This window comes from Phascolarctos cinereus, unplaced genomic scaffold, assembly GCF_003287225.1.
Source record: "Phascolarctos cinereus isolate Bilbo 61053 unplaced genomic scaffold, phaCin_HiC Scaffold_3;HRSCAF=262, whole genome shotgun sequence".
NCBI classification, from domain to species: Eukaryota; Metazoa; Chordata; class Mammalia; order Diprotodontia; family Phascolarctidae; genus Phascolarctos; species Phascolarctos cinereus.
The window spans coordinates 131,034,942-131,107,030 of NW_027555736.1; the positions used below are offsets into that span (position 1 = coordinate 131,034,942).

At 36.3% G+C, this 72,089-nt stretch overlaps 1 protein-coding gene across 2 annotated transcripts; it reads left to right on the forward strand.

Annotated features, from left to right (window-relative positions):
• Nucleotides 1-36,044: 36,044 nt before the first annotated feature.
• On the forward strand, nucleotides 36,045-56,478 carry ARRDC4 (arrestin domain containing 4). 2 transcript variants are annotated; one of them, XM_020964132.2, is made up of 8 exons: nucleotides 36,045-36,729; nucleotides 42,977-43,043; nucleotides 43,786-43,933; nucleotides 46,594-46,696; nucleotides 47,616-47,872; nucleotides 48,340-48,502; nucleotides 53,049-53,203; nucleotides 53,598-56,478. In XM_020964132.2, the coding sequence occupies exons 1-8, from the start codon at nucleotides 36,417-36,419 to the stop codon at nucleotides 53,652-53,654; spliced, it is 1,263 nt and encodes a 420-aa protein (XP_020819791.1). In that variant the 5' UTR covers nucleotides 36,045-36,416; the 3' UTR covers nucleotides 53,655-56,478. The 2 variants fall into 2 exon arrangements, with proteins under 2 accessions (XP_020819791.1, XP_020819797.1); XM_020964138.2 differs by lacking the exon at nucleotides 36,045-36,729 and adding an exon at nucleotides 39,501-39,644.
• Nucleotides 56,479-72,089: the final 15,611 nt, after the last annotated feature.

The following is a 72,089-nucleotide window of genomic DNA, read 5'->3' on the forward strand; positions in this document are numbered from 1 at the left end:
CTATATTAGCAATTGATTCTGGGATGATTCCAACTGATAAAACCTCTGATTGAACTTCCTTAAAAAAGGACTAGATCTCCCAGAGGCTAGAACAAAATAGGGTATTTCAGATTTTGAAGAAGGTATTTAAGACAGAATAACTGTTATAATCCTCTATCCCTAAACTTGTTTTGGTTTTTTTTAGCCATTGATTCAAGGATAGCCATTGGAGTTTGCAATGAAACAGAAGAAACTAAATCTATACTTCCTTCCCGCATCCTTTAAAGCCCAACTCACTGCTTGCCTAATACTCATAAAGGACCTGAGTTCTTGTTCTCTATCTCTCAATGTGAGGCCCAGCTGCTCTCAGCTCAAAGAGGCACCACTTACTAAAACAAACTAGACCTAGGTCCAGGAAGTACTGGATCACTTGCCCTCTTCCTCTTCTAGTCATGGTCTTCTTCAAGACACAACCTGTAACTAGTCTGAGCTGCAAGTTCCAGTTGGGCAACTCAGTTCCTCTCCCTCTGCTCTCCTCTCCTCTCCCTTTCCCTCCCCTTCCTTCCTCTCTTCTCCTCTCATGTTCTGCTCAAAGGAAGGTAAATTTTGATGGCCAAAACCTACCTCGTTAACTTTGGGTTTACTAGCTAGATTTCTGTCTCAAAGACCAAGCCTTAAACCCAATTCACTCTGGATTTCGTATATTGGACAACAAATAGGTTTCTGCCCAAGCACCATTTAAGGGTTATTTTTGGGGACCTCCTAGCTCAAAGTGAATGTAAATAGTATCTGCTTCTCTTTTGGCCAGCAACCCTGAGGGTCTTCCCTTCCCAGTTTTATTATTTATTTATTATTTTTTTTTAAATTAAAAGGGCTAGCCCTTGACTCACTGAATAGGTTTTGCCTCACTCAAAGTGAGAACTTGAAAAGACTTTAGCTTAAAAAGGCCAAGATCTTCCACTGCATCCTGGGCCATCTCCAGTCTTCCTGATTGATATCTGGCCACTGGACCCAGATGGCTCTGGAGGAGAAAGGGAGGTCAGTGACTTTGCACAGCCCTCCTTCACTCAAATCAAATTCAATTGCAAGTCATGACTATCCTTTTATTTAATCCTGCACACAAAATTTCTCCCTATCAATGTACAAGGCAATACAAATGGAAGTCCTAACTCATCCAACAATAGTATAACCAGGTTTAGTTGAAAACAAAAGAAGATAAGGTCCTGTAAGCCCCACATACATGTGGTGGTGGTTGTTGTTCAGTTGTTTAATTGTTCAATTGTGTCTGATTCTTTGTGACCCCATTTGGGATTTTCTTGGCAAAGATACTGGAGTGGTTTGCCATTTCCTTCTAGAGCTCATTTTACAGATGGAAACGTCAGCAAATAAGGTTATGTGACTTGCTCAGGGTCACAGAGCTAGTAGGTATCTGAAGCTGAATTTGAACTAAGGTCTTCCTGACTCTAGACCTGGCACTCTCTCCACTGTGCACCTAGCTGCCCTAAAAGATTTATAGCATCTTCTAAAAGGGACTGTGTTAAAGAATATACTTATGTTTCATTACATAATGGATTTTTTTTTTACCAAAAAACTAAACCTATATTATAGTCCAGAGATATTTCAAACAAATGTAAAGAATCATTGTAAACAAATGTAAAAAAATTTGTGGGTGAGTTCCTTATGGAATCTTTTTTTTTTGAACATTTTTCATTCCTTTCATTTTCTGCTTCTAAGTCTCTAGACTTTGACACCATGCTCTCAAGTGGATGCTTTTTTCCCCACTTCCTTTCAGCTTCCTTTTATGTGTCCACTAAAGTTTAAGTTCCTCCAGAGCAGGAACTATCTTTCCTTTATGCTTGCATCCGTATATTTAGCAGTTGGCACAGTACCCAGCACATAGTAATCATTTAGTAAACAATGCACAATTATTTGAAAGAAAATGATAATGATCAAACAATATATCACAGTCTCTGGGGTATGACTAAAGCACATTCAGGAGGATATGTTTATCCCTAAAAATACATTAAGAAAGTAGAAAAGGAGAAGGTTAATGAACTGAATATTCATTTTTTTTAAATTAGAAAACCAATAAACAAACAAAAAAATAAACAAAAACAAAATAAACATTAAGGAGAAATAGTGAAGAAATAGCTAGGTGGTGCAGTGGATACAGCACCAGCCTCAAAAGAAGAATAAGAGATACTAAAGTTAGAAAAAATTGACAAATTGGAAACTAAGACTACAGAAATGAAAAACAAAATTAAAAGCTGGTTCTTTGAAAAAGTATAAGAAAATTAATAATTCACAACCTGAATAAAATCAAAAGGGCAGAAAATGAAATCTACAAAATAGCAAATGAATAAGGTAAAATCTCAAGAAAAAAAATTATCAGAATAAGCTAATAAAACTGAGAACCAACAGAAGATCAAATCAAGAACTAATAATCCAATCTCTGTAAAAGAAATGGAAGTGGCTATAAAATAACTACCAAATTGAAAGAAGAAGAAAAAAAAACCCATGGTCCTGATAGATTCATTGGAGAGTCTATCAAATTTATAAAAAGGAATTTGTACTTTTATTACATAAGTTATTCTTTAAAAATCAGAAATAAAGCATTCTTATCAGGTTCCTTTTATGAGGCAAACAGATTCTTAATACCGAAATTAGGAAAAGACAAAGCAAAAGACTATAGGCTAATGTCATTAATGAATTTTGATTCAAAATTTTAAAATAAAATTCTACCAGTTCAATTAAGAAATCATTAGTTATGAACAAATTGAATTCAGGCCAGTGATGCAAGGATGGCTCTATTCAAGGGAAATAGTCAACATAATCATATTAAAAACAAAAATATCCCAAACCATATGCTTATATCAATAAATATAGAAAATGCCTTTGATAAACTACAACACTCATTTACACTAAAAAGTCTACAAAGTATAGCCATAGAGATTACTTTTTTAATATGATAAAAACATCTCTATAAAACTACAAGTAAGCATTACATATAATGAGGGCACAACAGACACTTTTCAAATAAAGTCAGAAGGAAAAAAAAAGCATACCCATTCTCCTAATTATTGTTTGGAATAGTTGTAGAAATTCCAACAATAGCAATAAGACAAGAGAAATAAATGAAAGGTGTAAAGACAAATAAAGATGAGATAAACCTATTCCTACAAGCTTACACCATCTTGTGATGGTGTACTTAGAAAATTCTAGGGAATCAGCAAAAATACTGAGACAATGCCTTCACCAAAGTCATAGTCTACAAACAACAACAACAATAACACATGCACAAATCAAAAGCATTTCTATGAAATAAAAAAATAGGAGTCAATAATAGATAGGTAAGTCACATTTAAAATAACTACAAAATGCATAAAATAATTGGGGATCAAACTCCCAAGGCACACTACTTACGTGCACAGTGTGTCTTAAAGAAATTTAAAAAGTCACAAATGAACTGTGAAAGAGAAAAAAAAAAGAACTCAAAACTATATGGATTTACAAAAATATTCTATCAAACATGCAATGAACAATTAATTCTGTATCACAGAAAGTACTTGCAAAATTAGCAAAGTGATCCTAAAAATAGCCTTTCTATGATATAAATAATAGCCTTAATACCTAAACCAGAGAAAGACAAATCAGCAAAAGAAAACTATAGACCTAATTAATATTGATTCAATATTTTCAAAAAGAATATTAGCAAACAGGCTACATCAACTTAAAAACAATTGTATACTGTGACCATTCACGATTTACACCAGGAATTCAAGATTGGCTAAAAATTGAGAAAACTATAAATATAATAGATATTAAAAAAATAAATCATGTTAATAACACAAACAAAAATTATATGATTAGATCAATAAATTCAGGAAAAGACACATACACACAGACACATTTTATATATATAGGCAAGAGCCATAATTTTATGTAATGAAGATAAAATAGAGGACTTTCAAATAAGACTAAATGTAAAACAAGAATTCCATTTTCAGCAACATAATAAGAGAACTAGAAATACTACCTATTGCAATAAGATAAAAAAAAGAAAGAAATTGAAGAAATAAATATAGGCAAAGAAGAAGCAAAATAAATGTTTTTTTGCAGATGATACAATTACAAAATACAGAGAACCCTAGAGAGTCAACAAAAAAAAAAAAGAAATAACTTCAGCAAAATTATGCAGGATTTAACATGTACCCATATAACTAATCATCCTTTCTCTCTTTGTGTATTTTTTTAAAAACAGAATGATATAGGAAGAGAAATTCTATTCAAAATAAGCATAAAATATGTAAAATATTAAGTAATTTATATACTGACACATATAAAGATTGTACTAATACAATTGTACTAATACAATTACAAAACACTTTAAGGACAAAGACAGACCTATATGAGTGGAGAGATATTAATTACTCATGGTCAAGCTACGCTAATATAATAAAAATGACAATTATTTATATTATTTATTCAATGCTATACCAATCAAAATACCAATGGATTACTACTTTAAAGAGCAAGGAAAAAATAGCAATTCATTTCCTCTCCAGCTACAACAGTTGAAAATTCTCAAGGGTTATAATGAAAATAAATAAAAAAGTGGAGACTGTCAGAGACCTTAAAGTACTAGATCTGAGATTGTACTACAAAGCAGTAATCACCAGAACCATTTAAAGAATAAAATGGATCATCATTTACACAGATTAGGAATACAACAACACAAAGAGGGAAAAGAGCATAATCACATAATATAAATAAACCAAAGAGGTAAAGTCTCACTATTTGAAAAAGTGCTGGGAAAAATACAAAGCAGATTGGCAGAAGTGAGAATTTAGATGAGCAGCTCACATCATATATCACAAAAACTCAGAATGGATATATTCTTCAAATACAAAAGCTCACATTGTAGACAAATTTGAGAAGCAAAGAAGAAAATAACTTTTGCATCTATTACAGATAAGGGAAGAATTCATGACCACACAAGGGATAGAGATTATTATGGAAGATAAAACATAGAATTTTGATTCTGCAAAATTGAAAAGTATTTCTACAAAGTTAATGCAGTCAAAATAAGTTGGAGACAACTGAACAACAATACTAACAAAAAGTTTTTTAGCTCTAGTTTCTCTAGCAATTTGAACAATACTATATTTTTCCTTTTTTTTACCTTTTGCTTAGATTTGCCCAAAACTAAGAGCAACACTAAAGTCTACCACATTTATTCTATTACTCTTTTGTTTTCTTGTAATTCAGTTATTTTCTTCTTTATGAATTTGCTATCAAGCAAATATTGATATTGGTTTGTTGTCAATGGCTCCTTTCCACATGATGTAGTTTCCTTGTTTCTTTTGTTAGGTTTTGAATTGTTTTTGTTTTTCCTTTATATGATAGCATGCCTGCAACTCCTGCTTTTTTTTGGATTCACCTAATGCATAGCAAATTTTGTTCTAGTTTTTTATTTTTTTTATTTTTATTGAGTATTTTCTTAAAAGTATGTTTCTTATAACTAACAGATTCTGGGGTTTTGTTTCCTCAAACAATCTTGTCACCATCTTTGATTCTATTAGATTTTTTTTATCCATTCACACATAAAGTGATATTGGGTGTCTATTTTCCTTCGTTGTCTCTAATATTACTTTTTTCTGATTCAAAATTTTTCTTTTTGTTATTGTTCCACTTCCTCTTTAAAGACACTTATCTCCTTAGTTATTTTTGCTCAATTAAGGCAATTCTATTTCCACATGTCTCCTCCCCTCACATTCTAGCTTCTCCCCTTCCCATTTGTCACCTTTTTCTTAGTTTGGGAATTTTACTTAATTTATTGATTCTTTTTTCTTTCTTCCCTTTTTCTAGTTATGTAATTCTCCACTCCACTCTTTTTTTCTCTCAATTAAGAAGGTAAATAAAATTCTTTTTCTCTCCTCCCCTTCAACTTCTTTTGTTAGGGTGTTTTGTTTTGTTTTCTGCACTTTTTTCTAGGAAGGATTTTTCCTCTTGTTCTCAGTATCAATTTTCTTTCCTTTAGTTCTATTTGATGAGGTCTAGAGGTTTAGGGGTGCTAGGATCTCAAAATCAGAACAGGCTGGTCCTGCCCAAAAGAATTCGACCCAAGCCTTCTTTAAGCCAAAGACAAGGTTTATTAAAGATCCAACATATTAGCCACACTCTTAAGGAATCTGAGTATCTGTGAGTTTTTGGCTAGATTGTAAAAATCTGAGTAGTGGCTAGATTGTAAGAATCCCAGCATCTTAATGGAGATGGACCATATATACAGAAAGACTATGGGAGGGATCTAGGAGTGGCCAAGTAGTCAATGAGGTAATAGAATTCCAGGAACCTGGACCATGTGGCCAAGGGAGAATGGAGCCTAGACAGGACTAAGGGTGAGAACTGGTCTGCAGTCATAGGGAGGTAAGGCCAGGGAGGGCTAGGCTAGGTTAAGGGTAACAGAATTGGGAGTTTGAATGTAGCCACAAAGAAAGTCCACTTGATAGGATTATAGCCTCAGGTGAATGCCAGAGATTTGGCCATGTGGGAAATCCAGGGTTTTTCCTTTCTGGGATCCAGCTCCTATCCTCATCACTATTTACATGTTTATTCTCTGATTGGTGGTCCTTACTCTTATTCATTTCTTTGTCAAGTCCTGAAATAAATCAAAACCATGAGTTGAGGAAAAAAGCATATTTTTTGTTTGTGTATGTGAGGCAATGGGTTTAAGTGACTTGCCCAGGGTCACACAGCCAGTAAGTGTCAAGTGTCTGATCTGAGGTCACATTTGACCTCAGGATCAGGTCCTCCTGATTTCAGGCCCAGTGCTCTATCCACTGCACCACCTAGCTGTCCAGAATAAAGCATCTTTAATTGAGCCAATAGGGTAGCAAACCTGCCACCTTGTTTGATGTGCAGTGGATTCCCTAACATGGATACTCATTCATGAACAAGTTTTTACAACTTTAGGAGGAGAAGGGGAGGAGAGAGCATGACGTAGCAAGACCTCATCATGAGACCCCAGTGGCCTATAGCAAACTAGGCAAGGAAAGCCTCTTCATTCTGGTTGTTTTGCCCTTCATGTCATGAATCCTAGTGGAAGGGGGCAAGAACACTAGAAATGGAGACTGAGATCCAGCTGGAGCCAGCTCCTCACAAAACAACATCCCTGGGTGGGGGGACCCAAGGTATGGTTCAGCTCAACCTAATCTCATTATCTTAAGGGTAGGAATGTAAGAACATTACTGGAGTTTTGACATTGTCATGATGAGTAAGAGGTTTAAGCACTCTATATTACAGCTGCTATTAACAATTTTCTGTCGTTACATTAACAATTATATTAATAGTTTTAGTCTTTGTTTTGGAATTAAAGATTCTAACGCAGGGCTTCTTAAACTTTTTCCATGCACAATCCCTTTTTGTGTTTTGACACTGTTGCTTGTCATTGCATGGCCTGAGGGCACGTGTAATGCAAAGTGTGCATGCTTTATAATACGAACCAAGCTGCAGTGAAGTTGTATAATGCTACATGGGCTAGCACTGCCAGAAAACACCTTGGATTCATTACATTGGTCATTGCATGTTCAGAAACCTTTTACTGTTGCCAAATACAACCAACAGTTTAAGAAGCGCTATACTCTAAAGCACCTATTTTAAGTTATGTTTTGTAAAAAAAAATTCTACATTGTTGCCTTGTAGCTCTCCTTTTTTAATTTCAGTTGTTCCTCATTCTCATTCCTGTAGGAAAGCAAAAGGATAAAAGTATTGCCCAATGTTAGAAATTTTCCCATGACCCAGATTCTGTGTTCAGTTTCTGCTCCATGTCCTTTCCATAATACTATTCTTTCCTATTTGCCATTGTGTGGGATGCCACTCAAATTAAAAAAACACAGAGGTATCCAAGGAGAAACAGAAAGTTAATTTATTATTATAGAAGGAAAAAGAGCAGGGTATTATTTCAAATCTCAAGATTCGGGTGTCACTCCACCAGTATACTCTGATGAAAGGAGACAAGAGTACAGGAGCTAAGAACCAAATTAAACAGCCCTAACCAGCAAATCCCACCTCCCACCAACTGGCCAATGTTTTGGCTCACAATCTATGTAAACAAAAAACAAAACAAAGATATCTGTATTTAGCCCCTTAGTTTGCTGAAGCAATACCAAAGAAGCAATTAAAGATGTGCAGTCAAGCTAGACACTGTACTGTATAGCCAGGTCACCATGCCTGAAATACAGCAACAGGTGTATCAACAAAATACAGAGGGAGTTTCAAGGGTTTAACAATGGCATAAAAGGGGGGGGGGGACCTGGGGCTGGATTCCCATAAATCAGGTGATTTCTAGTAAACTGAAACTTAGGCCTGTCAGGCTGCTATGCCTGCCTTGAGTCTAATACAATTTCTATTTATTCTTCTAAGAAGTTTTCACAGGACCCCTCATCCCACTCAGCCTTATGCCATACCTTAATTACACTGAGGAGTCTTTACTGGGACATCCCATTCACCATGAAATCTCTCTTTGCTGTCCATGTCTTCCCAAACTTCTGGATGATATGGGCCTCTAGGAGCTCTGGTTACACCTTTCCAGAGGGTCCATGGAGGCACAACACTCTCAGAGAGTTTTGGTAGTCTTTCTGCCTACCAAATCCCTGTAGATTATACCCACGGTAAGCTCCACATTTCCTATTACAGACTCACTCTCTCTCTCTCTCTCTCTCTCTCTCTCTCTCTCTCTCTTCTCTCTCTCTCTCTCTCTCTCTCTCCACACACACACACACACACACACACTCCTTCCTATTAGAGTATCAAGATTTATCCTTTTTTTTTCCTTTTTTCCAATCCCTCCCTTTGCCACCTAGCCCATTCTACCATACATTTTCCCGAGACAATAGAAGTTATTTTTCCTTCATAATTTGCCATTCATTTAAGTAGATCACACATTCCTTTCTATCTTCTATCTCCCATCTCTCCTTTTATGTTTCTTCACATTCTGCAGTCTGTTGCTACAAAACAGCAATGACAAATTGATTCACCTGAAGCAAGATAATTATAGAGTTTAGTCCACGATGTTTCAGCCCTATTCCTCCACTATGGCTTCTGTTTTAAGTTCTGCTTTTATCTTTAACTCTATGTAGACTTTTAGAAAGAAACCTCTTGTCCTGTTTTGTTGTGGTGGTTATTGCTATTGTTTTTTAACTCTATAGGTGTCTTTCACTTGCTAGATTTTGTTTTGTTTTGTTTTGGGTTTTGCTCCTTTTAAGTCTCTAGAGTTGGAGTAATTTCTTACTTTCTTTCTTTCTTTGTACTTTTCTTGGCAGCTGTATTTATTTACCTTTCTTGGTTTTTGTCACATAGGATGTTTCCAAAGTAAATAATCTTCTCAGTCTCTTTAAAAGAATGTTTCAAATGACTCTTTTATTGAATATGCATCTTTTTTTACGGATGACTAAGCTCAAGTTTGCTGGTTATGTCACATTGGATTGCATCTTGGACACCTTTGATCTTTGGAACACATTATTCCAATTCCTTCTTTACGGTGGTGGATGTGAAATAGTTTTGTTATCCATTTTTTTTTATTTGAAGGTCTTTCTCCTGATCATTTGCAGTTTGTCATTAGAGTTATTCAATTTAATCACTGTATGTCTTGGAGGTTACAACATAAGATTTTTTTTTTTGGAGATTGCCTGTGAATTCTTTTGATTGGCATTTTGTCTTCTATGTTCAGAAATTCTAAGCAGTTTCCTTATATTATTTCTTGAATGATTGGGTTCACATTGGCTTGTATTCTGGAATATCATCCTATCAACTGTAAATTGTCTCTATACATTGTCTTTGAGATTGATATGTTTTATTTTTATAGAGATCATGTTTTCTTTTTCACGTGATTGCTTTTTGCTTCTCTTTTTCTAGACTTTCACTTTTGTATATGTACTTATATCCACAATCAGTTCTCTTTTTTGATTCTTTGTAGAGATAGTGACCTCAGGTTCAAGTTTTTCTATTCTGTCAATTACTTCTGCTATGCATGTCATCCATTCTGCTTTCACAATTCTTGTTTCTCTCTTAAACCATTTGGGAATGTCCTGTTGTGGTTCCATATTCTCTCAGGAACAGAGAGTCATTTGCCTCATAGCTGTTGGTTCAATTTCCTTTGTCTTGCAATATTTATTTAGAGACACTTGGACTCATTTACATATCATTATGGTCATCTTACCTTCAGTTTTAATATTTTTTGTATTAATATATCTACTTGGGCTCAGCAATTTCAATTGTTTTCTTTCCGATCTTTGGTACTTTCTGTTGCTATTGTTGTTTTTCTTATATTCCCTACCACTCACCTTCTGACTCCTGAAGGATTGACCTCAAAGTTGTCTTATCCTCTTCTAATGTTGGGGAAGTCACTTTTCACTGGCCTCAGGCTCTTCCTTAGATGACTTCGGCTGGGGGGACAGAAGAGCCCCCAAATGGATGCTAGTCTCTTTCCTTCAGGCCTGTGAAGACACATGTGCACAGTGGCACCCTGCCCTAGTTGCCTTTGTTCTTTAGTTCTGAGTGGAGTGCTGCTGCAGTGTGCTGACACTTCAGGAAGAGTATATTTCCCCTTTTCTATACCTTTCCCTTCTTCTGGAAGTGGATGGGCAGAGTTGAAGTGTGAAGTTTGTTCCCACAGAATGGTGAGTTGAGGGCAGTTGAGGGTGTACTGGAGAAAATGAGGCCTAGTGGGGTAGGGGGTGTTGAATGAACACACTGGGATTTGAGGATTAACTTTCTGTGCTATTAATCCATCAAGTTAGATTAGATTTCTCAATTTCTTGTTGTCTTGGCCTGTGGAGACAGTTGTAATTACCCTACCTATTGTGCATAATTCTTTTTGGGGTGAGTTTTGAGAGTTCATGAGGACTATATAAAATGTCTAATCCTCCATCTTGTTGGTCATGTGACATCCTGTAATTTCTCCTTGGATTTCTTTGTCAACACTTCATCCCATGCTCTTTCTCAACCTTTGCTAGACTAGTTGTGCAACAGAACTTGGCTTACTGCTTCCTCTTGTGCCTGTATCTTGCCGGTCTCTTTTTGTTGTTGTTATTGATTATTGCCTAACTCTTCACAACCCCATTTGGGGTTTTCTTGGCAGAGAAACTGGAGCAGTTTGCCATTTCCTTCTCCAGCCCATGCCAGTCTCTTAGATTTTATTAAAACATGTTGGCATATCCCTTTATCCAAACTCCTAAGAAATGGATTTGTAAACAAAAGAAGAATATATTTATTTTTAGTGAAAGATATGTTATAGTGCAACATCTACTGTGCAAAGCAAAATGCAAAATAACATTTGTACTCAAAACATCAATTAATGATGTCTTATTTTGTAAATATACTCATGGAAAAGATGCCATAACACTGTCTGAGTTATTAGAAAAATATATGAAGTTCTTTCCAAGACTGTACCCTGGACAGAAAAAAGCAGATAGGTATTTCTTCCAACAGTGATATTGCCACAAAAGTCTGAATCTTTATTGATATTAACCTGAAATTTCCAATCATACCCTGACCCCAAAGCATTTATTAACAACTTAGTACATCAAATTTAAAAATAAACTCAAGAAAAGCAGGATTAAAAGCAGTTTTTATAAGTCTCTCCAAAATAAATATATAAAAACCTCACCATAATAATCTGAATGTTTTTCTGTATTATGTATCAATACAGCAATTTGTTACTAAAAATATGGAAGGTTTTTTTCTCTCTCTGACTTTAGAAGACACATCATTTCTATAACTTTAAAGGCTTTTTTTTTCTTTACTATATGAACATTCCAGGTCCCATGCCTCCTAAAAGAGAGCAGGGTAGGCAAACCAGTCCTGAGCTATTAAGAACATTAATGGCAATCAAAGAATATCTTTCACAACCTCTTAATCACTTTTAAGAAAAAGTGTTACATGAATACAAACTAATATAACACCTCAAAAATAATACAGAAAAGCAATTTTCTCTGATGGACTCATTGTCTGGTAACACTTCCACTTGGCAATAGTCTTATATGCCATAATAGGCCAAAGTTTTTGGCAGATGGACTAAATATTCAAATTCAGGCTAGGTTCCACAACTGTCTCAGGCCTGCTGCTTCCTATTGACATATGGCAACTTCAGGCTGCTGACTCTGCTTTCCATCTATTTCAGGAGAATTTTATAGTCACTCTTGGCATTAGATACTTAATTATTTCCACTTTCTGCCAGTCACGTTTCTTTAATAATCCACTACAACAATCAGAGGTAACAGAGGAAGGCAATTGCATCTTTAGTTGTTCAAACTGTGAAATCACTGTTAGACTGTGAGCCAGCTAAGCACATTAAAAAGTCCACTGAACATTTGAAGTATGGTAATTGTACAGATGGCCTAAGTGACAAAGAGCCATATGTTGCCCAAAGGTGTTCACTTCAGTCATTCTTAGGCTATTTCTAAAAAAAAAAAAAATCATCATTGGCTTATTAACCTACAATTCCAGTAACATACCTGTTGCTTATTTTCTGGTTGTGAATTTCCTGCAGAAATACTGAACCTTTCTTCCATTTATCAAGCAATGATTTTTTTACTGAGGACAAGCTATATAATTAGCATTGCACTTAGGTACTCCAATATGTCAATATTCCAAGAGACCTGTGATCTCAACAGCATAAGTTTCCCCTTCAATGAGGCAGGTCATCATCCATTCACATCCTCTCATTTTGTGTGGTTTTTGTCCATTTTCTATCACAAAAGCACCACAAAATGCTCACCCAATATTCTGGGGGCTTTCCTTCTGATATTGTGACATTGTATACCCACCACTGGAGCATATAAACTATTTATCAATTATCCCTCTCTCTTACCATATGACTGCCTTTTCTTCTTTTTCAGACATTCAATAACTTCATGGCATTCTACATGTAATTAAAATGTGTTGCATATCATATGTATAAGTCTAGTAATGCTTATCACATCCCTCTTCACTACCTTTCAGGTGATTCTCAGCTTTAGTTCTTTGAAGACTATAGTTTCATGACTTATAGCAATCCCTCATCACTAAAAAAAATATTAGTGTAAAAAAGCATAAGCTTTCATTTAAAGAATTGTGCAGTTGACCAAAAGCAATCTTGTCTGCCCTCTTCTTCCTCAGTGTTCAGGGGTTTAATACAATCAGCACGAGGTCATCTTCAAATAGGAACACCTGGAAAATATCAACATCTATCGATACTTCCTTTGGACTACATATTTGGACTATCTGCCACACATTCTCCATGACAGTGACCAATATGTGTCCTTTTATCATATGCTTCATATGATTCTAATTATCAGAGTTGTCAAACAAGGTACGGCTCTTACATCTGTAGCCACCTGGGGCAAGGGGTAGACTGGCCATAAAACTTTTTGGGATTTGTAATTCTTGGCTTTTTTCTTGGGAAAAAAGGAAACTAATGTTATATTAGCCCTCAAACAGAGTGGGGTTAGGGGAAGGAGCCAGATTTTTTTTTTTCACACATGGAGGCTCACAGGGACATGAGAACAGAGGATGAGAGAAGGGCAGAGAGGTGGCTGTCATTATATGGCAGCAGCACAACCATGGAAGGCAGTGATGAGGACACCTCCAGTTCCTTTTTTTCAGAGATTTGAGAGGTAACCTCTCTGTGAATGAGCAGAGAGATGTGCAACAGTACGGGTGTATACTGGGTGCTCATTCCAACAGTCGGAGTGCTAAAAAGAAAACTAAATAGGAAGAAAAAGTACTTCTACCTACTTATATGCTTTATTTTTTTTATCAGAAGATTACATTTGCCAGATTTCTATATTAACTTTATGAACACCAGTGACTAATCTTATCTTTAAGTTGCCTATGTTCTTTGTAACATAGGGGTATGGGAGCTGAGAGAGAGAGAGAGAAAGGCCTTTGTTAGCACAGGGCTAGAAGCTAAACCCTGACCTACAGAGTTCTGATCTCTAACTAGGGACATAAGCATGAGTCACTTAATAAGTGCAGAATCACTACAAATCTGGGCCCTACTGCAGAAATTTACCTTATAGACATGAGCCAAGGTCACACATCTTTTAAGGAATCCAATGGTATTTTGTCATGTGCAAAGGAGACACCTTAGCGAAGGTGCCAAAGGGGCAGCTAGGTGGTGCAATGGATAGAGCACCGGCCCAGAACTCAGGAGGACCTGAGTTCAAATCCAGCCTCAGACCAAACATTTGACACTTACTAGCTGTGTGACCCTGGGCAAGTCACTTAACCCCAATTGCCTTTAAAAAAAGAGAGAGAGAGAGAGAGAGAGAGAGAGAGAGAGAGAGATACAGCATGGTGGACTAGAAGATGAAAAGCAGTTCTTGAATCTGTCACCTCCAGTACTCCTCCTGGGTCTGCGATGAATTCCTCTGTCTTGTCACTGTCCATGTCTGTGGAAGGTCGGCAGCAGCGAATCTCTAGCTAAGTGAAATTTTAGAGTTGTTCTTTCTTAGAAAGAGAAAAACCATCTTCACTTATAGCAAATAATTGCCATTCTCTGCCTTTAATCATTTGGGAAAGACCAATTTACCCAGGGTACATGTGGCTGAACTCATGATTGGTCTTCTGTGAAGCTCACATTTGGCATACATTTAATATCCTCAGTAGCCTTAGACACAGGAGGCTATTACCTGAATGGAATGTTGTTACTGGGTAGTTTCTAATAATTGTCCCCAAAAAGGCAACCATTCAGTAACCTTGAGAGGTAGCTGTTATCTCAAACTGGATAGCTTGCACCATACAGGTGCTAACATTTATCCTGATAATGACCTTGCAAAAAGCAACTGTTACCTTAGAATAGGGGAAGTGAAAACTTGCACAGTGGGGCTTCTCACAAATTTACAATAGGGAAGAAATCTATTGAACTTTTGATATATGCTTGGTTTAGTTCAATTGCTCTTCCCAAACTTGGTGTTCTTAAGACATATTTTTTTCCTTTTTGGTGAGGTAGTCAGGGTTAAGTGATTTGCCTAGGGTCACATAGCTAGTAAGTGTCATATGTTTGAGACTGGATTTGAACTCAGGTCTTCATGACTCCAAGGCCAGAGCTCTATCTACTGCATCACCTAGCTGCCCCTCTTCAGAGATATTTCAACTTTTGATAGGCCAGTTAAGATATTACAAGTGGTCATGATCTATTCTAACTCTTCAGACACAAACAGAAATGGTTACAATACAGACTACAATCAAGAACGGTAAAGTCCATATTTGGGGTCATAGTCCCAGATTTTCTCATAAAAGAAGTAAAAATATCTCTGTAGAGAATAAGGATGGGGAAAGCAATTGGATTAGACCAAGTATACATGTATGGATAGGGTATAGTTACTTTTGATAGGTTTGTTCTTCTTATCGACGGAATCTCCCCCAGTGGAAGTTGAACTAGAGGTTTCTACATATAAAAAAGCAACACATTAATCCAATTCCACAGTTTCATTCTATCATTTGAATTATGAGGTGGGTAATAGTAGTCAAATAAAGAACCACCCAATAAAAAGATCAACCAGAACATTCTTTCAGTCAATTATGTAATATCTATACAGATTAAGGAGGACCTTAATAGGATGGTCCTTCACCTGGAAGATGGTCATCTACTTGAGAGCCAGTGTGGCTTCAGAAAGGGCCAAGGAACAGTCAATATGGTGTTTGCGCCTGATAACTCCAGGAGAAATGCCAGGAGCAGAACAGAGGTTTGTACACAATGTTTGTAGATCTGACCAAGGCCTTTGACACTGTCAGTCATGAGGGCTTATGGAAAATTATGCCAAAATTTGGTTGCCCAGAGAAGTTCATCAGCATTGTAAGTCAATTTCATAATGGGACGCTTACCCAGGTTCTGGATAATGGACAATGCTCTTGTACTTTCCCAGTCACCAGTGGAGTGAAGCAAGGCTGTGTACCTGCCCCCAGTCTTTTTAGGATGATGTTTTCAGCCATGTTGTCAAACGCCTTCAGTGAGGACAAACATGGCTTCAAGGTTTGCTACCGCACTGATGGCAAATTCTTCAACTTGAAAAGGCTACAAGCCAAGACCAAACTGGAAGGCATGTAGGTGCATGATTTTCTATTTTCAGATGATTGTGCATTCAATGCAGCCTCTGAAGTGGAAATGTAACAAAGTATGCCTTGATTTTCTACTGCTTGTACTGATTTTGGCCTCACAATTAACACCAAGAAAGCACAGGTGCTCTATCAGCCACCACCACAACATCAACATGTGGAAACACCAGTTCCAGCAAATGGAGAATTTTGAATGCTGTGGATAAGTTCCTTTACTCTGGTAATATACTTTCCAGGGATGTACACATCGATAATGAAGTTGAGGCATGCATTGCCAGAGCTTGTTCAATGTTTGGGAGGCTCTAAATGAAAGTGTGGGAGAGAAGAGGTATTAGACTAACTACCAAACTGAAAGTCTACAGAGCTGTTGTGTTGACCTCATTGTTGCATGCCTGTGAAACCTGGACAGTATACTAGCGTCACTCAAGGAAACTAGATAGCTTCCATTTGAGCTGTCTTAGGAAGATTCTGAAGATCACCTAGCAGGATAAGATACCAGACACTGAGGTCTTTTCTTGAACTAAACTGTCAAGCTTTCAAACTCTACTCCATAAAGCACAACTCTAATGGGTTGGCCATGTTGTTTGAATGACAAACATACACTTGCCAAAAAGCCTATTTTATGAAGAACTCACACAAGGCAAGTGTTTACATGGTAGTCAGAAGAAGTGATCCAAGGAAACTCTCAAGGTCTCTCTTAAGAACTTTGGAATTGTGTGACATGAGAGACACTGGCACAGAACACTCAGAATGGTGTGTCCTCATCAGAGAAAGGGCTGTGCTCTACGAGCAAAGCAGAATTGAAGTAGCTAAAATAAATTTGAGATGCGCAACCAACCAACAACCAGCCATAGAAATGCAGCTTCCTATAGAATATAATTTTTGGAAGCCTAGCTAGTTACTTCTTGAGCTTCCGTAAAGGATGTGTAAATTATTCCCAATTTTTAAAAATGCATAAATGATAAAGTAAGCATTTGGGATGATCATTATTGATATTCTTTTGGATGATCATTTCTGGGGAGCCAAAAGGTCTGTGTTTTTCATACCTTTGTTATCTTTACCTTTTTCTAATATTTGAGACTCAGCCCCTTCATACCCTCAAGCAAACACATACTTGATCTAGCCTACATGTGTATACTTGGTCTAGCCCAACTGCTTTTCCCATCTTGTTTTCTTCAGATATTTTTACTTCCTCTTTGAGAAAATATGGGACTCAGATACCAAATGTGGAATTCACTGTCCTTGCTGGTGAAAAATATTATTAAAATCATTTTGGATCTTTTTTCTTTATAATTGGCTTCTTTCTTCCTAGTTTAATTCTTTCTTTTTTTGAATTTTTAGGCAATTGGGGTTAAGTGACTTGCCCAGGGTCACACAGCTAGTAAGTGTCAAGTGTTTGGTCTGAGGTGGGATCTGAATTCAGATCCTCCTGACTTCAGGGCCAGTGCTTAGTTTAATTCTTACATGCTATTTTGCATTCCTTCACTTAGCCAAGTCTCTAAAACTTTCTTAAACTGATTTTTTCCCTCCATTGCCTTTTGTTGTCCTATGCAGTGATATTATTCATAATCTTACCTCACCCTTCCCCATAAAATTTTATAACTTGTTTATATTTTAAATATGTGTTGCCCTTGGCTGTGATATCTTTCAGGTTGACAAGGAGATCAAATTAAGGCTGAGGCCCTTTCTAGGTTATTTTGGTCTCCTTGTTACAGCAATTACATGGCAACCCATGAAACATGGGTGCTATGGGAAAAAAAACAATTATAACTCCCACTTTCCGCCTACAAGGAATACAGTGATACATAAAATACACAAATCTGCTTTTCAGTTAATCATTTTCTAAGTCTAATCCAACAGGTAGGCAAGCAGTTGAAGTATTTAGTGATATATTGTATATTCACTGAAAATAGAAACTACATAATATCATTTCACTAAGATGCTAAATATTGTGTAATGAAACATAGATGTACTCAATAATTATGAATTTTAATACCACGTTTGTATGGTTTTCATACCCTTGATTTAGAAAAGGAAATCAACAGAAATATTTATCCTGCATAATAGGTTTCTCTAAGGACTGTTTTTGCCTGCATAGACTGGTAGTTAAATGAAGGTATGTTTGGTTCCTTCCTTTGTATTGAGAAGGGAAAAAGAGGTTAGTTTTAGAGAGGAAAGCTGGAGAGATAAGAAGCAGTTAATACATATCAAGTCAGATAAATCTGCTAAGGTTCTAGTAGACATTGATTCTCCAGAGTTTCTTTAACTATGGGTCACAACCCCATATGGAGTTGTGAAAAATTTTGCAACAGTAAAAGATTTCCAAACATGCAACAACCAAAAATTAATTCAAAATCAAACACATAATGAATTCGAGGTGTTCCTAGCAGCGTTTGCCGATGCATGTACAACTTCATTGAAGCCTTGGTTCTGAACACAAAGCATGCATGCCCACTTTGCACTGCTCATGCCCTCAGGCCACACACAACTCTAAACAATGCTCCTAAAACATGGAAAAAGGGTAGCAAGTAGGAAAGTTTAAGAAGCTCTGCTGAAATTTACCCAACTGTCACTCGTGTATGTCCCCTCCTTCTATGTCTCTTTTTGTCTGGATTTCCTCTTCCTTCCTACCTCCTCTTGGTTAGAGGGACAAGACAGTCAATACATTTCCCACCTTGTGAAAAGACACAGTAAGTGCTACAGTTAATGTCTTGTGCCAGTGAAGTTTAAACTTTAAATATGAAATATTAAAGGGAAAATATTAAATGTAAATACTGAATTTTAATTGTTGACAAATTATATTTGTCTTCTTCCTTTTTTCTAGTTCTGTCTCACACAGAGGCCTGAAGCCTGACTTAAATCAGTCTTTCATTCTCTGGAGTAATGGTAAAAATATTAAGTGATTCTAGTTCATAATGCTACTCATTGCTGTGTAACTCAGGAAAAGTCACTATTCTTTAGTAAATGATGGTGTATATCTCAAAAGATCCACAAAATCTACCAGTAGCTATAGGTCAGAACTAAGATACTTATAGGATTTCTAGTATACATACTTTAGAAAGGGAAATTCATAAGAAATTTTACTAGTAAACAACATAAAATCATTGCTTCATGTGTTTCTGAGCAACAGATTCAAAGTCAATTAATGTTAGCAGAAAATATGATCAATTTCTTAAGTGGCAGGAGGCTAACATCAAAATAGTTATTTTTTGAAAATTGATCATTATCTCTAATGTCCTACTATTACTAATCTCTTCTTGCAAATTTCCACACATAGATGGGATAGCTATAATGTTTCTGTAACAAGTCAGATTCTAGAGTCTCATTTAGGATGGTATGAAAGAATCAGAAACTTCTTGGTCACTGCTCTTTTCTATATTATTTGGGAGATAATATACATATTAGTCTTACATGTTGTATACATATTGAGAGGCAGAATGACATAGTAGCTAAAGAGCTAGCTCTAGAGTCAGGAAGACCTGGATTCAAATCCTGCCTTCACATAACTACTGACTGTGTGACCCTGGGAAAACCACTTCATCTCTCAGGCAATTCTTTAAGACTATAAATAGCAGAATAAATAGCAAAATACTTGCCAATCTGAATTGTGAGGACTTTATATCAAGCAAATCATAGGGAGTAATATATGTAAATATACACGTATATGTATATAATATACTTAGAAATATATACATGTAAACATATAAATACACATTATACATACATCCATGCATGTATTTATATATGTTCATATCTGTATTTTATAATACACATACATGCATCTTTTTGTCAAGTCCTTTGATTTCATTGATAAAGGGAACTCCAGGTGAAGAAATTCCCTTGGCCAATGCAGATAAGCAAGTGCCCGTATGTTATATTTTTAGAAAGCTCCTTTCACTGATGAAGATAGGCAATTAATGGTGCAACTTATTGTCTTAGAAAGTTTCTTGGGTGCTGAAAAGTGAAGCAACTTGGTGAGAATTTTAACCCATCTTTATTACTTTATAGAACATTTCATTACACATTTTAAAGCTCCAAGATGGATATTTAACGTGGGGCAGGAGTAGAGAGAGGGAAGGAGAAGGGAAGGGAACATAGCAGAAATATAAAATAGTTATAGAACAAGGAAACTGGGTATACGGATGATAAACTTTCTCTGTTTCACAATCTTCCCTGTGGCTGACCCAGTTGTAGAGTAAGGCAAGTATTCTAAAAATGTGGCAGGGAATATTACATTTAAGAGATTGTATGTTTTATGTAGAGAAATAGCATGAAGTAGGAGATAGAGGGCCTTACAGTCCAGGCCAGCCCTCTATCTACTAAGCCACTCTACCTCTCAAACATAAAAAACATACATGTGTATGCATGTTGGTATACACATATGTATAACATCTACTATGTCATTCTGCCTCTCAATATGTATACAGTGTTTAAGACTAATATGTATATGATCTCCAGAATAACATAGAAAAGAGCAGTGACCAAGAAGTTTCTGATTCTTTCCTACCATCCAAAATGAGACTCTAGAATCTGACTTGTAACAGACATTATAACTATCCCATCTATGTATGAAAATTTGGAGAGATTACTAATAGTAGGACATTAGAGATACTGATCAATTTTCAAAAATAACATATACACATACAATAACATGTACATATACACATGCAAATTATAATTATTTTTCTTGATCTGTGCTTTGATAGGAATGGGTTAAGTCTTGGTATGGAAACTTGTACCACTAATGCAAATTGGGCATATTCTGTGTAACTTGAAACCTTAGGGTATGGGTACTTAGATGTTAAGCGACTTGTCCATGATTGCATAATGTGCATAATATACCTAATAGGCATAATATGCATAACAGGCAGAATTTTAACCAAGGTCTGATTCTAAGGACCACTCTCCTTGCAATCGGTATAAAATATAAGTGTATGTGTGTACATGCATGTATGTATGTAGACATACATACATGCACACATACATATATATTATATATAATACATACAATCTATAGATGGTATATCTATGCAGAATATATAATCACTTAAATGCAAACTTCTCTTCCACCTTTTTTAGCATGCTCGCAATTTCTAGAACTGTGCCAGCCATGGGAAAGATTGTGAAATAGACAAAGTCTATCATCAGTATATCCAAATTCCCCTTTCTGTAACCATTTTGTGTTTCTCTAGCATACTCTTTCCTTTTCTTCTCTCCCAACCTCCTGCCCCGAATTAAAAACTTGCTCTTGGGTTTTTAATTGTATAATGAGTTGCTCTATACCCTAGCAAAAAATATATAGAGCATCAAAAGTCAGGTAGGGAAGGCTTTTTCAGCCTCTAGACTCACAACAACTCAAACCACCTGTGCTGTCTATTCTTAAGAACAATTCTGCTGCCTGGGAATACAGAGAAATAAAAACCATTAAGTTATGAGACACAATTTTCTATTATTCATCAATTGAGGAATGGTTAAACAAATTTTGGTATATGTATATGGTGGAATGTTGACCTATTGTGATATGAGTGTATCTCCCTATTTTGTAGAGATGGGGAAATACGTGTTGGAATACTACATACACTGTTAGACTCATTTGATGTTTCTTCATTTTATGGAATTATTTTCTTTTTATTCTTTTTTTCTAATTGATGACTCTATGGAATTTAAATTCCCTCATAATCTGACCCCCTTCTACCATTCCAGTCTTCTTAAACCTATTTCCCTTCTCTATAATCCAACAATACTGTACTCCTTGCTGTTTCTTACACTTGACACTCCAACTCTGGACTCCATGCCTTTACAATGGATATCTTCCAAACTGAAAATGCTCTCTTCTTGTTTCTGACTCCTGGTTTTCCTGGTTTCCTTCAAGACTCAGTTCAAATCCCACTTCTGCAGAATACCCTTCCCAGTCCCCCATGCTCCTGCCTTCCCTCTGAAATTATCTCTTTTTACAAAGTATACACCTGATACACACCATCATTTTCATGTTGTCTCCCCACTAGTACCTGAGCTCCTTGACAGTAAGGCCTATATTTTTGCCTTTCTTTGTATCCACAATGCTTAGCACAGTGCCTAGCATATAGTAAGCATTAAATAAATGTTCATTATTTAACTGTTTACTGACTGACAAGGTATATATTGCCTCAATTAGTTTCTTTGATGATTCTACGGGGTTTTCTAAGTAAACAATCATGTCATCTGCAAATAGGTATAATTTCATTTCCTTGTTACCAGTTGTCCTTTTAATTTTTTTGCTTTTGTCTTACTGCATACACTAACATTTCTAGATTATGCCAAATAATAGTAGAAGGAACATCCTTACTTTCATCCTATATTTATTAAGTTTCCAGTATTCTCCCTTTGCAAATAATGCTAGCTTTTGGTTTTAGATATAAATTCTTTATCAGGTTTATTAGAACATCTGTCATATTGGGCAAACTCTTAAGGAGTCTGAACATTAGTGAGCTATTGGCTAGATTATAAGGATCTGAGCAGTGCCTAGACTTTAAGAATATAAGCACCTTAATGGAGATAAGATAGACTTTACATACAGAAAGACTGTGGGAGGGATCTAGGAGTGGCCAAGTAGTTTGGGATGACTGGAGGAGGAGTCTAAGGAAGATCTGGATGGGAGTGGCCAGTAAACAGGGTTAACAGAACTCCTGGGACCTGGACCCAGGGAGAATGGAGCCTAGCTAGGATTAAGGGTGGGAAGTGACTGGGGGTAGGTAAAACAGTGGAGAGCCAGACCAGATCAAGGGCAACAGAGAATTGGGAGATTCAGTGTAGCCACAGTGAAAGGTCAGTTGATGTGATTATAGCCTCAGGCGAATGCCAGAGATTTGGCCAAGTGGGAAAGTCCAGGGTTTTTCCTTTCTGGGGTCCACATCCCAACTCCATCATTCCCCTCTCAAACAAATGGGACCCAAATTCTTTTGGTGTAAGGGGTGAAGTTCTCGGCTTCTGAAACAGCTTCCTGCTGGCAAGGGGCATAGAGCTGTCCCTGCCTGGAAGGGGTCTCAAAGAGGAGATTGACTAGAACTGAGCACAGGCTGCATCCAGGGAACAATGAGGAGACATTGCTGGTACCCGCTGTTTGCTACCAACTGTAGGTGGAATGGACTGTAGTCTGGAAGACACAAATCTGACAGAAAAGACTGTAGGGCCCAAATGACAGGATAAAACATCCTTAGCTCTGTTTGGATTCAGATAACTCAGTTTTCCAACCATGCAGTATCAAATCCACCTCACAGCCAGACTCAAGAACAGCCAGGTGGGTAACATTCCTTTTCAAAGGAACATAATGGGGAAACTGAGCCAGGAGGATTCCATCTTAGACTAAGGCTAAAATTGTCCTACAGCTTTTCCCAATGCTGACTTCCCACCAGTATCACATTCTCTGAGTAGCTTGTGGCATTTCTCTTAGATGGTGATTGATTATCGATGGATTATGACCCATTAGACAACTCAAAATAAAATCCTATGAGCTTTTACCTCAAACAGCAAATTTCACTAATCACAGCTTAGGAAAAACTTTTCCAGGATTTACATCTCAAATTTAAATTTGTCCTGGTATAAAAAGCCAATCATCAGAGACTTCTATACACTTGCAAATTCTCAGCAAGCCATAACCCATACAAGCTTTTTGGCTAGTTTACACATTAAAACAATAACCAACAATAGCCAAATTATTTTAGCAGTAACCAAATTATGTAAAGTTGCTTGACATAACTGATACAAAAAGTTCACTTGAAACAAATCCATTACCAATCAGGTGACTTCAATTTTGTTAAATTCATTTCTAAATTACTTTACATAAAGAATCAACATCTCATCACTAACAGTTAAAACTACAAATTTAAAAGAGCATGCTTACCCAAGTTTGGAATCTAGCTTCATTATCTTAAGCAGTTTGTGCTGAACCTGGGTGATGCTGGGCAAAGGTTGTTCTAGAGCCCAAGGCCATTGCCATGGGGGCCCACACAGTAGCTGCTCCCCCTCCCCACTTCCTTTCCCAGGTGGGGGAGGGTGAAATCAAAGGTGAAGGGTAAAGAGTGAAACTCTCTTCTCCTATGACAGGGGTTAACATACCCTCTTGACTCAAGGGAAGGGAGTGGGAGAAAGGAATGACCAGGGTTGTAAGGAGGAGTTTCACAATTCCTTAATGATCAATCACAAACCCTCCAGAATCTGCCAAGATATTTTAGCTCTTCTAACCTTTCTCTAAAACCTCCATGAAGGAGGATTCAGGGGTATAGAGTGAAGGGAGTAAGTAAGCCTCAGGGAACCAAAAAGCAACTGCAGTTTTTCCCAATTCCCTAGCACCAAGAGAACTGACAGAACTGGACATACACTTCCAGACAAGTCATCTATCCTTGTCCTCTGCTGCGGAAGGTGTACCCAGGTCCATGACCTTGAACCAGCCCAGTGGACCGAAGGCTTGAGAGCATCAGGTAGAGTGCAAGACAGCCTCGTAATTGTCTGCCTGAAAAGCACCTCCAAGCCTTGGTGCTTGGAGAGTAACCCCAACTGCAGAGCAAGAAAGGAGGTGAGGGTAAGGGGGAGAGGCTTACATACCTTCCAGTCTTGGCTAGAGAAGTTGGGGTTAGGCAGTTTCCCCATATGGGCCACCAAAATGTTGAGGTTTAGAGGTTTAGGGGTGCTGGGACTCCAAAATCACAACATGCAGGTCCTGTCTAAAAGAATTTGACCCAAGCCTTCTTTCAGCCAAAGACAAGGATCATTAGAATATTCATCATATTGGGCAGACTCTTAAGGAGCCTGAACATTAGTGAGCTAATGGCTAGATTATAGGAATCTGAGCAGTGGCTAGATTTTAAGAATCTCAGCTTCTTTATCATATATTTAAAAGGTCCTTGCCTGCCTGGTGAGGTATGGGCCCAACCCAAGACCTTCACCCCTTGACCCAAAGGGAATTTGGCTCCCATTTGTCTATGGGTCCAAGAAAACCCTTAAACTTTTCCTTATCTCCCTTTGAAAGCCCTAGCCCCACCTTTTGATCTTATTCAGATGCCTTTCAAACTTCTTCCTTCCAGTTCCCTTCATTATCTGTTCCCATTGTCTATTCAATCTCTCAGACTTTCCAATTGGAATTCTCCCTAAGTCACCTAGACCCTTTTCCCAGCTCCTCCTCTGGCCACCCAAAGTTACCTTAGCGTATATAAAATACTCCCTGGCCCCCATTTAAACACGTAGACTTTCTCATGCCCGCTTGTCCCTATGGGCGTTACTAATGTTCAGATTCCTTAAGAGTCTGGCCTGTATGGTTTATCTCTAGTAAACTTTTTCTCTGGCTGAAAGAAGATTTGGATTGAATTCATTTAGGCAGGGCCTACGTGTAGTGATCTTGGGGTCCCAGCACCCCTAACCTCTAGACCTCATCATGCCTATGCTTCTTAAGGATTTTTTGTATAAATGAATGTTATACTTTATCAGGATTTTTCTAAATCTATTAACATAATCATGTGGTTTTAGATATTTATGTTTTAACATGATTGATAATGGTAATTGTTTGCCAAATATTGAACCACTCTTACTTCCCTAATATGTATCTACCTTGGTCAGAGTGAATAATATGGAGGAATTGATGTGGTTTTTTTGATAGGATATTCCTAAAGGACAGGTTTGACCATGTCACTTCCTGCTCAGTAAGTGCTGGTGGTTCCCAATTGTCTCTGGGATAAAATACAAATACCAGTGTTAGGCATTTTAAGCCCTTTAAAACCTGGATCCAGCCTACCTTTCCAGGTTAATTGCATATTACTCCTCTTCCCTCATAACATATTTTAGCCAAATTAGTCTTCTTACTGTTTTTCATACATACAATTTCATTTCTCATCTCGATACATTTGCACAGACTTTCCCCTCTTCCTAGAAAGTGCTTCCTTCTTATCTCTGCTTCTTAGAATTCCTAGCTTACTTTAAAACTCAGCTCAAGTATTTCCTTGAAGTCTTTCCTGATCCCTCCAGCTGTCAGTGCTGCTCCTCCCTACAGAATATAGTATCTTATACTTCATATATATTTTATATCTTTTCCAATGTTTTTGTGGTAACTTTTAATGTTTAGTTTATATAGCCATTTTGAACTTATTACAATAAGCTGGTATGGTTTCAGATGCTGTTATTGTTGTTCAGTCATTCAGCTGTGACCTACCCTTCATGACTCCATGGACCATATCATCTACGGGGTCATCTCAGCAAAGACATTGGAGTGGATTGTCATTTTCTTCTCCAGTGGATTAAGGCAAGCAGAGGATAAGAGACTTGCCCAGGGTCACACAGCTAATAAGTGTCTGAGGCCAACTTTGAACTTAGGTCTTCCTGACTTCCAGGCCCAGGATTCTATCCACTAAGTCACCTAGCTGCTTCCTTCAGATGCAAGTCTAAAACAGATTTCTGCCAAACTGCTTTCTAATTTTCCCTACAATTCATCGCAAATTGGGAATTCTTCCCTCAAGTAATTTATGTTCTTGAATTTATTCAACAATTGGTTATTAGGTTCAGTTCTTTCTGATCCATTTTTATATAGTCTGATTCATCTTCATCTACTTTCATTTTTTTGTTGTTGTTATTCAGTCATTTCAGTTGTATTTGACTTTTCATGACCCCATTTGGGGTTTTTTTGGCAGAAATACTGGAGGGATTTGCCATTTCCTTTTCCAGATCATTTTACAGATAAGGAAACTGAGGCAAACAGGGTTAAGTAACTTGCCAAGGGTCACACAGCTAGTAAGATTCTGAGGTCAGGTTTGAACTCCAGAAAATTAGTCTTCCTGATTCCAGACCCAGCACTCTATCCACTGCATCACCTAGGGGTCACAAATAGTCTCAATGTTTATTGTTTTACAGTATAATTTAGGGTCTAGAAGTGCTATTCCCCATTCATTACTGCTTTTTAAATTATTTCCCATGAGATTCCAGATATTTTGTTACTCCAAATGAATTTAATTATCAGTTGTCTAGTTCTATAAATTGTGCCATTGGTAGTTGGATTAGTATAGCACTAAATCTGACTTAAAAGAAGAAAGGAGACACAAATCAATACAAAAGAAATAAATGAAAGAAAACACAAACTTAACAAGCATAATCTTAAGTGCTAATGAGTTAAATTACGTGATAAAAATAAAAGAGGGTACTATAATTGATAAGGAAATGAAACCTTATAATGTGCTGTATAGAAGAAACATAAAAAAATAATGACATATAAAGAATAAAAACAAAAAGACCAGAACAAAATTTTTTGCATACTAGGTGACTTCAAAAAAGAAGGGGTATAATCATGCTATCAGACAAAGCAAAAGTGTTTTTTATCATAATGTCAAGAGAGATAAACAGGAAACTTACAATATGCTCAAATGTGCCCAAGAAAATAAAATAGCATCAGTATTAAGTATACATGCTCCAAATGCCATAACATCATAAAGAAAAAAAAAATTGAACTGCAATAAGAAATAGATAATAATAGTGATTGTAGGAGACTTTAATGTTCCTTTCTCAGAGCTACATAAATCTAACAGATGAGCAAAAAGGAAAACACAGAGCTAAACAGAAAAGTGAAGAAATTAGGTTTAAAAGTCTTATGTCATCTTCAGAATAGAAATATTAAAGACAATGGATATTTCTGAAGACCACATAGCAAGTTTATAAAAATTGACTGTGTGCTAGGGCATAAAAAATGATAAGTAAAAGTTAAATAGGTGGAAATACTACATACATTCTTTACAGAACCTAATGCAATTTTTAAAAGTAATTATAACAGGAAACAGAAGCCTCCCCCCACCCTTCAAAAAAAAAAAAGAAATGGAAATATCCTGAATAATCACAGAATCATAGAATTTATGATTTGGAAGGGACCTTAGTGGCTACACCAAAGAAATTCTCACTACAGCATAAGAGATGGATAGTGATCCAGCCTATGCTTAAAGACCTCCAAGAAGAGGGAAGTTACCACTTCTCAAGGCCACCCACTTTATTTATGGACAATTCTAATTGTTCAGAGGTTTTTCCCCCTCACATCAAGCTTAAATTTGCCTCTTTGAAATTCCACTCATTGCTCCTGATTCTGCCTTATGGGCCAAACAGAATGGACACACCTCCACATATTTGCACACAGTTAGCATTTGCTCATCCCCTGAGTCTTCTTTTCTCCAAGCTAAACATGCCTAGCTTCTTCAACTGATTTTTATATGTCATGAACTCGAGGCCTTTTACCATAATGGCTGTCCTCCCCTGGACACTTCCCAGCTTCTCAGTGTCCTTCTGAAGCCATAGAGCCTAGAAGTGAACACTATACTCCCGATGAGATCTGTCAAGGGCAGAATACAGTAAGATGGTCTCTCTGTTCCTGGTAGCCAATATCCTCCAGATATAGTCAAAGATAGAACTAGTTTTTTTGATTACCACATAACACTGCTCACATATTAAGTGTGGAATCCTTTCAGAACAAGTGCTGTCTATACAGGCCTCCTCTATATTATATTTGTGGAGTTGATTTGTTGTACCCCATTGTAAGATTTTGCATTTATTCATATTGAATTTCCTGTCAAAAGCCTTTTGGATTCTAACACTTTCAGTCAATGTGTTAGCCAATTTTGGGTCATTGGAAAATTTGATAAGAATACCACCTATGCGTTTAGGTGATAAAATGTCAAATATCACAGGGTCAACTACATATCCCTGAAGTATTCTACTGGAGACTTCCTGCCATATTGATAATAACCATTAAAACTTATTCTTTAGCCATCCAGCAATTTCTGAATCCATATGACCTGATCCATATCATATATACCATCTGATCCATAATCCAACTTTGTCACAAGAAAGTTTTGGTGAAAAGACAAATCATAAAAACAATTAACAAATATGTGAAACATATACAAACAAAACCAAATATGTAAAACATAGTAATGAACATGAGATAACATGCCAAAGTTTCTGGAATGCTGCCAAAGCAAATTCCTTTTAAAACATACATTAACAAAACAGAAGTTTAATGAACTGAGTATGTCACTAAAATGCTACAGAAAAAAGCAAGTTAACAAACCCAAAATAAGTGCCCAAAAAGGAAATCTTGAAAATTTAGTAAAGAAATGTAGCGATCAATAAGTATTTGTAAATACTTACTATGTGCTAGGTACTATGTTAGATCCTGGGTACATAAATACAAAGAATCAAACAATTTTTATTGACAAGAATCATATGTTTTAATGGGGGGATATAACAAGCATATACATATATATATATATATATATATATATATATATATATACACACACACACACACACACACACACACACACACACACATATATATGTTAATCTATATAACATAATTATAAAGTAAATAAATATATTCAAGGTATTTTGGTATGGAAGGTATCTGCAATTGGTGGACCAGGAAAGGCAAATGATGCCTGAGCTGCATCTTAAAGAAATGGTTTCTAGGAGGCACAGGTAATTAGGAAGTATAGTCCAGAAGTGTGAATAATAAGTCACATGTGAAAAACAGAGAAAAGTCTAATTTGGCTGGATCGAGGAATGTGGGAAGGAAAGTTATAATTAAACTGGAAAAACAGATTGGGCCAGGTTGTGCAAGGACTTCAAACCTTAAAAAAAAATTCATTTTTAAAAATTTTTTTTTTCCTACGGACAATAGGAAGCTAATAAAGTTGACTGAATAGAAAAGATATGTGGTCAGAACTCTACTTAAGGAAAATCACTTTGTTAGCAGTGTGTTAGATAGAATATAGTAGTGAGACAAGCGAGACAGGCAGGCTAATTGGGAGGTTCTTCTGCAAAGGAATGTGAGAAATGTCTTCTCATATCTCTTCTTTTGGGCCAATCTTGTTCTTTGTAAATCTGCAGCATTCATTTTCAATTGGGGGGGGCTGCTCTTCTTTGCATTTATATTGTTGTAGTTATGGTGTATATTGTTTCCTTGGATCAGCTTACTTCATTTTGTGTCAGTTTGCATGAGTCCATGCTTCTTGTTAATAAGATGTTAATTCATCATATTTATAATTTCTTACAACACAATAATATTCCATTATATTCATGTGCCACATTTATTTAGATATGCTCAATAAATAGGCATCTACTTTGTGTCCAGTTCTTCACTACCACAAAAAGTACTACAATAATTATTTTGGCATATATGGGACTTCCTTTGTATCAGGGACCTCCTTGGGGTATATGCTTAGTAGTGGAATCTCTATGACAAAGGTATGAATATTTTATAGCTCCTTTATTTGCATAATTCCAAATTGCTTTACACCATCATGGTATTAGTTCACCTCTCCATTAAAAAAAAAGCATTAGTGCATCTGCCTTTCCACAAACCTTCCAACACTGATTATTCCCATGGTTTATCATTTTTGCCAGTTTGCTGGGTGTGAGGTATAACCCCAGTGTTGTTTCGATTGGCATTTCTCTTATAATTAATTATATTGAGCTCTCTTTCACATAATTGTTAAGTGCAGTTCTTTTGAGAACTGTTTGTTCATATCTGTAGACTACTTTTCTATCGTGGGGAACAGGTTTTGGTCTTATACATTTCTATTAGCTATCTATATATGTTGGATACATATACACATATACATACATACATACATACATACATATATATATATATATATATATATATATATATATATATAACCCATCTGACAGATTTTTTTCTTCTTTTCTCGCTTTCTTCCCTTTTCCCTCTTCCCTTCTTATCTTAGGTGTATTAATTTTGTTTGTGCAGAAGTTTCTCAATTTACGTGTAATAAAAATTATCTATTTCATCTTTTGTAATTGCCTTCTTTCTTCCTTTAGTTTAGAATCCATCTCCTATCCATAACCGTGAAAAGTGTATGATATTCTTCTATTCTATTTTTTAATGGTATTATTTTTAATATTCAGGTCATGTATCCATTTTTAATTTATTGTAGAATATGGTTTAAGTTGTTAGTCTAAGACTAACCAAGCCTGCCTTCTTTCCAGCTTTCTCAATAATTCTTTTCAAATAGGGAGTTCTTTGTAAGTAATTAATGTTTGAGGATAAATGGAGCACTAAATTATTGAGTTTACTTGTTTTTGAATCCCCTTTGTTTATTTCACCATTTTACTTCTCTATGGTACAGTAGATAAAATGCTGGGCTTGGAGTCAGGAAAATATGAGTTCAATTTTGGCCTCAGACACTTAACTAGCTATGTGATGCTGGATAAGTCACTTAACCTCTGTTCACCTCAGCTTCCTCTTCTGTAAAATGGAGATAATAATAGCACCTACCTCCCAGAGTTGTTGTGAAGATCAGAAGAGATATTTGTAAAAATAACTGAGCATACCACATGGCACTTAGTAGGAACTCTATAACTGCTCATTCCCTTCCATTCCTCCATTTCTTAATAAATGATTTTGATGACTGCTATTTTATGATACAATTTGAGGTCTAGAAGTGCTATTCTCCCTTCATTCCTTTCCTTTTTTCATTATTTACCTTGTTATTATAGATCTTTCCTCCAAACTGTCATTATTTTATCAAGATCTGTAAATTATTTTTTTGTTAGTCTGAAGACTAGAGAACTAAAATTGTAAATTAACTTTGGTACTGTTGTCTTTTCATGGCATTTATATTGGCATGGTCCAAACATAAACCCTAAATATATTTTGAATGGGATTTCCCTTTCTATTATTGCCTCTTAGATTTTATAGAAATGTTAGGAATTTTTTGTGAATTTATTTTATAGCCTGTAATTTTCCTGAAGCTATTATCTCAGTTTCTTTTCTATTCCCTTGGGATTTTCTAAGTAAACCATCATGTCATCAGCAGATATAGACAGTTTTATCTTCTTGACTGTTAACACATTTGAATTCTTTTTCCTTGTCTTATTGCTCTTTCTATAACTATAATAATACTGGAGAGAGTTGGCATCTTTGTTTCATGCTTGTTTTTATTGAAAATGTTTCTAGGGTATTTTCATTGCTTTTACAGTGCTAAGCCTAGAGTTGGGAAGACCTGAATTCAAATCTGGTATCAGACATTTACTAGCTGTGTGATCCTGGGCAAGTCACTTAACCTCTGTTTTTCTCACTTTCCTCAACTGTAAAAAAGAGGATGATAATAGTACCTACCTTGTAAGACTGTTGTATCAAATGAGATGATACTTGTGGGAAAAAAGTGCCTTGGCACAGTGCCTGGAACACAGTAGGTTCTATTTAAATGCTTATCCTCATCCCTTACTCTTTAGATAACATACTTTGTAGATTTTTTTTTTTAGCACAAATGAGTATTCTATTTTGTCAAAATCTTTTTCTAAGCATTTATTAAAACAATCATGTGGTTTGGAATATTTTTGTTCTTAATATGATTTATTATAATGATTGCTTTCCTAATGTTGACGTATCCTTGCATATCTGGTATAAATCTATCTTGGTCATAATGAATGCTTTCTTAGATAAATAACTATAGTCTGCTTGACAGAATTTTATTTAAAATTTTTGAATCACTTTTCATTAAGGATATTGTTCTATAGTACTTCTTTATTTGATCTTTTTCTGGTTTAGTTATTAGGACTATATTTATCTCATAAAAGGTGTTTAGTGAGGTGCTTTCTCACTTTTTGAGAATAATTTGTGTAGTATTGATATTGATTGTTCTTTAGCAGCTTGATAGAATTCTCTTGTGAATCATAGGAACAGAAATTATTTCTTTGGCAGTTTTCTCCCTTCCCTTGGGATTTATTGTTTTAAGACCTTGATTCGGTCTTCTGATATTTTGGGTATTTTATATTTTTTAAGGTAATCCTCTATTTCTTTTGTGCAGCTAATTCTGCTAGCAGTTCAAAGTTGACCTTTACTTCTTAGCAAATTATTTTGAATTTTCAAGAAGGTATGTAAGTATAGAACTATTAGATTATCACATAAGAGTTACATGGAAGTAGAGTGTGATATTAACATTGAACATTATAGAATAGGTGTTTAGGTATTGATACATAGTAGCTATGTTAAGCCATTGGGGTAACCTCATTGGAGAGGTAATAAATGGATAAAATGTATGTAATAAATGTTTTCATATGGAAAACAAAGTAAAAGACCTTCCTTTAATTAGCAAAGGATGAGAAGACCTTCAGCTGGAATTGCTTGTGTCAATATATGATAACCAGTCATCAACTTGCAATTCACTTAAAAGAATCATGTGATATAGTTGTAACTACAGAGTGGTGATTAACAAATATAATTTGGAAATGACACATGAGAAAACCAATTCAGTAGGGAATGAGTTGAAGATAAAAGTGTGGAAAATGTCAACTGAAGCTGACAGTTACAGGTGAGATTTGAATGTGTGGGAAATAAATGTTATTGAGGCAAATGGAATTCATTATAGACTATGGTTGTTAAGGCTGGCAAATGGTTTGGAGTAAGGCAGGAATAATAATAACAAAATCTGATAGTACTTTAAGGTAAAAATCTTCAAATAAGAACTGTTATGTTCTTTTAAAACTATGGACTCTATATATGGACTGAATTCAAACAAAATGGAACATAGTTGATGTCCTGCCTTTTTTACCTCTGTATTTTTTCTTAAAAATGAAACTCAGTTTATTAAATTGGTTCAATGTCCAATGGATGGTAAGAACATGACTTGTCTTGCTTGGGATAGAACTAGGAGTGATGGGCAGACTGTATGCTAGTAGGTTGAAGAGAAGAGACAGATTCCAGGAAGGAACATGTCTACTAGGGATAAGAAAGAATTTCCTTAGTCATACCTATCTGACACTGAAACAGTTTACCCTATAAAGCAATAAGTTCCCTGTACTTAAAGGTCTTTTATTTTTTTTTATGGCAATTGGGGTTAAGAGACTTGCCCAGGGTCACACAGCTAGTGTCAAGTGTTTGGTCTGAGGGCGAATTTGAACTCAGGTACTCCTGACTCCAGGGCCGGTGCTCTATCCACTGCCCCACCTAGCTCTCCCCACCTAAAGGTCTTTTAAAGCAGAAACAGAGACCTATCTATGTCATGGAGAGGACTCCTGCATTAGGAATGGGGAAGGGTTAGTTAGACCTTTGAGGTCACGTTCAACTTTGATAGTCCGTGACTATAGAATCTATGATTCTATTTAGATTTAGAATCTGTTTAGATTTTATTTATGCTGTCTCTTTAGAAAGTGTTTTCTTCATCATGACCCTGAAAGAGGTAAGAAATGTATAATCTCCATTGTTTTTTTGTTTTGTTTTGTTTTTATTTTAGAACAGGAATGAGTCCACCTTCTTCATTTTACAGAAAAGGAAACTGAAGCCCAGGAGAGTGAAGAGTGACTTTCCTAAGATCACACAGGTAAGACGAAGAGTAAAGTGTGGAATTATCACTGGCTCTGCAGTTAGAACCCCTGTATTCAAATCCTGCCTGTGAACACTTTCTATTTCTGCGATCTCGGGCAATAATAATAGCTAGCATTCATAGAGAACTGTTTGCAAAGAGCTTTAATAATAATGGTTAACATGTATGTAGTGCTTACCATGTGCTAAGTGCCTTACAATTATTAGCTCATTTTATCCTCACAATAACCCTGTGAGGTAGGTGCTATTATTATCCCCATTTTACAGATGAGGAAACAAGCATACAGAGGTTATTGCCCAAGCTCATATAGTTGGTTAAGTGTAAGAAGCTGGATTTGAACTCTTTTAACTCCAGGTCAGTCATTCCATACCCTGTTCCACTTTGCTACCTACTTACTTCAACTCACTGAACTATATGGGCTTCATTCATAAAATAAGGATGGACTATATAGTGTCTGAGGTCCCTCTGTAGAGCTACGATTCAATGATTTTAGATAGGAAAGTCAGAGTTGTGAACCTAAGTCCTCTGACTTCAAATCCAAGGTTCTTTTCACTACACTACCTTTCATAAAATATGGAAACTGAGGTCTAGAAATGTTAATTGAATTGCCCATTATGACAATATTATAGAAGCATTATATAGTGCTTTACAAATGTTACATCGATTCTCAAAACCCTGTGAGGCAGGTACTATTATTATTCCATTTCATTGAAAACTGAGGTGAACAGAGGTTAAGAGACTTGTCCAAGGTTAACTTGCTAGTAAGTGTCTGAGGTCACACTGGAACTCGGGTCCTGCTGACTCCAGGTCCAGTGCTACCTCTACCTATCTTCTGTAAGTGTCAGAGGTTTCAAAGCCAGGTTCAGGGTTATTTCCACCGTATCATTTTAAGAAAATCAAGGCTGAGAGGCTAAGCATGGACTAGACAAAGAAAAAGAGGAACCACAGGGCTTTTGGAATTCAATAAGTTTTAGTCTAGGGATGGGAATTTCCAAGTTGTTTATTTTTCAAGTTCTCATTAAGCCAGCCCCCAAATCCAATATTTTAAAGAAATCTGGACACCCCTTTCTCCAGCTCATCATCCATCTCCACCCCTATCTCCATTAGAATAGACAATCAAAAGTCATGGTTTGGGGGGGGGGTTGAGTTTTTTTTTTCTAACGGCAATACACGGTAGAGTCCTACAATTTTAGTAAAAGAAAAAGAGAGAGAGAGAGAGAGAGAGAGAGAGAGAGAGAGAGAGAGAGAGAGAGAGAGAGAGAGAGAGAGAGAGAGAGAGAGAGAGAGAGAGAGAGAGAGAGAGAGAGAGAGAGAGAGAGAGAGAGAGAGAGAGAGAGAGAGAGGTTGAATACCAATGGCTCTTTCAGCTCTTACTGTAAACTCCTCTTTGTGGTACTTCTTGAAGCCCAGCCCCCTGGAGTTACCATGGAGACTCGTGACACAGACAGAGGTAAGGACTTTTCACTCGCTCCACATCCTTACAATGTTGTTTCCCCAAAGCCTGTCCACATGGGCGCACCATCTTTCCATTGGTCATTTATCGTGCCGGTGCCTTCCTTCGTCCAATCAGGTGTCTAAGCACGTGCACCCCCGCGGCCCCCCGCGACTTCCCATTGGCCTGGCCTTTCTGATCACGCTCTGCTTGCTCCTCATCACGCAGGGAGGGGCGGTGACAAAGCAATGACTCAGTAGAGGCCTGGCGCCAATCAAGGAGAGGTGGGCCTCTCAGCCAGCCAATACGAAAGCGCGTGGGTTGGCTCTTTCTGCACCTTCCAGGTCCCAGCTGGGGTTCGAGAGAGTTTGTTAAAGCGATAGTCACCTCAGTGCGCTGGGGATCATCCAGGGACCAGCTAGTGACCCCAGCAGCCAAAGAGCGAAGTGGGAGAAGGGTGGTTCTGGTCACCCGACCCTCGACCCCAGCTCCACCCTGGTGAAAGGAGGTGTCGCCGCGGGGCAGCGGCCGGAGAGCAGGTGGCCTGTGAGGGGGGAAGGAGAATGGGGGGTGAAGCAACCACGGGGGCAGCTGCCATGGCGGGACCCGTGGCCGAGGGCCGCGTCAAGAGTCTAGGGCTCGTCTTCGAAGACGAGCAGAAAAGCAGCTACTCGAGCGGCGAGACCGTGGCTGGCCATGTGTTGCTGGAGATCACCGAGCCGTTGGCCCTCAGAGCGCTCCGTCTGCAGGCCCAAGGCCGGGCCCGGGCCACCTGGAGCCAGAGCGCCGGACACCACTGGCTCGACGCTTCGGGGTCCCCGCAAGCGGAGGTAGAGTACTTGAACATCCGCCAGAGCCTCCGGGAGCCCGAAGCAGGTGAGGGGCCGGCGTCCTGAGGCGGAGGGGGGCGGGGCAGGGCTGCCGGGGTGTGGGGGGAGGGCAGCGATGGAGAAAGTTGGGTGGGGGTGGGGGGCGAGGAGAATGAGGCCAGCCTGTTTGAGGGGAGGGGGGTGGCAAGGCGTGTGTGGGAAACCCGGCGGGGGTGGGGCGGCTTGCAACGGAGTGAGGTAAGCCGGGGGTCGGGTCAAGGGGGGCTGTTAAAAGGGAAAGGAAGCCCAGCTGGGCGGGGGCAGTAAGGGGGGGAGGCCGAGCTGCCCGGGGATGGCCGGGGGGAAAGAACCAGAGCGGGGCGGGGGGGGGGCGCAGAAAGGGAATAAGGCCAAGCTGGCTGGGGCGGCGGTGAAGGGGGTTGAAGTACATCTGGCTGTCGGGGTGGGGGTGACTAGAGTGAGGCAGAGCTGGGGGGCGGGGTATGGCAAAAGGGAGGCTGAACTGGGGGCGGGGGTGGGGAGTGAAGGGGCTTGAAGCACGTCTGGCCTGGGGGGGGGTGACTAGGGGAAAGAGGTAGAACTGGGCGGGGGTGGGGGGATTAAGTGATGGAGAGCCGGCCTGGAAATGAGGTGTGGAGAGTGGATAGGGATGTCCTGGAGAATAGAACTCGAGGGTATCAACGATTAGTTTTACTGGGAGCCTATTGAAAGAAGCTTAGATGAGGCCAGGAGTGTTCGAGGAACTGAGAATGGGAAGGGTAGAGGGGTTAGGGGACCAGAAAGGGAGACTTAGCCTCACCATATTCATTGATGGGTGGTGACCTACAAGATAAAAAGAACCAAAGCTGGTTAGCCAGCAGAAAAGATTTGGGTAGCAGTCTTCAAGTATTTTAAAGGCTTTCAAACTTTCTTCTGACTCCAGAAAACAATGCTGATAGTACTAGGTAGAATAAACGGGAGTAGGAGATGTGAAGGTTACTTTGTAGTAAAATGGAGAAGAGGAAAGGAAAAGACTTGGAATGAGAAAGATGTGGGGAGAGTTTGGAGGGGGTGGTAATGAGTGTGTACTTGAAGGGAGACTATTGTGAAAAGGGGATTAGGTAGGAGTCATTGGGATAGAACAAGCACTTGGAATATTGGGGTTCGGAAGGAAGGTTGAAGACAGTTTAAAGTAAGATTAGAAGGACACATGCAGAAATGAGTGACAAACAAGTTGAAATTTAGATCGTGGAGCTAGTAGAGATCAGAAAGTATTAGTAAAGTTATTTGTGATGGAGATGAAAAGGCATGGAACTGAAAGTATGGAAGCCTTGGCTCTAACCCTGATTTTTTATCTGTGGAACCTTGGACAAATAACTTCACTTAAAAAGAGTGAGAACCATAGAGTTAGAGCTCATTGGTAACTGACAGGTCATTTAGCAAGCCCCAGCTTTAACATAAGAAGAAACTGAGACCAGGAGCAATAAAGTATTTTTTAACTATTATAACACAGATAGTTTCAGATAGTCAAGCTTTAAATTCAGGACCATTGATTTCAAAGCACTTCTAATGCACTATGCTTTCTGGCCCTTGAAGACCCTCAAGACTTGGGTCTGTGGACTCAAGTCATGATGGTGTTTATTGCCTTGAAATTATCTTCACATTGAATATTATTGGATGTGTTTTAAAATATACTTTTTATAATCAGTGCACACATAAAACATGGACATGGGTTTATCTAAAATTTAACGCCATATCAATGTGAGCAATGATTATTAATGCTACTACTTTGGATTCATGATCTCATGTGGGTACTATAATGATCTTAGAGCTGGAAAGATAGCTCAGAGATCATCTAATTAAAGCTCTACTCAAATATGAATTTCATCTATATCATCTTCTACAAATGATTGCACAGCTTCTTCAAGATATCGCAAGATGGAGAACTCAGCTTCCTAAGGGAGTTGATTCCATTTTTGGACTATTATAATTGTTGGAGCATTTTTCCTTGTTGAAAAGAAACTTGCTTCTTATTGGTCCTATTTCTGCCTTTTGATAAAATACTTTAAAGTTACTTTACAGCAAACTACAGGCTGAAATAATAAGATCAGAACTTTTAGCCACTTGATGTCTAGGGTAAGAAAGCTCTGACAGTCCTGTTATTTGATTCAATTCAACAAACATTTATTAAGCCTGTATTATGGGTGAAACATTGGAGGAAATGCAAAGTTAAATAAAAGCAAACCACTGGCCTCATGTTGTTGAAGACAGAGCTTTTTTAACCTCAGGGAAATGCAAATATAATTTCATTCGCTGTCATATTTCATGCTAGGGAGTCAGGCTTGGCAAACATTTGTGTGCTGCTTAGCAAACATCTCTGTAAATGTCTTTGATCAAGGCAGAAGGCTTTAATTAGATAAGCAGTTAGCACATTTCACAAATTGATTCATCGTTGAAGATGTTAAACTGTAAACATTTGAATAGAAAGTAGTTTCATTAAAATTATTGCAACCATTTTGTATTTTATTTTTGCTAGTTATGTTTTTTTAAATAGTTGAGTCTTGTTTCAAAATGTACAGTTTCAGTTTTCAGTGTAAAGAAGGTGTCATTAAAATCAAATAGATATTTTATGCAATATGGCTCAATAGGTTGTAATTCAGGATTTCCATTTTCGTACTGTGAGACTTTGTCACCTTGCTGAATTCACTTTTCTGCATGTGAAAAAATACTTTTTACACTGAAAAGTGCTTTTTAATTGCATAATATTCAGAGTATTGTGTGTTTATCATATGTCTTGAATATCTGTGCTCTTAAGGTTGTAATCTCTAACAATAATAGAAAATTGATGGACGGATAGCCTGCTTCCCATTGATCTCTTTACAATACCAAGAGAAGGGAAAAAGGCTTCCAGCATGTTGGAGAACCCAGTGTGATGTCTTTAGGAATCCATGGACAAAAGTCATATGGAATCAGAAGACATGGGTAGGTGGAAGTCTGCATTGTTGGAGGGAACTTTCAGCATGAATGAGATCCATATATCCTTTAGGGTATAGATTATTGGATAATCCTGTAAGGAAGATTAAGAAGGGCCATGAGACTGCTCTTAGTTCTCCAACTTGTTTGATCCCTTCTTAGTCTTCCTTGTAGAATTGTCATTTATTTCCTACCTTCTAAGTATAGAAATATCCCAGAAATTTATCCTGAGCCCTCTTTTGTCTGTATACTTTGTCTCAGTCTTAACTCCAGAGGGTTCAGTCATCTTCTTGATTGCAGATGACTCCCAAATCTTTCTCATCTTTCTTCCAGAGCTTGCCTCACATTACCAACTGCATATTAAGCATCCCCACTTGGACATACCTAAAGCTCAGCACATTTATAACTAACTCATTTTCTCTCCCCTGACACTTGCCATTATACCATTCCCCTCCCGCCCAAAACAAAACAATCCATTTTAACTTCCCCTGTTATTTCTATGGAGAGTACCACCATTCCTCCAGTCATTCATCTTTGAAAATTCAGAGTCTTCCTTAACTCTTCATATTTCCTCATGAACTCCTCTCTATCTCACCCCCCTCTCCCGTCTCCCCAGGTGCCACACCCTATAGATTCTGCTTCAGTGATGCCTCATATCTGTCCCCTTCTCTACTCACAGTTCGTTGTTTAAGGTCTTATCACCTTTCACCTAGACTATTGCATAGCTTTTTAATAGGTCTCCTTGCCTTCATTCTCTCCCCTTTCCAAACAATTGTAAAATTGCTCTTCCTAAAGCACAGTTTTATCCTTGTCACTCACCTGCTCAAGAAGCCTCATTGGTTTCCTACTTGTCTCCAGGTAAAAATTTAAGTTCCTCTCTCTTTGACATTGGAAATTATTCATGAGTAACTCCAACCTGTCTACCTGGACTGATTTGATATTTCTTTTTGCACTGCATATTTGCCAAACTGTCCTCTTTCCTGTACCTGGTTCATGATATTCCATCTCTTGCATCTCTGCCTTCACATAGACTGTCATATATGCCCTCCTGCCTCATTTTGCCTTATGGAATCTAGCTAACTTTGGCACTCTACTCAAGTGCCACTTCTTCAAGAGGCTTTTCCTGATCCCCACAATTGTTAGGACTGTCCCTTGACCCTCAAAGAAATTACTTTTTATTTACTTTGTGTATATATGTATTATTTCCTACCAGAAGAATTTAAGCTCCCTGAGAACAGGGACTTTCTGTTTTTGTTGTGTACCTAGTGTTGAACACAATGCTTGGTATTTAATAAATACTTGTTTAATTGAATTAATGGATAACTAATTCAATTGTTCATATAAACTGGAATCTCTGCTGTATGCCCTTTTTTCCCCCCTCTGTGTTTTGTTTGGTGCCTTCAGCAATTCTCATGGGTTTAATTATCCTTTAAAATTGACTCCCACATCTTTATATGCAGCCCTAGTTTCTTTCTGTGTTTTATTTCTATTATCACTGACTGCTTCTTGGAAATTTCAGACTGAATTTTCTGTAGATAACTCAAACTCAACATGTACAGAACTTTTTCCCCCCAAACCTGACCCCTCTTCTGAACCTCTATTTCTGTTACCATATGTCCTTCCAGTTACCCATGTTTATGACATTAGTGTCATCCTTCCTCTCTCTTAACCTGAATATCCAATCAGTTAACAAGTCATGTTGATCCTACCTCCACAACATTTCTCATGACTCTTTCTCTCTACTTTGTTACTGCTGTAGTTCAGGCCCTCATGACCTCTCCACCTGGATTAATTGATTAGCTTTGGGGGGGGGGGGCTTTTTCAAGTCTCTTCCCATCATCCCTCAAGTCCCATCTTCCATGTAGCTGCCAAAATGATTTTCCTAAAACACAGCTCCGACTAACTCATTCCTCAAGTCAGTAAGCTCCAGTGGCTCCTTATTTCTTCTAAGATGAAATAGAGACTCCTTTGGCATTTAAACCTATATCCAACCTGACCCCATCCTATCTTATCAGCCTTAGTATGTTATATATTCTCTTCCATGTACCCTATAATTCAGCCAGTTGATCTTCGTAATCCTTACACTACATTCCATCTTCGGTCTCCATGCCTAGAATATACTCCTTCACTACTGTATCCTGGAATCTGGTTTCCTGAGATTGTGCCTATGCACTACCTTTTTCAAAAGGACTTTGGGGATCCCCAATAACTTGTAATGCCTCCGTTCCCAGACTTAGTTTGTATCTTTATTTTTGTGTTCATATTTTCTTCCCAATTATAATGTAAGCCCTTAGAAGGAAGGAACTGTTTTGCTCTTATCTTTATAGCCCCCAGCACATAACATAGTACCTGGCACAGTTACATAAACCTATCATATTATCTGGTCTCATCTTCCTTTTGGAGAATAAAATAAATTTATGAGACAGTTGCCTAGAGTGAAAAAACTTCAATCTCATGTTAATGGATCAAAGATAAGGTAACTAACCAGAAGGGAATATCTAAATTTTGGTTAAGTTTCATTACCTACAACATTAATACAGCCTTATTACTACCAGCTCTTATCTCTAAGTAACTTAGCTAAAGCATCCATAGATGCTGTATAAAATAGCTGAATACCAATTGGAAGGCAGCGTGATATCCTGAAGTGGATGTACACCTGAAAGTCAAGCTCAGCTGAATTCTGCCATGGACTGACTGTGAGACTGAGTAACACTCTTCTGAGTCTCAGTTTCCTCATCTGTCAAACAAGGGTATTGAATTAGGTGATCTCTAGAGTTGCTTCTAGTTCTCAAATCATATACTTTCTAGAAACCTATTTTTGGGAAAGATTAACATGTAACACTCATCATTTCTTTACTCTGACTTTTCCGAAGAATTCACGGAGTAAAAGAAGCAAGAATTTATTTTCATTAACCTAATGGCTTATAATCAAAATTGTCTTATGTGTACATTTTTGTATACTTGAGAAAAAAATTCAGTGATGAAAAAGTATTTCACTCCTACTTTCAATTTTCAGATACAAAGTACAATTTTAACAAATGTTTAGTTTTAAAAGAAGCTATATTAGAAATTGAATTTTATATGTACAGTTTGTATTTTTGAAGTATATTCATATATTAAACAGGTAGTAACAACTGCTGTTTGTGACCCTTTGTCTTTTTTTGTTCTGTGCATTTTGCATCCCACAAAAAGAAAAAAAATTTACCTTCTCAGGTTAATAAACTTTTTATGCATATCCATAGTAGCAAAAGAAATATGAAAATCAAATAAAAACTAGTTTGTGTCATAAAAATTTGATTTTATAATAGACTTGTTTAAGATATCTAATCTGTCTTTTATAGGTGAAAGCGTCATTTTATTACAACCTGGAAAATACGAATTTCCATTCAGCTTTCAGCTCCCATCTGAGTAAGTGAATCCTATCTAATTTTTTTCTTTCCCTACAAAATAACTAGACTGTAGACATCAAGAATCTTCTGTTTCTTAGATTTACATGTTTGTTCAATAGATAAACATTTTTGCTTGCTATTTATCAGAAGTAAAAGTATACTGACAAAATAACATTATTGAAGGTCAATTTTATGTTTAATGTAAGATAAGAAAATTGCCATAATGTAGTACACAGAGGATTGGCCTTGGAATCTGGAAAACCCAGGTTGAGGAGTTCTTCTGACACATACTGGCTGTGTGACCATTCACAACCTTTCATTTGACCAGCCAGTCTTCTTAAGACTATTGTGTGTAAACAGTATACATGGGTGGAGAGAGTTTTCTATGCTATGGTTTTCCCAACACAGATGAATTAGCATGTCCAGACAGTCCTGCACCGTCTCTCCTCCCACCCCCCAGAACTTCCACCCCTCTGCCCCATGTAAAACAAACTTGTAAATTAATTACATCCACAATTCATTTCTTACTTTTTATCTTTTGTTTATGAAAGTGTTTAGAGGTATAAAATTTTTCCTCAGAACTATTTTGGCTGTATCCCATGAATTTTGATATATTGTCTCATTATTGTCCCTTTCTTTGGTAAAATTTTCTATTTCTATAATGGATTCTTTAACCCACCAGTTCTTTAGAATTATGTTACTCTCCAACTACTTTTTAATTCTTATCAAACTTATAAATTAATGTATGGTGTTTATTTCAGGCCTTTGGTAACATCATTCACTGGGAAGTATGGCAGTATTCAATACTCTGTGAGAGCAGTCTTGAAACGGCCTATGTTACCCGACCAAAGTATAAAAAGAGAACTCCAAGTTATTAGTCATATTGATGTCAACACACCAGCTTTATTAGTAAGATTTTTTTTAATTATAACTACACAAAATATTTTAAACCAAGATTTAGCCAATTTGGTGACGGTATGACCTGTCACTTTATGACTACTTAAAGAGTATAATTTTGTAACCCATAAGCATTCACCATAAATAGATGATCTTAGGTTGGGAAAATTACAATTTTTGTGAGTGTGTTAATACTATTGATTATATCCTTGCTGTTCAGAATTTCTTTTGCCAAAAAGTTATGCAAGCTTGAAATGCATTAATAAAGCTTAATAATAATAATGCACAAGTGTAAAGTAGTTACTTTTACCAGAGCAACTATATTCACAGGGCTGTAGTGTCCTAAGCTCCTCAATAATAGTAGGTTGAGAAACAGTAATTATAGTAGAGTATTAATCATGCTTAGCCTGTTATTTAAGCTCTGGCCATTATGCTGTGTATCCTTCCATTTTGCATGTCATTTTCTAACATTAAGTAAGTACACGCAGCTGCTGCAGAGAGCCTTTCAGTTATCATTTCCTTATGACAGATTTGGCCACATTAAAGCATTGAACTTCTAATAATCACTAGAAATACTGTAGAATGATAAGGAAGATCAGACTATAAGTAACAACAGAATAGGCAAGATGGGAGCTAATGAGCTAGATTCTTTTATCTAAACCCATATTATCAAAATAATATAAAATTATACCTTGTACTTTCATGATAGCTAGTAAGACCTAATGGTTCTACATTTAAATATGAATGAATGATTTTTACTTCATAGAAAATGCTGGATAATTTAAACTTCCTATCATAATGTGACTATAATGTATTTTTAGTATCTGGGGATTATTTTACTACTAATATTAGGGGTTCTATTTAAAGACAAGGAAAAGAAGTTAAGATTTGATCATGTAATCACTAAAAGTAAATATATATGACTTGTTTTAATAATTTTTAGATAGTTATAAGACTGTCAGTTATATACAATGAACTGGAGAAATATCAAAGCCAATCGATGACTTATGATAAGATGCTTCATTAAAGATATTGATTGCCTTGATCATATTGCAGTCTACATAGATCATAAAATAATCAGAAGACTAGCAGTAGGAAAATCCAGTTACTTAAAGCCATATACCCCGACCTCAGTATGTTAATATATTTGTACAGGTTTCTTATATGTGAGAAGTATATTTTATCAACTTTAATAATCCCTTAATGGTAATTTTAATTAAAAATAGTTTCAAGGAAGAATTTTTAACCTGGGGTACATGAACTTTTTTTAATTGGGTGAGGGGGAGATGGAAGGGAAATAAGCCTATATTTAGATCTTATGATATTCCAGGTACTGTGCTTTATAACTGTATTTCTTTATGCTTGGTTTCCTTTATGTATTTCAAAACATTCTGAGAAGGGATCCAGATTTTGCTGGACTGCTAAAGGCAGGTGTAGGGAATATCCCAAATCAAAAAAAGATTAAGAACTGTTATTTTTCAAGCCATTTGATATACAGTAAAAAACAGATGACAGATAGCCTTTTAAGTGTCTCACCCCATCGAATTGGCTACCAACACCTTAAAAGAAACCATATTTTCATTTAACAAAAAAGCTTAACTGTAGGAGTGTAGGAGCTTTGTGAATTGATGGCATTGCTTATTGCCATAGCTTCTTGATATTACAGAAAATACAGTAGTGTGCTTAGACCCTCAAAACTCATTGTGCTGTTTGTTACTGTATAATTGATAGACACATTTATTTAAAAATTCAAATTGAGACTAGACAGCTGAACTATCTGGGCTTTTTTGTTGTTGTTGTTAAGAAAGATAAGCCTACTTTGATATTCCTCACTTAAAAATTGGTATTGCCTGAATGTCTAAGCTGAGATTGTGATTGCATATTACGTCTTACTGTCAGTCTCCCTCATGTACTGAGAAATTCTGAGGTTATTTTTAAAATTTTACTTTTTAAAATTAATTGTCTATAAGTTGATATGCTGATTATCTAAATAGACTTAAAATGTTGTATAGTCACTGCAGATTATGTTCACAGGATAAATGCTTCCATAGAATGATTGCCATTATTATCAATTTAAACCTTAATAGTACAGTTGAGGAAACAGGCTATAATCTCATTTTATTTTTCGAGAGAAGAAACAAGATCTAGTAGAGTGTATTTGTAGTACTTCATACTGTCATAAGCAGTTTATAGCATAAGGTATGAAAGGAACAAGACAAAAGGAGAATTTATGGTGAATTAACTAGGTTTTTTTTTAGCTGTCTTTTAAATGCTTCAGAAGAAACATAATTTAGTTGATTTCAGTACTCTTTTCACCAAAGCAGACTGAAGCCTCTTCACAACTTGTAAGGTGGTCTGGATTGCTGTGGCTATTCTCCTCCTGATATCCTTAGACCACAAATATTCTTGAAGTTACTGGTCTTTCCATCTTGGTAGGAATTGCCAGGATTTATGCTCAGCTAGCATAATTTTTAAGAATCCAAGATCAACACTATGCCCATGATAAAATATTAACTACGTCACTAAGTCCTGTTTGATGATTATTAGTCCGTATTACAGTAAACATAAAAGTAAGAGTTTTTAGTAAGTGTTTCATTACATTCTTCAGGAAAACTATCTTGCATTATATTTAATGAAAATTCTTGTATTTTTAAATTCTTGCGTTTTTAAAGACACCTGTATTGAGAAGTCATGAGAAAATGGTTGGCTGTTGGTTTTTCACTTCTGGCCCAGTTTCACTGAGTGCCAAAATTGAGAGAAAGGGATATTGCAATGGTAAGAAGATTTTTTTCATCTTTTGAATGTCCAAGTAGAAAGCCAATGAGTATTTTTAATTAACTTGAAATATTTTTAAAAAGTGGAATAACTATTTAGAAAAATAATTTCCATTATTAAGGAACTTAGGAAATAAGGTCTAATAAGTGCTGGTATAAATATTTAAATAGTACTTTTGTATCTTTTAATGTCTGTAGCAGAAACTTTGTTAATGACACCTTTAGGTTGTAAATGCGTGTGGGCTAAAGTAAAGCCTCAGCTTAGCAACAAAAAGTCAGACTTGCTTATTCAGAAACATTGTAATGTCAGTTATTGCCGAAAAAACATGTAATGAAATATTTCAATACCTGATTAAATTCAAATTTAAATTTAAACACAATTATTCATGTCGTTCATACGTTTTTGGTATGTAGCTTGACTATTGTACTCTATATAACAATTTGATGGTGTCCCTTTTTCCTATATCCAGTGCTACGTCACTTTTTTCTATATATGCTATTAAGCTTAAAGATCCTTCTACTTCTTTATATTTTTATTTGAAATACCTTAACAACATTTTATTTCTCAGACACTATTGAATACATTGGTGGTGTTTCATAATATATTAATAATAGAATTGAATCTTGTATTTGTGTGCAAGTAAAGATGTTAATAATTAGATTATGTTATAACTATACAATAAGCTATAAAATCAGAACAGTGAGCTTTTAGCTGTCTTAGATTTCCATTTTAGTTTACTGCCTCCTTAATTTCTAAAAGGTGATGTTGAATATTATTAAACATTTGATGCCAGTGTTTAATTAAGATTCATCATTGATAATAAACTGATAGTCAGGTACTTGTCACAGGATTATGTTGGGCTATTTCTATGAAACCATAATTATATTAATATTTGCATTTTATTATTTCCTTTCACTAGGTGAAGCTATACCAATCTATGCAGAAATTGAAAATTGTTCATCTCGTCTGATTGTTCCCAAAGCTGCCATTTTCCAAACACAGACTTATTTGGCCAGTGGGAAGACCAAGACTTTTCGGCAAATGGTTGCCAACGTTAGAGGAAACCATATTGCTTCTGGAAGCACAGATACATGGAATGGCAAGACTTTGAAAATTCCACCTGTTATACCATCCATCCTTGATTGCTGTATTATCAGAGTAGATTATTCCTTAGCGGTGAGTATAATTTTTAATGAGAATTAAAATGCATGGAATAAAGTAATAAGGCAATATTAATGTAAATTTGTTCAGAATTAATATCTATGTAAAAAGAAAGCTTAATTTTATAGTAAATTATAGAGTGCATAGGTGTGAATTTTGCTATTAGGTGTTGAATTATAGGCAAAGTTGAAGGATGAGGTACTAAATAGGTATGTGGAAAACTAATGCATTTCAGCTGATAATTTTCTATTACCATAAAACCCATATCAAAATTAAAACAGACCTTAAGACTTTGTAATGTTATGTCTACCACACCAATTTGTTATATAGCACATCTTGAAAATTTAGGGTTTTATAACTTTGACGTCACGTTTTATAATCTTTCTAAAAAAATTGTTTTGTTAATGATAAACCTATTTTGATATTGGTCATGGTTTCTGACCTCTTTGTGCATTTTTGTGTTTTGGATTTCTGGCATATAGGTATATATTCACATTCCTGGTGCTAAGAAATTGATGCTAGAGCTGCCATTGGTAATTGGCACAATTCCATACAGTGGTTTTGGGAGTAGAAACTCCAGTGTTGTTGGTCAGTTTGGTGTGGACATGAGCTGGTTGACACTGACACTTCCAGAACATCCTGAAGGTAATTATTTTATTAATTCTATAATAAAAAAAGTATTAGAACTAAAGTTTCAGAGATGGCAGGGACCTTAGAGGTGTCCTACTAACAGGTCATATCAGGCTATCCTCATTTCCTTCTTGACAGGGTTATTATATTAGAATTGAAATATTCATAGACCAGAGGACCTTAGAGGTCATCCAATTCTAACCCCTCAGCTTAAGCAAAATGGTCACACAGGTATTAAGCAGTAGAAGTGGGTTTCAAATCTAGATCTTATTACTCCAAATCCTGAAATGCCTTAATAGCTATAGTATATTTGAATATCAGCAAAACCTTTCCAAATCTTCCACAGTATCAAGTGAGCAAGATTACAGTATGATGTGGTAGGTCTGGATTTAGAATCGGCAAGACTTGGATTTAAATCTCACTTCAGACCCTTACAATCTGTATGACCACCCTGAGCAAGTCACTTAAACTCTCTTTATCTAGGTTTCCTCTTGTGTTTATTTTTAATTTATTTATTTTTAGTTTTCAACATTCACTTCCATAAGATTTTGAGTTCCAAATTTTCCCTTCCCCCCTCTCCTCTACCTACCCCAAGATGGTATGCAGTCTGATAAGGCTTTACATATATATTCATATTAAACATTTTCACATTAATCATGTTGTAAAGAAGAATTAGGGAGGAACCATGAGAAAGAACCACGAGAAAGAACCACCAATGGGAAGAACCACAAGAAAGAAGAAACCAAAAAAAGAGCAAATAGTATGCTTTGATATACATTCAGATTCCATATCCACATGTGTTTTTTTTTAATGGGGAGAAGGGGGTGTTGTGAACTTGATTTATACCTCTAAGGAAGTCCCTCTTTCAGCTCTAATTCTATATTCATAGCCTGTAATGAGGGTCCTCTTTCAGCTCTAAATCTGTGAGTCAATGAACTTTTGGAGAGAGTTGGTCTATAAATGATAGGTGGATTTGACTGGTTGAGTGATCATACTTTAAAAGAAGTAATTAATCGATCATTAATTCTTACTAACTTATTCAGAGGGTGGGAGTACTTTAATAGAGTAATCCAAGAATGTCCTTAGACCTGTTCTTATCAACATTTTTATCAATGACTTCAAAGAATCCGTTGCTTCGTTATAAGCATCATACACTTGTCAAAGTTGCAAATGACATAAATCTAGAATTAGCTAATATGTTAGATGATAAAATCAGAGTCACAAAAGGCCTCACCAGATTAGAATGATGTGTTGAATCCAGTGAGATGAGAGGAAACTCCAAGTCCCAAACAATTTCTATTTTTTTGGCCTAGTACTCATCTTCTTGACCTCTGCAGTATTTGATATTGTTGACTAGCCAGCCCATCTCCCCACTCTTTGCTATCTGGTTTTTGTGATGCTGTCTTGTGGTCATTTATCTATTTGATCCCTTTTCAGTCCTCTTTGTTGTATCATCATCTGACCTCAGATTCTGGGTGTCCTTCAAAATTCTGTCCCAGGCCCTCTTCTTTTCTACTCCCTGTCTTGATGATTTCACCCTCCATGGTTTCAGTTATCATCTCTGTGAGGATGACTCCCAGATCTAACTATATATATCTGGTCAGAGGCTGCCCTCCTGATCTCCATCGTTCATCAGTAATTCCCTGTTTGACATCTCCAATTGGATGTCTGAAAGGCATTTCAAATGCAGCATTTCCTAAGCGTAACAATTATCTTCCTCACAGCCCTTTCTTCCACCCAGTTCCTTAGTCACCAAAGTTCACAGCTTGGGAATTATCCTGTACATTGAGTCTATGTCTACAATGTCTTTCATACCTAATCACTTTTCTGCATGGCCACCACAATAGTTTAGGTCCTCATCACCTTGCCTAGATCATCCCAATAGCCTAGCCTCCTAGTTGGATGTTATAGCTTATGTACCATATGGGAAGCTGTTAACCTGTTCTTGATACCTATGGTCATAAATATTCTTTCATCCTCAGATTATCTATTTATATGTTGTGTTCCCTCAGGAAAATGTAAGCGCTTTGAGACCAGGGGAGGTTTTCATTTTGTCTTGCTATACACACAGTACTTAATAAGTGTTTGTTAGATTGGATTGAAAAATTTTAAGTTCTGTATTTGGACTCAGAAATTCAATGGCATAAGTGTAGGATTAGGTGAGGCATCATTAAAAAGTAGTTTTTTAGTACTATAAAGACTGTAAGCTCACAATGAATCTAAAATCAAGGAGAGCATTGGCTACCTTAAAAGAATCAGAAAAAAGGATGGTTAATCCCACTTTACTCTCCCGAATCAGATCACATCTGGAGTATTGTATTCGGTTAAGGAATGGCATTGACAAACATCCAGAAAGGTAACCAGGAAAATTAGAGCACTGTAAACCATGCCCTGTGAGCATCAAGCAAAGAGAATAGGGTATTTTTAACTTGGGAATGGCTTGGTAGGATCAGGAAGTTACATGATATCTGTCTTCAAGTAAGTAAAGGTTTGTCAAAAGGAATTCTTGTTTTGTTTGGCACCAGAAGGCAAACCTTTAAGCAAATAGATATTGATAAGAAAAATACATTTTGAGAAGTTGAGCTGCCCAAAAGTTGACCAGGTTGCCTTACGACAGAATCGGTTTCCTGCTGCTGGAGGCCTTCAGTAGACCGGATTCTTGTACAAGTAGAGACGTCTCTTCCAACTGAGGTTCTATAATTTTTATAATAATAATGATAGCTTACATTTCTATTTAAATATTTACTAAATACTTTTAGTATCTCAGTGGATTGACATAACCGCTCTTGAGGAAGAATGCAAGGATTACTTTCTTTATTTTGCCCTGTAAGGAAACTGAAATTCAAGAAGGTAACTAGTTGACTTACCCAAGGTCCTACAACTAGTTAGTAGCAAAATCATGACGATTCATTTTGGAGTTATTTAAACACGTTATTTTTATACAGCTAACAAAGGTCAAATCTGAATAGAGCGCAGAACTCCTAGCCAAGTGCTACTATTAATATAAAATTAATAATATACATGTTCTCTTCATTTTTGAACAGTAGAATACATAATTTGGCCATGTTTGAGAGTGGTACTGTTTTTGTTGTTGTTGTTGTTTTCTAGGCAATTTGGGGTTAAATGACTTGTCCAGGGTCGCACAGCTAGTAAGTGTCAAGTGTTTGGTCTGAGGCTGGCTTTGAATTCAGGTTTTCCTGACTTTATGGCCAGTGCTCTATTCACTGCATCACCTAGCTGCTCCATAGAGTGGTACCATTACAAATCTAAAATTATGTGTTTGATAAAAGGAATAGTTCTGTCTCTGGCCATGTGATCATGGGCAAATCACTTAACAATAAGAATGTTTTCTTAAGCATTATGAAGTTATTAGTAATGGAAAAGGTACAATCTAATTGAAAGGTGAATTTCTTCACTGGCAGTTCCTTGTAGCAATGAAATCTGCGGGCCCAGTTTAAGAAACAAATATTCAAAATTAGAAATAATCCAAAAGTTGTTCCCCAAAAGATGAATGGTCGAAGGTTCTGATCAAACAGTTCTCAAAAGAATTGTAAACTATTAGCAACCTATGAAAGAATACTCAATCACTATTAATAAGAGAAATTCAAATCAAAACAATCTTGAGGTGTCACTTCACACCCTTCAAAGTGGCCAAAGTGACAAAAGGGAAAAGTCAATGTTAGAAGTGATGTGAAGAGATAGGCATATTAGTGCATTGTTGGTGGAGTTGTGAGTCAGTACAACCTATTTGGAAAGCAATTGATGTCATTATTGTAACCCCATGATTTTGCTGTTAGGCTTGTATTTTAGGGAGGCCAAGAAGAAAGTCACTATAATATCAGTATAGAAGAGATGAGAAGACACCTTCACCCCCACCCTTTTATAGAGGTCCATAGATATACATTGCACATATTCAGGCATTTTTCTGATGTATTGATAAGTTTTGTTGATTTTTTTTCTTTTTCTTTAGAACCAATATTTATTATATGGCATCATTCTCTAACAGGAGAGGGTAGAGGGGGGGATATTGGGGAAAATTTTGGTGAAGGCATCATTTATTTTAAAAAATGTTTGAAGTAATCTGATTTGATTAAAAAATAGTCTGTTAAGTTTCTTGACTTGCCAATGGCACTAAGATCTTATTGACTAGACAAGAATAATGCATTAGACAAAATCTTAGCCTACCCAATGTCATTTGAAGATTCAGTTCATAAGAAGTAATTTGTACAGGATTATGAAACTAAAAATTGCTCCCAGAAAAAAAGTGACTCAGAATTCAAAGGGGATACAAGTCAAATTTTGGATGACTTGAGCATACTTTGTTGTCCTGGAGTTTTAATTTTCTTAATGGTTTTTTCCCAACTGACATGCTAGATTTAGGAATTTTCTTGTTTTATATTTTTGTAACTAAAGGCACAGCAAGGAAATTTAATAGTAGATAATAAATGTTGAATGAAATGGGCAGTAGCAACTATTTATAGACTGCTTGTATGGAAGTATAGATATTATACATGTAATTAGTTATATCGAATTTTTAGATTTGAGTACTTTTCTGTTGCAGCACCACCAAATTATGCTGATGTGGTATCAGAAGAAGAATATTCTAGGCACATTCCTCCTTACCCTCAGCCAACTGATTGTCAGGAAGAAATATGCTGTCCTCTTTTTGCTTATATACAAGAATTTCGATTTCAGCCTCCACCTCTATATTCAGAGGTAAAGTATACATGTTTCAATCAATTCTAATACTCTCAAATTATAAATGTTATCCTTCATAAATATTAATATTGCAGACCTCTCATCAAGAGGTCATTTTAAAGGTCTTCTGATAGTGATTATAAGTTTGCCCTGATTACATTTACATTGTCTTGTACTGTTTCCCTTATGGACAGTAATATGCATTTACAGGAAGACTGTCCAAGGTTAATTAAGGTCAGTCTAGCCATTAAACTACAAAATTAAGTGCCCCACATGGGGATATTGAACTCAGGACTTTGGTCTTACTCTAGAACCAGATTTAAAGCACCTCAGTTAACCACTCATATACATTAAACTATAAAATTATTCTAATATCAAATGTTAAAAATCTTACTAAATCTCTCTCCTTCAGGTTGATCCACATCCTGCTGATACAGAAGAGACTCAAACTGTTTCATTTATGCTATGATTGTTTCAGAAACTGCTGGAGTCATGATCAAATTAGATCATGAACTCTTTCCTGCTGCCTTTGTTGGGAAAGGGCTGTAGAAGTAGGGGAACTTAGCTTTCAGTATCAGTTTTGAACATAAAAGCTAAAGAATGTAGAAGATGGAAGAAGTGTGGGCTTTTGATATGGACAAGTTTGCATGATGGCCCTTTAAATAATGGGATTGAATATATAAGCATCACTGAATGGAAGTCGATGTGCAGATGAAGATGGAGTAAGTGAAGGAAAAGAACACTTGAGTGGCCCACAAAGAAAGTACCACATACATAATAGAAACACAAGATAAACATTTTAAGGGACTATGTCAAAGTGAAATCAGAATGCCTAAAAATTTTGGGTTTCTATAAATAAATCAGCAGCCGTCTTGTAGACCATAATCAAGGAAAAGATGTACAAGAGGAAAATGATCTGATATAAAATTTAAAAGAACCCTTTCCACCAATTCAAGGCTTTCATGTTTTATATGCTAAAAAAGATTATTTAAAAAAAAACCCTTTTTAAAAACATCATCATGTTAATTGGACCAAATGGAGTAGTATAATTTAATTTGGCCACTGTCATTTAAAGATTCAGTTCATAAGCAGTATTTTGTACAGTGTTATGAAATTAAAAATTGCTCCCAGAAAACAAAAGTGATTCAGAATTCAAAGGGAATACAAGTCAAATTTTGTATGACTTCAGCATACTTTGTTATCCTGGAATTTTAATTTTCTTAATGGTTTTCTCGAACTGACATGGTAGATTTAGGATTTTCCTTTTTTTATATTTCTGTAACTAAAGGCACAGGAAGGAGATTTAGCAGTTTCTTGTAAGTTTGATTGATGAAATAGACAAAAGATATTCAAGTTTTTCTGAAGCCTACCTCTTCAAGAGTTGTAGTTACCTGCTTAGAAGTTATAAACCTGAGACCAAAAGTTGTAATTGAGCTTCTGTTATTTGCAGTATCAGATTATATAGTCATTTGTAATGTGATTTTGAAATGGACTATTGGAACTATTAAGATTAGAGTAAAATGAAGGTTAATTATGTATACATATATATAATATGTAAGAACATAAGTAAACATATGCATATAGTTGTAATTAGATATAAGCAAGAAAGTAATAGTAAATGCCATACATTCATAAGAGGAAGATATCCTCTGGAAAAAAACTTAGTTTAAACTTCATCTACATCAGAGTGGCAGTGACCACATATTTTACTGTTCCCATTTTTGAATAATTCTATTTAAATTTTTTTGTTTGTTTTTTGTTTGTTTGGGTTTTTTTCAGGTGCAATATTTTGCTATGTCACAACCTCAGGACATTCAGATCATCATAATTGTATTGCTGCTACAAGTACATGCAGTTCCCCCCATAACCCTATTATCAAAGTTAAGAATCTTTGGTATTTAATTAGACTTTGTTTGGCAAACTGATGATCTAACACTAAGTTTCAGAAAGATTGTAGGGCTCCTAGTGTTTATTTTTCTGGCATAAAATGAGGTGATAGATTTCAGTTTTAAGTGACAAGAGTATTTGTTTTCTGTGTCATAAGGGTTTTGTCTCAAGACCTTGGTGCTTCCCATAATCATTAACTGCAATTAAAACAGGAAAAAAAATTAAATGATTTTCTGTTTAAAAACCATAATCATTAAAACAGCAGGGATTTTTTCTACTCACATTGTATATATGTTTTCTTTATACTCTTCAGAACATACCTCTCAATCATTTGAGTTTTGTAAGCACTTCTTTACTTTTAAACCACTGTTTAAAGTCATGATATAAAATTGTGCTACCTGAGTTGTTAACTGTCTGAATTACACAGCTTTGTTCTGTTGTATTATTTTGGGAAATGCCGTCTTCAAATAGTCCTTGTTTTGAAAATTGTTGATTTGCAGGCTTGTAAAAAAGATCAGGTTTTAGGGGCAGCTAGGTGGCTCAGTGGATAGAGCACCGGCCCTGAAGTCAGGAGAACCTGAGTTCAAATTCGGCTTCAGACCAAACACTTGACACTTACTAGCTGTGTGATTCTGGGCAAGTCACTTAACCCCAATTGCCTTAAAAAAAACAAAAAGATCAGGTTTTTCTGTAATACCAAAACAATTATTGTTTAATTGGGAAATATTCCAAATCAAACTCACAAATATAGTTAAACTGGTTTCTTGGATTCACTTGACAAAATTAAGTACTTATTTAAACTTGGTGTTTTGGCACCCTGAAAGAATAAAATCATGTAATGCACATACCGTCAGTAGACAGTAACTTTGAAGCACAAGAAAAAAAGTGGAAAAATGAATGCATTTGCCTAATTTGTATTTGATGTAGCTAACTTACAGTATAAGGCTATATAAAATACTTACCTTAAGAAAAATATTTGTCTAATTTAGAAAATCACAAAGGTTGTCATTTGACTTTGGACATTTACCTCAATATCATTGTGGTACCAAGAATATTCATTGAAGAGTAAATATGCTGCTGGGATGTGCTTGGTTTTCACCTCTTTGTGGCTCTTTTGTTTTGCAAATGAACTGTGGCCTTAGAATTGTTTGCTTTAAAAAAAATAAAGTGGAAAATGTGTGTCTTGGCACATAAAACTTTTACAGGGCAAAAACCTTAATGCTTTCCGTTTTGCACAATAAGCAAGGTTTTTTTTTCTCTAAGTGAGCTGTGAAACAGTTTTTCAATTTGAAAAGAAAAGCTGTTACAAAATATTAACCCACAGTAAAAAAAAAAAAGATTGTATTTTGTATTCATGTATGAACCCTATGGGTTCCTTTTGTTAATAAAAAAAATTGTTACATGCATTGTGCTTGTTGGCTTTTTTCCCAAAAAATCTTATTTAGTTTTATTCCTTTTTTTAAAAAAAAAAGCATCAGTATAACCCTGGAAAAAAAATTACTTATCTAATAGTTGCATATAATTTAAATTATATGTTAAATTCAACATTTGTATAATAAGGTGATGTATGATACCATTCAAAGTCTGTAGTTGGGGATATGAAACTGACAAAATTGTATTTATCATTTGTTGAAATCAAGCAAAGGAAGGTGTAGTCACAACCAAAATAACTCCATGATTACTGTATTGTCAGAGAAGCCAGAAAATGTGATGATACAAAAATTAGAAGTCTTAAAGTGCCATGGCTTATGCATAGCTATATGAGGTAGTCTGGAATCTTGCTAATGGACATCGTACAACTCAGAAATTTTGAAAGAATCACATATAATCTCATTTTAGCACATTAAGACAACATCAGTAGTGACTATAATCATTTTATTGAAATATTTTTTCCAGATTACTTTTCTGAAATGTCACTAGTTCATGATAAACCTGCAGTTCCCTAAAGTAGTTAATTCATCTTTAGGGCTCTAATTTTGATAAGAAGTGAATCTAAAGGAACTAAGATCACAACTTAAGTAAAAATATTTTTGCTTTGAGGTGAAAATACATCTCTTTATCTTCAACGCATTATTTTGTCTTTAAAATGTCCATGTGTATTGCATTTTGACAATGTGATAACTGGTCAGTTACTGTGTAGTAGCTGATACTTTTTTTTTATTACACATTAATAAAATAGGTACAAAATCAGTTTTTTCAGGATTTGGTTTCAGATGAACCACTCTTTAAGGGATTCTTAATCTGGGGTCTGTTCATGTATATTTTGATTGCATTTCAATATAATTGGTTTCTCTTATGATCCTGTATATTTCATTCATTTAAAAACATTCTCAGAAAAGGTCCCTAGGCTCCAATGGACTGCCAAAAGACAGGGAAAATTAGTAGAATATGTACTAACATTTGAATATTATTTAATGATAAGTGAACAAAGAAAAAAACTTTCATTAATACATGATTGTGTAATACAGTCTGTTCCATTTCCTTCGTTTCTCTCCACAACTGCCTTTTCATCCTTATTCCCTCCTAAGATTTTTAAGGGACTGAAATGCCCAAGGCATATCTTTATATAGATAACATGTGGGCTTATGTTTACCCCTCACTGGTTTCCTCCAGACCAGAAAAATGTTTCTGGTTACACAATAAATTACACAGTTTTCTATCCATAAATCCTTGCAAAAATTGCAGCTTAATGCAGATAATTGTCTTATAGACTTGGACACTGCAAGTGGTATCCATCGGAAGAGAAGAAATTTTCCACCAACTAAAGTATATTTTTTTCTCTATCCAGCTGGCCAAGACCTAACTTCTATCAAATCACAGGAGTAATGAACAACACCTCATATGCATTTACTCATTATAGTTATACATTTACCCTTCTACATCTCAAGTGTTACAGGTGTAGTATCTTCCTCCCCCCTCCAAATTTGGAAAATCAATGTAAAATTTTTTGGCCTTCCCTTTGTACCAGAGAAGTCTAATTTTTTTTTTCTCTTAGGGCATTTTTATAGTACCTAACTGTAAAATTTGGGTTAAGTATTTGGTCATAGGCTCTGTGTTGTCTTTTGGCCATCACGTGTTGTCTGTGGCTTCCACGAACTCTTCAAAAATTACCATTTAATTTCATATGCTGAACCACAATACATCAAAACTGATGGGGAAAGTTGTGATGTGGAAGGGGATGACTGTATTTTATAAGGGTATCCATTAACCACTTCAGAGAAGTAGCTAGATATTGGTCATTAAATAGACTGCTGTTATTTTTTTGTTGTTTTATTAATTTATTTTAATTTATCAATCACTTCCATAAGCTTTTGAGTTTTAAATTTTTCTCCCCCTCCCTCCTCACCTCCTTCCTCAAGACAGCACACAATCTGATATATGCTATACATATACATTCCTATTAAACATATTTTCACATTAGTGATGTCGTGAGGAAGAATTAGAACCAATAGGAGGAACCACAAGAAAAAAAAAACAAAGCAGACGAAAAAAATAGCAAATCGTATGCTTCAATCTGCATTCAAACTCCATAGTTCTTTGGATGTGGATAGCATTTTCCATCATGAGACCTTTGGAGATGTCTTAGATCCTTGCATTGCTGAGAAGGGCTAAGTCTTTCAACTTTAGTCATCACAAAACATGGCTGTTACTGTGTACATTGTTCTGGTTCTGTTCACTTCATTCAGCATTGGTCCATACAAGTCTTCCCAGGTTTTTCTGAAGTCTGCCTGCTCATCATTTCTCATAGCAAAATAGCATTCCATTACATTCATATGCCACAACTTGTTCAGCCATTTCCCAATTGATGAGCATTCCCTCAATTTCCTGTTCTTTGCCACCACAAAAAGGGCTGCTATAAATATTTTTGTACATGTGGGTCCTTTTCCCATTTGTATGATCTCTTTGCAATACAGCCCTAGAAGTGGTATTGCTGGGTCAAAGACTATGCCCCCCCCTTTTTTTTTTACTTTGAACACATATTTTAATAGTTTAGAAAGTATGATTAAGAAGATAAAGAGGTCAAAGGATTATGCACTACAAAACCCTCACACTTATATTTTACAAATATTTTAATCAAAAACAGGAAATGCTGTGTATGGAGAACACCAAAAAAACAAAAAATATGAAATTATATCTTATTCATAGGGAATATTGGTTACTAAGGGAAGTAGTAATCTTTTTTTTTTACATTCCTATTAAACATTTTCACATTAGTGATGTTGTAAGAATTAGAACCAATAGGAGGAACCACCAAAAAGAGGAAACAAAATTCAACAGAAGAGAAAAAAAATAGCAAATAGTATGCTTCAATCTGCATTCAAAATTCCATAGTGCTTTCTTTGGATGTGGATAGCATTTTCCATCACAAGGCCTTTGGAGATGTCTTAGATCTTTGTAGGGAAGGGTTCAGTTTATCAATATTAGTCATCGCATAATGCGGCTGTTATTGTGTACAACATTCTCTTGGTTCTGCTCACTTCATTCAGCATCAGACCATATGAGTCTTTCCACATTTTTCTGAAGTCACCGTGTTCATCATTTCTTATATCACAATAGTATTCCATTACATTCATATGCCACAGCTTGTTCAGCCATTCCCCAATTGATGGGCAGCCTCTCAATTTCCAATTCTTTGCCACTACAAAGAGAGCAGCTATAAATATTTTTGTACATGTGGGTCCATTTCCCATTTGTATGATCTCTTTGGGATATAGCCCTAGAAGTGCTATTGCTGGGTCAAAGGGTATGCATATTTTTATAGTCCTTTGGGCATAGTTCTAAATTTCTCTCCAAAATGGTTGGATCATTTCACAACTCCACCAACAATGCATTAGTGTTACAATTCTCCCACATCTCCAACATTAATCATTTTCCTGTTTTCTCATGTTGGCCAATCTGATAGGTGTGATGTGGTACCTCAGAGTTATTTTGATTGGCATTTCTCTAATCAATAGTGATTTAGAGCATTTTTTCATATGACTATAGATGGCTTTAATTTCTTCATCTGAAAACTGCTTGTTCTTATCCTTTGACCATTTATCAACTGGGGAATAACTTGTATTCTAATAAATTTGACTTAGTTCTTTATGTATTTTAGAAATGAGGCCCTTCTCAGAGACACTGGTTGTAAAAATTCTTTTCCAGTTTTCTACTTTGCTTTTAACCTTGGTTTGCATTGGCCTTTTTTGTGCAAAACCTTTTCAATTTAATGCAATCAAAATTATCCATTTTGCATTTCATAATGTTCTCTATCTCCTGTTTGGTCATGAATTCTTCTGTTCTCCATAAATCTGATAGATGAACTATTACTTGCTCTTCCAGTTTGCTTATAGTATCAGCTTTTATATCTAAATCATGAGCCCATTTTGACTTTATTTTGGTATATGGTGTGAGATTTTGGTCTATGCCTAGTTTCTGCCATATTCTTTTCCAGTTTTCCCAGCAGTTTCTGTCAAATAGTGAGTTCTTATCCCAGAAGCTGGGGTCTTTGGGTTTATCAAATAGTAGATTACTATAGTCATTGACTACTGTGTCTTGCATACCTAACCTATTCCACTGATCTACCACTTTATTTCTTAGCCAGTACCAAGTAGTTTTGATGATTGCTGCTTTATAATACAATTTAAGATCTGGAACAGCTAGGCCACCTTCCCTAGCATTTCTTTTCATTAGTTCCCTTGATATTCTGGACCTTTTGTTCTTCCAAATGAATCTTATTATTTTTTCTAGCTCTATAAAATAATTTTTTGGTAGTTTGGTATGGCACTGAGTAAGTAAATTAGTTTAGGTAGAATTGTCATTTTTATTATATTAGTTTGGCCTACCCATGAGCAAATGATGTTTTCCAATTTTTTAGATCTGACTTTATTTGTGTGGAAAGTGTTTTGTAATTGTGTTCATATAGTTCCCGGGTTTGTTTCAGTAGGTAGACTTGTAAATATTTTATAATATCTACAGTAACTGTAAATGGAATTTCTCTTTTTATCTCTTGCTGTTGGGCTTTGTTGTTAATATATAGAAATGCCGATGATTTATGTGGGTTTATTTTATAGCCTGCAACTTTGCTAAAGTTGTTTATTATTTCCAGTAGTTTTTTACTTGATTCTCTAGGATTCTCTAAGTATATCATCATATCATCTGCAAAGAGTGATAGACTGCTATTATTTTCTTACAATACCACCACCCTCCCAAAAAAGCCATTGCCATTATTTATTTTTTGTGAGAGACAACATGGTGAAATGCAAAGCTCCATATTCAAGGAGTTGAGATTTAACTTCTAGTCTCCAATCTGATTCTAACTAGTTGTGTGACTTTGGGGTTGGTCTCCTTATTTACATAATGAGGGGACTAAAGCAGACCTCTTACAGCTCCAAAGTTCTCTGACCCTGTGAAGATAAAACATAGCTAAATATAACTAAGCCTAAGATTTTCTTGTTCAGTTGTTTCAGTTGCATCCGACTCTTCATGATCCCGTTTGGGGTTTTCTTGGCAAAGATACTGGAGTGGTTTGCCATTTGCTTCTCCAGGTCATTTTATAGATTAAGAAACTGAGGCAAACAGGGTTAAGTGACTTGCTCAGGGTCACACAGCTAGTAAGTATCTGAGACCAGATTTGAACTCAGAAAGAGGAGTCTTCTTAACTCCAGGTCTAGCACTATTCACTGCGCTACCTAACTGCCCCCCTAAGCCTAAGATTTTACTTAGTGTCATGTTTAATTGGATGTTTAAAAGACTTGAACATATGTGTTTAGGCATGCGTATGTACATACAGATACCTATAGCCTTATAAAAGCTAAATGTGTTTGGTTTGGGGAAACTACACTCAGCTTCTCTGGCACTGTAAACATTTATACTTGTTCGAGCAGTTTAGTAGGTTAAAGTACTGTGTTAAGAGTTTTGTAAATATTTAATGTTTATGAGGGAGACATGACAGGAACTTTAATATCAAGAAGGTTACTACCACTGATGGGAAAAATAACTCAAAATGTGCTGTAGTAATGTTGGGTCAGCAGTGTTTTCGTGGGAGAAAGAAAGTACATTATAGTCAGGAGTCATACATATGAGTCATTATGCAGAGTTGTAGACAAAGACTTAGCTGATCACGAATTTGGAGAAATTAACTTTTTCCTGCATAATTTTATTTTTTACTTTAAGAGGTTTTATGTATGTAGAGGGAAAAAAGCAAAACAGCCTACAAGGTGTGGGGAACCTGCAACCTTGGGGCCATATGTGGCCCTCTAGGTCCTCAGGTGTGGCCTGGAGCCACCAGAAGAGAAAGCAAGTGCCATTTAAAAAAAAAACCTGTTTAAATAATTTCATTTATGGAGGAAAAAAGTAAATCCTCAAGTTTTCCTTAATTCAACTATCTGGTCCTTTTACATAAATACAAACCCCTCAATTAAGGTAGATTTGTAGCTGGTTGACACCTACTTTATCTTACCTGAGACAGAATTTAAAATAATGTTGGTAGACCCTTCACTGAGATAATTATTTTCAGATGTCACATAAATGTACTCTTGCTTTAAAAATTTTCTCCCAAAAGATTATTCCTTTGTTGAAACAGTAGCTTTGAAGATGGATGGGTTAAAAGTGATTGACCTGAATCTCACTAGTATTGCAATGCCACAGGAGCCCCTGTTCTGAAACTTTGGAATGACGAAATAAAATCCTTATTGGTAGAAGAAATCAGATAATCTCTAAAATGATCAAAGACTTTCTCCACTTGCCTTTGGAATACACCTTTGTAAATAATAACAACAACAACTAGCATTTGTATAAAATCTCATTTTATCCTCACAACTGAGGTAGGTGCTATCACTATCCCCATTCTACGCATGGGAAAGTTGAAGCCAACAGGATCACACAGTAAGTGTCTGATACAGTATATTGCGAAGCAGCCTTATTTACTGCAGCTTTAATTAGTTTCCATTCAGATTGATTTAGAAATGACACAGAGTCTCAGGTTTGATTTATATATGTATATGGTAAAAGTATTTATTATTAAAATAGTAATATACTATTAGAGTAGGTGAGTGATAGTATAAGTCTCAGTAAGTAAGCAATGATATTATAAGCCTCAATGGTTAACATGTAAGTCTTAATAATAGTAAGTCACAATCGCTATCAAATCTTAACACAAGGAAACATGGGTATCCATAAGTACAGCTTAAGTCTCAATAGGTATCAAATCTTGTCACAATTGGTCATCCCCTTCAGGGGAATCATCTACATCTGGATCACGTGACTGGGGGAGTCCCTGGTTCAGCCTCCAGAGACCCAAGAGGAAAATCCTGGGCTACACATCTGCACCTCGGGGGAGACTCCAAAGATGGCTCAGGACTACCTGCCTTTAATAGTTCCTTCTAACAAAGAATGCAGTTGGCCAAAGAATACGTGATCTGTGGGCATGGAGCTGATCTCAAAACATCCTTGAAAGTATTCCTGTTTATGAATATCCGGTTCCTGGAGGGGTGGCCAGCCCTTCCTGGGAGCAAATACCATAAACAGCCCTTCAATGTCTAGTTTAGGAATAAGATTAACATGAAAAAAGAGCCAGGGTCAAATTACAGGCATACTGACCTAAGTCAGAATGTCTTTTTGAATTCTTTCATTACATACAGAACTTCAACCCAAGTCTTCCAAACACCAAGTCCAGTGCTCTATATTCGAATATGGATGTGTCTGATATTCTGGGAACTCACTTCAAATGATATGGACCTTTCTGTTTTTGATGATCTACTATGGCAATTTTGTTGATATGTAGACAAAATAATGACAAAATTACTGAAGGCACAGCATGAAGTAGAAGCAACTCTAGATTTGGTGTCTCAGAACTTGGATTTGAATCCCTTGGCAAAGTCACAATTTTTCCATATCTTTATCTGTAAAAAGAAAGGGTTAAATTAAGTTGTTCCCTAAGGTCCCTTTTGCCCTAAATCCTATGCTTATAATAAGATGATCTAGGAGCAGATGAGCTGCTTCAACTTCCACATAATAGTAGTTTATATTCATATGAATTCTGAATTTTATAGCTACAAAGTTCTCTGCTGTGATGAAAGTGTTTTCTCTCCCTCATACACGTTTTTTTAAGGAGATGAAACAGAGTTGGGGAGTTGTGTTCACAGGGTTACTAAGTGAAAAAAAGTCTTATCTTCATTTCATCTTCTGAGTCCAAGTTCAATGACCTTTTCACAGTCCCTTCTATGTCTACCCAAACCTGACTTCTTGGTGATGATTGGTAAATACTATCTGTGATGAAAGGTGTACTAGTGTATGTGGGGTTTATTTATCTCAGGATCATAGACTTAAAAGCTAGAAAGGATCATAAAGGTTAAATAGTCCAACTTCTTCATCTGTAAAGATGAAAAAACTGAGACCTAGAAAAATTTAATGATTTGTCCCAGATCATATATATTAAGGGCCAGAACCTTTATTTAAACTGGATCCTCTGATCCCAGATCCATCCTTTCCACTGAGCTTGTCTTTCTTCCCAATTACTTTTGGATTTCAAAAATTTCCCCCCAAAGGATATATTCCAAGTGAATTTAATAGAGAAGAACCTGTATGTCAATAAAACAAAATCGACACAATAGGAAGTTGTAAAAAAAAACAGACAAAAAAACCCCAGGTAATTAAGCAGAATATTTTTCCAGGGCCAATGAACCTGAAGGCATGATTTTCATGGGTAGGTAAGTCCATTTGGATAAACTATCTGAAAGAATATGAAAAATTTATAAGAGGGGGGCAGGGTAAATGACATATAATTTTATTGGTGTAGGAAAATCCCAGTAAGAATTCCCAGTGGGTTTCCCCTCACAAGAGGTCTTCAAACAAAGGCTAAATGACAATTTGCCAGATAGGTTATATAAGGGATTTGTAATTCATATACAACATTGCACCGCACATCCTGGCATCCATCTGACATCTTACTATTCTCTGACATCTAGGAAAGTGAAAAGGAAAATGAACAAAGGATACAAGGAAGCAGTATAGTCAACAAAAGGAAACAGGACACTCTTAAGATCTTAAAATGTACATGCCAATGTGTCATGCTCCCATAATACTAATCCCTTGGGTCTTCAATAGAAGCTTGATTTTTGCTAGTTCCCCCTCCCCTCCAACCACCTAGTACAGCTGTCAATTAGTGAAATTTACCCATTAGCTATCTTACTTCGAATGCTTCAGGAGGAAATAATGTGGAAATGAATGTTTTTTTTCTTTCCTTATCCCACACAAATGAATGATGTGCATGATTAAGAAAATGGGTATCATTCAACAACAACAACAGCAACAACAAAATGACAGCCATGTTTTCCACAGGCTGAGATGGTAAACAAGCATGAAAAAATGACCTGGGGATAGCAGTTCTGTAGCTTCCCATGCTCAGGCAGCCTTAGAGTTGCTATCTCAGCCTTCCTGGTTTTTGTAGAAGGAAAAAAAAAGTCTTATTCTCATATTTTTCTTGCCTTTTATGCTCTATTTGTAGGATGCTCTCTGAGCTTCCTGTTCTTCAAACTAAAATTCAGGGTATTATGTTAAAAATGATTTTAAGAGAGTTGTGGGGTAAGTATACTCATTGTGGTCTATAGCAACATCTTCATGTCCATCATTCAGTGCCTAGCATAGTGCTTTGCACATAGTAGGCACTTGATGAATATTTCTTAAATTGAATTATACATTAAATCATGTTAGTAGAATGATATGTATGTATTGCTGTAACTGTAAAGACTATCATTTTTTATTTACATTATTTATTGCAATAAATTTAATTTTATTACATTCAGCCATTGCTCTAGCCTATTGGGATCTTTTTGAACCTTTACTCTATCCCAGCTTAATGTCATCTGCACATTTAATGTGCATACCATCTATTCCTTTATCTACATCATTGATAAAACTTTAAAAAAAAATTATTTTTATTTTCAGTTTCAAATTCTCTCTGTCCCTCCAGGCAAGAAATAGAATACATATGAAGTAATATAAAACATTTCCATATTAGCCAAAAATAGGCTTCAATATGCACTCTATGCCCATCTGTTCTCTATCTGGAGGTAGATGGCATTTTTCATTATCAGTCCTTTGATCAATTACTAAGTCTTTCATGGGTTGCTGCTTCTGTGTATGTTGTTCTTCTGGTTCTACTCACTTCACTTTGCATCAGTTCATGTAAGTCTTCTCAGGTTTTTTATGAAACTTTTCCCTTCATCATCTCTTATGGCACAATAGTATTCCATCACATTCATATACCATAATTTGTTCAGCCATTCCCCAATTGATGGACATTCCCTCAGTTTACTTTTGCTACCACAAAAATACTTGCTAAAAATATTTTTTGTACAGATAAGTCATTTTGCCTTTTCTTTTATCTCTTTGGGAAACAGACCTATAGTGAATGGTATTTCTAGGTTGGAGGATATACGTGATTTTATAGCCTTTTAGATGTAATTCCAAATTGTTCTCCAGAATGGTTGAACTAGTTCACAGCTCCACCAACAGAGCATTAATGTACCTATTTTCCCATGTCCCCTCTAACATTTGCCATTTTCCTTTTTTGTCATCTTAGACAATCTGATGGGTGAGGTGGTACCTCGAAATCATTTTAATTTTCATTTCTCTAATTATTAATGATTTAGAGCATTTTTTTGTGTCACTATTGATAGCTTTGAGTTCTTCTGAAAACTACCTGTTCATATCCTTTGATCATTTATCAGTCAGGGAATGACTCTTATTTTCATAAATTTGGTTCAGTACCCTATATATTTGAGAAGTAAGATCTTCATCAGAAAAACTTGCTGTAATTTTTCCCCCAGCTTTTTTTCTCTAGCTTTTCTTCTTTGTCTGCACTGGGTTTGTTTCTACAACTTTTAAATTTAATATAATTAAAATTATTCATTTTGCCTCCTGTGAACCTTTTTCTCTTGTTTAGTCATGAACTCTTTCACCTATTGATCGATCTGTTAAGTAATTTTTTCCATGCTCCCCTAATTTACTTGTGAGTTCACCTAAATAATGTACCTTTTTCGAGCTTATCTTGGTGTACACTGTGAGATGTTTGGTCTGTGCCTAGTTTCTGCCAAACTAGTTTCCAGTTTTCCTTGCAGTTTTTGTAAATAGGGAGTTCTTGCCCCAGTAGCTGGGATCTTTGGATTTATCAAACACAAGATTACTATATACATTTGCTTCTGTGTATTGTGTATCTAATCTGTTCCATTGATCAACCACTCTATTTCTTATCCAGTACCAGATTGTTTTGATGATTACCACTTTGTAGTATAATTTGAGATCTGCTACTTCTAGGCTACCTTCCTTCACTTTTTTTTTTCATTGATTTCCTTGATGTTCTTGCTTTTTTTTTCCCCTTCAGATGAATTTTGTTATTATTTTTTCTAGCTACATAAAATATTTCTTTGGTAGTTTGGTATAGCACTGAATAAGTAAATTAATTTAGATAGTATTGTCATTTTTATTATATTGGTTTGACTTACTTATGAACAATTAATGTTTCTCCAGTTATTTAAATCTGTCTTTATTTTTGTGGAGACCTTTTATTTGATCATGTGTTTCATACCAAGATAAACTCAGAATGGGTACATGATTTAGATATAAAGGGTGATATAAGCAAATTAGAGGAGCATGGAATATTTTACCTGTCAGATCTATGGATAAGGGAAAAGTTCATGACTAAACAAGAGATGAAGAGCATTACAGGATGTAAAATGGATAATTATAATTACAGTAAATTAAAAAGGTTTTGTACAAACAAAACCCAATGCAGTCAATGTTAGAAAGACAGCAGAAAACTAGAGAAGGGGGGAAATTATAGCAAGTGTTTTTTCTTATAAAGGCCTCATTTCTCAAATAGGTAGAGAAGTGAGTCAAAGTTATAAGAATATGAATCATTCATAACTTGATAAATAGACAATGGATATGAACAGGCAGTTTTCAGAAGAAGCAATTAAAGCTATCTATAGTCATATGAAAAAAATGCTGTAAGTCATTATTGTTTAGAGAAATTCGAATTAAAACAACTCTGAGGTACTACCTTACACCCATCAGATTGGCTTATATAACAGAAAACGAAAATGACAAATGTTGGAGGGGATGTGGGGAAAAAAAAACTGATGCATTGTTGGTAGAGTTGTGAACTGATCCAACCATTCTGGAGAGCAATATGGAACTATGCCCAAAGGGCTATGAAATTGTGCATACCCTTTGACCCAGCAATACCACTACTGGGTCTATTTCCCAAAGAAATCAAAGAAAAAGGAAAAGCACCTATTCAGACAAAAATATTAGGAGCAGCTCTTTTCGTGGTGGCAAAGAATTGGAAATTGAGGAGATGCCCATCAATTAGGGAATGGCTGAATGATCTGTGATATATGATTGTGAGAGCATACTGTAAGAAATGCTATGAGAAATGACAAGTAGGATGCTTTCAGAAAAACTTGGGAAGACTTACATTAACTGATGCAAAGTGAAGTGAGCAGAACCAGGAGAACATTGTACACAGTAACAGCAATATTCTACAATGATCGGTTGTGAATGAGTTAGCTATTCTCAGCAATACAAGGATGGAAGACAGTGCCAAAGGACTTATGATGAAAAATGCTATCCACCTCCAGAGAAAGAACTGATGCAGTCTGAATGCAGATTAAAGCATACTTTAACTTTATTATTCTTGGGTTGCTTTTTTTTTGAGGGGGAGGGTCTATGTTTTCTTTCACAAAATGGCTAATGTGGAAATGTTTTGCATGACTACATGTGTATAATTATATAAAATTGCTTGCTGTCTCAGAGAGGGGATAAGGGAGGAAGTGAGAGAATTTAGAATTCAAAATTTAAAAAAAAAGAATGCTTAAGAATTGTTTACATGTAATTAAAAAAATAAACATTTTAAAAAATCATATATGCCAGTTGAACATTTTTCTACTTAAAAATAGTCTCCTTAGGAGGTTGTACATTCCCCCCCCCCCCATAGTACTGCCATTGTTCAGAGCCTTTTTGGAGTTTCTATTTTGGAATTACTGTAAGAGTTTGTAGTACATATTCTTTTTTTTTATATATAAATTTATTTATGTTTAGTTTTCAACATTCACTCCCACAAGTTTTTTAATTCCAAATTTTCACCCCATCTCCCCCCTCCCCCACCCCAAGATGGCATGCATTCTGAATATCCCTTCCCCTAGTCTGTCCTCTCTTCGATCTCTCCTTCTTTTATCCCCTTCCCTTCTATTTTCCTGTATGGTAGGATAGACTTCTGTACCCCATTTCCTGTATTTCTTATTTCCCAGTAGCATGAGAAAACATTTTTTTAAACATATGTTTTTAAAACTTTAGGTTTCAAATTTTCTCTTCCTCCCTCCCACCCACCCTCATTGAAAACGCAAGCAACTCAATATAGGTTGTACGTGTGCAGTTATGCAAAACACGTCCATAGTAGACATGTTGTGAAAAACTGTCTTATTTCCCTTAATCCTCTCCTGCTATCCCATTTATTCTTTCTTTTGACCCTGTCCCTCCTCAGAAGTATTTCCTTCTGATTACCCCCTTTCCCAATCTGCCCTCCTCTCTATCATCCCCCTGCTCTCTTGTCCCCTTCTCCCTATTTTCCTGTAGGGTAAGACAGATTTCCATACCCAATTGAATGTGTATGTTATTCCCTCCTTAAGCCAAATCCTATGAGAATAAGATTCACTCATTCCTCTCACCTTCCCCTTTCCCCTCCACTGTAAGAGACTTTTCTTTTCTGTTTTTTTTTGTGAGATAATTTACCCCATTCTACCTCTCCCTTTTTCTTCTCCAGTATAATCCTCTCTCATCCCTTAATTTTATTCTCCAGATATGACCCCTTAATCTTCAACTCACCCTGTGCCCTCTATCTATCTATCTACATATACATACATATAATTTTTTTCCTCCAAATACCCTAATACTGACAAAGGTCTCATGAGATAAATATCATCTTTCCATGCAGGAATGTAAACAGTTCAATCTTAATGAGTCTGTTGTGATTTCTCTTTCCTGTTTACCTCTTCATGTTCCACTTGAGTCCTGTATTTGAAAGTCAAATTTTCTATTCAGCTCTGGTCTTTTCATGAAGAATGCTTGAAAGTCCTCTATTTCATTGAATGACCATTTTTTCCCCTGAAGGATTCTACTCAGTTTTGCTGGATAGGTGATTCTTGGTTGTAATCCTATGTCCTTTGCCCTCTGGAATATTATATTCCATGCCCTGCACTCCTTTAGTGTAGAAGCTGCTAAATCTTGTGTTATCCTGATTGTGTTTCCACAGTACTTGAATGTTTCCTTCTGGCAGCTTGTAATATTTTCTCCTTGACCTGGGAACTCTGGAATTTGGCTATAATATTCCTAGGAGTTTTCCTTTGGGGATCTCTTTCAGGAGGAGATCTGTGGATTCTTTCAATTTCTATTTTGCCCTCTGGTTCTAAATATCAGGGCAGTTTTCCTTGATAATTTCTTGAAAGATGATGTCTAGGCTCTTTTTTATCATGGCTTTCAGATAGTCCAATAATTTTTAAATTCTCTCTCCTGGATCTATTTTCCAGGTCAGTTGTTTTTCCAATGAGATATTTCACATTGTTTTCTAATTTTTCATTCTTTTGGATTTGTTCTACTGTGTCATGATTTCTCATAAAGTCACTATCTTCCAATTGCTCTATTCTAATTTTTAAGGAAGTATTTTCTTCAGTAATCTTTTGGACTTCCTTTTCCATTTGGCCAATTTTTCTTTTTAGGGCATTCTTCTCCTCATTGGCTTTTTGGACCTCTTTTGCCATTTGGGTTAGGCTGTTTTTTAAGGTGTTATTTTCTTCAGTATTTTTTTGGGTCTCCTTTAGCAAGCTGTTGACTTGTTTTTTGTGATTTTCTTGCATCACTCTCAGTTTTTCCTCTACTTCCCTTACTTGCTTCTCAAAATCCCTTTTGAGCTCTTCCAAGGCCTGGGACTGATTCATATTTTTCTTGGAGGCTTTGGATGTAGGAGCTTTGACTTTTGTTTCTTCTGGTTGTATATTTTGATCTTCTTTTTCACCAAAGTAAGATTCTATCTGACTCTTTTTGCGCTGCTTCCTTATGATCCCAGCCAATTACTTGAGTTTTAAACTCTTTGTTAAGGTAAGAGTCTGCTTCCAATGTGGAGAATGTACTGTCCCAAGCTTCAGGGGTTTGTATAGCTGTTTTCAGAGATACTTGTAGGGACCTGTAAATTTTCAGTTCTTCCAAGGTGGTATGATAAGGGGCCAGGTGTTTACTCCTCTCCTGGCCTGTGACCACAAGTATTCCTTTCTGTCCTGTAAACTTTGAGGAAGGGTTCCTCTCCACAGCCACTCCAAGCTCCACCACGCCAGCATTCCTCCTCACCCCAGCACTGCCACCCAGAACTGTGACCCAGATCCAAACACCGGCAAAGCAAGAGATTCCTGCCTCAGCACTGGCAAAGAGATCCCTGCAGTCCCTCTCTGATCATCCACTGGATTCCCCCTCAGTCTGTGGGCCAGAAGCTCAGGAAGCAGCTGCCCCCCCACCCAGGGCCACGCTCTTGGGGAATGGAGCTGAAACCCCACCTTCCTGTCTCAGCACCGATAGAAACAGACTTTTCCCACTGACCTTCTAAGTTGTCTTTGGCATTGGTGGATTGAGGAGTCTGGAAACCTCCACAGCTGCCGGCGATTCAGTCCTCTGAGGCCTGCTCCAGGTTCGCTGCAGCCTGCGCTCCCAGCCTGGCGCGATACACCTTTCTGATCAATCATCCAGGTTGTCTTTGGCTGAAAATTTGTTTTGCTCTTTTTGTGGGTTCTGCTGCTTTAGAATTTGTTTAGAGCCATTTTTTAATGAGTATTTGGAGGGGTTTGGGGGAGAACTCAAGCAAGTCACTGCTTTCACTCTGCCATCATGGCTCCGCCCCTCCTGTAGTACATATTCTTGCATATCAATATTGGTGGCGAATCCTACATCCAAGCCCATACCTGATCACTTCCTTGCCATCTCCACATCATTC

What these genes read in the sequence shown, in the direction of transcription:
- ARRDC4 (XM_020964132.2), top strand. Translation starts at nt 36,417, where the DNA reads ATGGGGGGTGAAGCAACCACGGGGGCAGCTGCCATGGCGGGACCCGTG. An exon ending in TCAACACACCAGCTTTATTA is followed by an intron (nt 43,934 to 46,593) that starts GTAAGATTTTTT and finishes GCGTTTTTAAAG; the next exon opens with ACACCTGTATTGAGAAGTCA. An exon ending in ACTTCCAGAACATCCTGAAG is followed by an intron (nt 48,503 to 53,048) that starts GTAATTATTTTA and finishes TTTCTGTTGCAG; the next exon opens with CACCACCAAATTATGCTGAT.